At 53.9% G+C, this 57,882-nt stretch overlaps 5 protein-coding genes across 14 annotated transcripts in view; 3 read left to right on the top strand and 2 right to left on the bottom strand.

Annotated features, from left to right (window-relative positions):
• Positions 1 to 3,599: 3,599 nt before the first annotated feature.
• On the bottom strand, positions 3,600 to 13,792 carry CES2 (carboxylesterase 2). The gene is made up of 12 exons (XM_046680205.1): positions 13,280 to 13,792; positions 9,283 to 9,487; positions 8,224 to 8,365; positions 7,430 to 7,563; positions 7,091 to 7,349; positions 6,715 to 6,813; positions 6,293 to 6,433; positions 6,090 to 6,170; positions 5,696 to 5,840; positions 5,122 to 5,259; positions 4,485 to 4,557; positions 3,600 to 4,031 (listed from the first exon to the last, which is right to left on the bottom strand). Exons 1-12 carry the CDS (start codon positions 13,353 to 13,355, stop codon positions 3,845 to 3,847), a joined length of 1,680 nt encoding a protein of 559 aa, XP_046536161.1. The 5' UTR covers positions 13,356 to 13,792; the 3' UTR covers positions 3,600 to 3,844.
• Positions 13,793 to 14,060: 268 nt separating this feature from the next.
• Positions 14,061 to 16,492, top strand: CIAO2B (cytosolic iron-sulfur assembly component 2B). 2 transcript variants are annotated; one of them, XM_046680207.1, is made up of 5 exons: positions 14,061 to 14,698; positions 14,854 to 14,933; positions 15,245 to 15,311; positions 15,769 to 15,814; positions 16,282 to 16,492. In XM_046680207.1, the coding sequence occupies exons 1-5, from the start codon at positions 14,155 to 14,157 to the stop codon at positions 16,301 to 16,303; spliced, it is 759 nt and encodes a 252-aa protein (XP_046536163.1). In that variant the 5' UTR covers positions 14,061 to 14,154; the 3' UTR covers positions 16,304 to 16,492. The 2 variants fall into 2 exon arrangements, with proteins under 2 accessions (XP_046536163.1, XP_046536162.1); XM_046680206.1 differs by having other exon boundaries at positions 14,131 to 14,698; positions 15,186 to 15,311.
• Positions 16,493 to 22,014: 5,522 nt separating this feature from the next.
• RRAD (RRAD, Ras related glycolysis inhibitor and calcium channel regulator) lies at positions 22,015 to 25,308 on the top strand. The gene is made up of 5 exons (XM_046682902.1): positions 22,015 to 22,154; positions 22,393 to 22,777; positions 23,410 to 23,483; positions 23,613 to 23,817; positions 24,665 to 25,308. Exons 2-5 carry the CDS (start codon positions 22,408 to 22,410, stop codon positions 24,934 to 24,936), a joined length of 921 nt encoding a protein of 306 aa, XP_046538858.1. The 5' UTR covers positions 22,015 to 22,154; positions 22,393 to 22,407; the 3' UTR covers positions 24,937 to 25,308.
• Positions 25,309 to 27,922: 2,614 nt separating this feature from the next.
• CDH16 (cadherin 16) lies at positions 27,923 to 37,761 on the top strand. Of its 8 annotated transcripts, XM_046680562.1 has the most exons (19): positions 28,024 to 28,041; positions 28,296 to 28,356; positions 28,996 to 29,053; positions 29,330 to 29,413; positions 29,818 to 29,973; positions 30,044 to 30,182; positions 30,538 to 30,696; positions 31,528 to 31,724; positions 32,357 to 32,479; positions 32,688 to 32,838; positions 33,071 to 33,298; positions 33,393 to 33,469; positions 33,542 to 33,730; positions 33,833 to 34,074; positions 34,648 to 34,781; positions 35,628 to 35,870; positions 36,041 to 36,148; positions 36,464 to 36,580; positions 37,416 to 37,761. In XM_046680562.1, exons 2-19 carry the CDS (start codon positions 28,352 to 28,354, stop codon positions 37,511 to 37,513), a joined length of 2,508 nt encoding a protein of 835 aa, XP_046536518.1. In that variant the 5' UTR covers positions 28,024 to 28,041; positions 28,296 to 28,351; the 3' UTR covers positions 37,514 to 37,761. The 8 variants fall into 8 exon arrangements, with proteins under 8 accessions (XP_046536514.1, XP_046536517.1, XP_046536513.1 ...); XM_046680561.1 differs by having other exon boundaries at positions 27,949 to 28,041; positions 28,296 to 28,481; positions 33,393 to 33,730; XM_046680557.1 differs by having other exon boundaries at positions 27,949 to 28,041; positions 28,296 to 28,489; positions 33,393 to 33,730.
• A 16,483-nt stretch (positions 37,762 to 54,244) lies between these two features.
• The window catches only part of PDP2 (pyruvate dehydrogenase phosphatase catalytic subunit 2), a 4,598-nt gene continuing 960 nt past the window's right edge, over positions 54,245 to 57,882 (bottom strand). For both annotated transcript variants that reach the window (XM_046684272.1, XM_046684273.1), the window contains one exon: positions 54,245 to 57,193. In XM_046684272.1, the coding sequence (XP_046540228.1) occupies positions 55,547 to 57,139 (1,593 nt within the window). In that variant the 5' untranslated portion in view covers positions 57,140 to 57,193 and the 3' untranslated portion in view covers positions 54,245 to 55,546. The remainder of the gene's footprint in view (positions 57,194 to 57,882) is intronic.

Raw genomic sequence — 57,882 nt, 5'->3', positions numbered from 1 at the left:
ACTCGATTTGTAGCACATATCAGCACTTCGTTCCTTTTTATGCCTGAGTAATACGTCACTGTATGGCTATAACACACTTTGCTTATCCATTCATTCATTGATAGGCATTTGGGTTGTTTCCACTTTCTGACTGTTATGAATAATACTGCTCTAACCATTTGTGTACAAGCTTCTGTGTGGTCTTATGTTTTCATTTCTCTTGGCTGTATACCTAGGAGTAGAATTGCTGGGTCATATGGTAATTCTATGTTCAACGTTTTGAAAAGCTGACAAGCTCTATTCCACAGCTGCTGGATGACACTCTTACAGAGCCTCAGGACCCCGGGCCTGAGCAGTGCTGCCGTGGAGCCCCAGGACTGAGGATACCCCGGGTGTGTGTTGGGCGTGACTTTCTCATGTAGGCCCACTCTCTTGGAGGATCCTCCAGTGACAGAGCAGAAGCAGGGCACTGCCTTCAAGGGGCCCTAAGTCTCCTGGGCACGAGGAGCTGAGATCAGCAGGGAGGGATGATGGGGGAAAAAGGGCAGGAAGATTCCTATTAACAACTCAAATCCCAGGAAAATGTGACTCAAGAACTAGACGTCCTGCGTTCATATCCTGGCTCTGCCAAGGGCTAGCTGTGTGATGTTGTACAAGTTGCTTCACAACTCTGGGCCTAATTTTGTCATCCATAAAACGGTGATGTAAATAGGAACCACCTCACTAGGTTGAAGTAAGTTTACATGTGTGAAAATTCTAGGTGCAGAACCAAAGCCAATGGAAGCTTGTGTTAGGGCAGGGGTCTGTCTCCCTGCTGGCTTGCGAGACTCCCACCTCAAGGAAGGGCAGGACTCACCTCTGGGCCTTAGGGTCAGAAATATGGCTGGCTGGGAGTGGGGGTGGGAGGATGGGTGGAGAGTGCGGGGCGCTGGCAAATATTTGCTAAATCAAACAGTTGGAAGTGCTGGCTTGGTGAGGAACAAGGTGAGAGTCATGCCTGGACAAGATACCGGATTCTCTCCTGGGTTCCAGCTGGTACCTAGAACTGGAAAGCCTGAGGCTCAGACTTCTCTCCTCCAAAAGGAAGTAGTGCAGCTGCCTGAATGCTTCTGGCAGCCTTGGCGGGGCCATTTTCTCTCCCTTAACCTTGATCCGTGAACCTTGATTCATAGGCTTGTGCAAGCATTGGAGAGAGACACAGAAAAACAGGGAACCAACCACAATCAGATACCACTACACACCCATTAGAATTAATCAAATGTAAGAGACTGATAAGATGAAGTGTTGGAGAGGACATGGAACTGTTGGAACCCTCACATAAGGCTGGTGGGGACGCCAAAATGGTATCGTCACTTTGGAAGAAAGTTTGGCGTTTTCTTTCAAAGTTAAACATACACTCACCATATGACCCAGCAATTCCACTCTTAGCTATTTACCCAAAAGAAATAAAAGCATATGTCCACACAAAGACTTGTCTGAAAATGTTCACAGCAACTTTATTAAAAATAGCTAAAGGGGCCGGCCCTGTGCCTGAGCGGTTAAGTTTGTGTGCTCCGCTGAGGCGGCCCAGGGTTTCATTGGTTTGGATCCTGGGCGCAGACATGGCACCGCTCATCAGGCCATGTTGAGGAGGCATCCCACGTGCCACAACTAGAAGGACTCATAACTAAAATATATACAACTATGTACTGGGGGCATCTGGGGAGAAATAGCAGAAAGAAAAAAAAAAAAGAGAGAAGAGTGGCAACAGTTGTTAGCTCAGGTGCCAATCTTTAAGGAAAAAAAAAAATAGCCAAAAAGCAGAAATCACTCAAATGTCCACCAACTGGTGAATAGATAAAATGTGGCATATTGTTTATGGAATACTACTCAATAAAAGAAAAGAACTACTAGAGGAATCTCAAAAACATTATGTTAAGTGACAGAAACCAGTAAAAAATGATTCCATTTCTATGACATTCTAGAAAAGGAAAATTAAAGCAACAGAAAGCAGTTCCGTGGTTGCATGGGACCAGGGTCAGGCAGTGATTGACTGCAAGGAGCACGCAGGACGTTTTTGGAGCAACAGAAGCATTCTAAAACTTGATGTGACAGTGGTTGCATGTTATATACAGTGACCCAACTGTATCTAACTGTACACCCAAAATGGGTGAATTTAATTGTTCATAAATTATTCCACAATAAAGCTGTTAAAAAATAAGGTTACTAAAACTAGTCGTAAAAACTAGTCCTGAGAACGCACTTCTGGGAAGCATGCTGTGCATCAGCAGGACTGAAAGGCACACTGAGGCGTGCATGCCATGAGTGCTCAATAAATGCCTTCAGGATGCTGGGGAAGCATTAGGCACCAGTCAGCGTTCACCAAAAGGAAAGCCCCATCCCTCTCCCAGTTCAAGCCCGTTCAGGCTTAAGGTTATCCTTGTCTGCCATCTGGTGGCCAGAGCAGGCAATGCGGGAATCTCCATCCTTCACGCCCAGCTTCACGGAGGCTCTATGACTTAAATGCCGCGGAGGGAATGAGGGGGAACTTTCCCCCTGGGAAATCAAGTGCCCGGAGAGGACAAATTGGTCAGAGGTAGGGGCCTAGAGGGAGTCCTGGGTCTATGAGAAGAGGGATATAGCCTCTTATACAGAAAGAAAGTGCTTTGGTGGAACAAAGAGGCAGGGTGAACACAGTTTGGTACCCTTGCATGCTGAGATACAATATGAGAGGGTTTTTTTTTTTTCGGGGGGCGGGGGGGCCGGGGGGGGGGGTGGGGGGGGGGGGGGTGGAGGTGGGGGTGGGGGGGATGGGGGGTAGGGGGTGTGGGGAACGTTTAGAGAAAACAATGAGGTAAGTAGGAAAACTGATGATGTGTCTGCCTATCCTGCGTTGAGGGATGCTCAGCAGAGGGAGCAGGGGAGGTGGGGCTGGTGAGGGGAATTCCAAAAGGCAAGAGGAGACCTCCCTGGATGGAGAGGCCCTTGGGAGCCAGGGGACAAGAGTCTCTTCTCCTAGATATGCCTGGACCTTCTGACCCCTCAATCCTACTTCCAGGAAACATCCCACAGATAAACATCTTCACCCATGTGCTACAATCGTGTAAAGTTCAGGCCCTACAGTGTCTGCAGAACCACTGAGAATAAAGGCAAACTTCAGGAGGCAGGCGACTTAGGAAGCCGCCTGGTTCTCCTGGCCACAGCATAGCTGGCCCAGGCTTCAAGGGCCCATGGACAAGCCCAGTCCTGCTTCTTACAAAAAATGGAGTCAGTCACCTCTGTGGAATACTGATAAGTGAGTGAGAGGGCTGCTTAAACGTCAGTGATAGATGACATTTAATCTAGGGGGACAATGGGCGAGGACAGGGACTTTTACATTCTCAGTAGTTGGTAGCCTCAGTGGCTAAGATCTCACAGCTCCCAGGCTCCTGGTGTCCAGGTTTTCCACTGGCCACTCACAGATATGAGGGCATGTAGGGCTTGCTGAGAGCCAGGTGTGGGCAACATTCCCCAAAGTGCCCTTCTTCTAAGGGAGAGGAGAGAGAGGTTGGGGAGGGGGTGGAGGTGAGGAAGGGAGGATGAGGCCTGGAGCCCAGTGGGACATTGGGGAAGATGAACTTCCATTGACGTTTGCCCATCCATAGTTTTATGGGAGGATTTATTGAGTGTATCTGACAAGAGAGGATCCATGGCGGGCTTGGCAATTAACATCACACAGTAGCTTCTTAATAAATGTTTCCTGGAAGGATGAATGGAAGGATGAATGAATGGCTATGTGAATGAAGGAAAAAACTGTGGCTCCTCACTGAGTGTGTTTTGGCACATCTGGCAGACCCCCTACTTGCACTCAAGCCCACCCCTATCCCCTCATTCCCAGCACAGGGAGCTACAGCTCTGTGTGCTTCTCCTTGGCCTCCATCAACTTCTGGATCTTCTGGGGCAGGGTCTTCGTCCAGAACTGGAGCCTGTGGGCCTTCAGGGCCCGGCCCACTGCAGGTTGCATGTTCAGCTGCAGGTATTGGTCCTCCTGGTCGAACGTAGGCCAGTGCGGCAGACCCTCACCGTTGGGGTTCCTGTAGAGAAGCCCTCCCAGCAGGGCAGGGCGAGGGTCACTCTGAGCCCTACGGAGCCTAGGCCTGAGCACACTGACTGGGGTCAAGCAAGGCAGCCAAACAGGCCAGGTGGGCATGCGGAATGAGAGGGGGAGGTTTCCAGATGTAGGAAAGAAGCTACCTCCCACTAGAGTGTCAACTCCACCACGGGGCAGGGCAACCTTTGTCCTTCCCTGAGAGAAGGAGGCTCTGCCGGTAACATAGCACTGCCACTCCCCCTCCAGGTCACCTGGAGATGGAACCAGTGTCTAGCACCCACAGGGCCCCTCTCTGTCCATGTGGGTCCTGGAGCTGGGGAAGAGGCTATCATACAATTAAGGACACATGTATGCTAATGAGGTCACCACAGACCAGCAAAGCCCTGGATGGGTTCAAGACCCCCATGGGGGCTGAAGTAGGGGTGCAACATCTCACCCGTTTCGAGCAAAGTTGGCCCAGTACTTCATTATCTTTCTGCTTAGCAGCCACTCCTCCTCAGTCACCTCAACTACAGAGAAGAAGAGGACAAAGGCCCAGGTCAGGGCCAACCTCAGTCTAGCACACGGGTCATTGCCCCCACACTCACCATCCCAGGTGTAGCTTTTCCCTGGCTCTTCCTCTGCCCTCCCAGCACTGGCTCTCTGCCTGCTCCCCCACAGTCTTGTGGAGCCAGGCCCTCTTCGTACCCAAACCCTGCATATTCATCCCAGCTTCTGGCTGACCCAATGCTAGGCCCATTCCTGACCCAGAAAGCTCCCTTCTGCCTTCTGACGCTGGAAAGGCACTGAAAAACTTTGAAATGCCCCCCTCTGCACCCATGCCAGATACCCATGGTCAGGGTGGGGAGAGGTGGAGGGAGCACAGGCCCCAGTCTGAAGAGTCTTGGACTGCAATTCTAGCTCAGCCTTTCTAGCTGTAAGATCTTGGAAACATGATCCTCTCCTTTCTCTGAGCCTCAGTTTCCTCATCTGTACAGGGAAGGCAATCACCCTCACTCAGGGACCCACCCATGGTCCCATTCCACATCCTGGAAAAGAGGAGCCTCTGAGGGACCTCGCTCAGGAAGACTCACTGTAGTTGCCCCAGAAGTAGGTTCCGAAGACAAAGAGAACCTCATCGCCATGGTCCGCCTTCACGTGGGGTGGCTTGATGTCCTTGAAGAGGCTGGGCCGATGCTGGAACTCGTAGAAGTAGACAGGGGCATGGGAACCTAGGCAGGTGGGGTGCACAGGCTGTGATGTGGCAGCCTCTTACCTGGAGCTTTCCTGCATCACCCATGGTGACAAGATAGCTAGGTCCGAAGCTGGTTGGAATCTGGATAGTGGATGAGGGAGCCCCAGGCTGGAGTAGGGGCAGTGGGAAGGGCCTGGGTTCAAATCATGGCCTTGCAACTTCCTAGCTTTGTGGTCTTGGGCAAGTCACTGAAGGGCACTGAATCTCAGTTTCCTCATCTGTAAAATGGGGAAAATGTCTGTCTCTCAGATCACCTATGAGGATTTACCAAGATGAGGCAACATCAATGTCTGGCACCCAGGGGCCCAATAAATAGATGTGGGTTGGGCCCTGGACACCAATAGACTTCACCTGGGACCAGCAGCTCTGAGCCACCCCTTGCTGGTCTGACCTTTAGTTACAGATATACTCACGCTGAAAATATGCTACTTGGAGTGCAGGGATCACGAATATGGAGTCCTCCATAATCTCCTGGAACTGGGTTTGGAGGGTCTGGGGGTCCTCACTGCCTCCCATGTATTCCTCCATCACCAGCTCACCAAACTCAGGAGGCAACATCTAGCCCAGGTGGATCAGGAATAGCCAGGTTAGGCAGGCTGGCAGGGGCAGGGAGGCAGCAGGGGCAGAGTTGGGGAGATGGACCCTGGGATGGGATAGGAGATGAGGGTAAGAGACCAAACTTTGGGTGACCCCAGCCTTTGTTCATGGAGGATGCCACATGGCCTGGATATCTGAGGAATGGGTTTCCCCTGCCTCAGGACAGGAAAGGAGACCTTCTGCATTGGGATAGGACTCCGGGAGCCTCACCATCACTGCTGCTGTTTTCTGTAGAAGAGCCTTTATGGTCTCTCTGTCCATTTCCTTCTGGGTGTCCAAGGTGCCTACGCCCTGGGGAATGGGGGAATCTTGAGTTGGGGGTAGGATGGGCCTGGACTAGGAAGGCCTGATGTTCCCTCCCCACCGCACTGGATGGGCTCCCCAGCACCTGGGGGCTTGGGGCTAGGTCTCACCGAAGGGAGGAGCCAACCATACTCATCATTGTTGACACCAATGATGCTGGGTACAGGTTGAAAGTCGGCAGAAGCCAGCAGCTCCTCGGGGTGCCTGGGCAGGAAGATCCCATCCACCATGCCAGGGATGATCTTGAAGGCCTGAGGGAGCACACAAAGTCAGGTTGTAGACATTTTTTGATGCCCTCTGAGTGACTTTTAACCCTTCCTGGCTCATCCCAGGATGCTCACCTCCCTCCCCCGCCACCAGGAGGTCCTATGCCTGGCTTAGCATGGCCTGGCCTCAGTTTCCCAGCCAGGGCTGTGAGGACATGAAGGCATGGAGATGGAGTAACTTGCCCAGGGAGTATGAAGGGTACCAGGCTTGCCTACCCCACACCTATTGGCTCCCTTCCTCCACAGCCGTGGCCATTCAGCCCAACCTTGTTGATGGCCAGAATCTCCTCTTCACTCTTGTCCCGCAGGCAGTGCACCAGGGCCTCTGAGTCAACCTGGCCACAGGCAGACAGGTTGGCCACCGTCTGGAAAGAGACCAGGCAGGGGAGAGAGGTTTGCCCAATGCCCAAGTTGGAGGCAGGTGCACCCCACATCTCACAGAGTATCATGATACTCAGCCTCTGCGATGGCAGAGGTCTGTGGATTCTGACCCTTGAACAATCCCTGGACAGGCAGCACTTTCCAAGGTACTCTGATGGCAGGGGAGTCCTTGTTATCCCCATTTACCAGACAGAGTAATGGAAGCTGAGAAGTAAGAGATGAGGCAGCAGGTCTGGGCTTCCCTCAGTTGGGGGCACTCACTTTGGAGACCACATCAGATGAACTGGCAATGAGGTTAGGCAGCAGAGCCACGCCACTCTCCATGATGGCACGGTGGAAGAGTCCTTGGGACATGGGGGACACGACGTGCGAAGACACACTTGTGCCACCCGCAGACTCGCCAAAAATGGTGACACGGCCAGGGTCGCCTCCAAAGTATGCAATATTCTGCTGGACCCAGTGTAGGGCGGCCACTTGGTCCAGGTAGCCCCAGTTGCCAGCTGCATGCTTGTCTCCAGTGCTGAGAGGTGGCAGGGATAGGGGTCATGAGGCTGCCTGGCTCCACTCAGCCCACGTTGCTCAGCCCATCCCCAGTCTCACCTGAAGAAGCCCAGAACACCTAGGCGGTACTGGATAATGACCACCACCACATCCTCGAAGGCTGCCAAAGCGGAGCCGTCATACATGGAGGCCATGCCGTGCACAAGTGCACCACCATGGATCCACACCATCACCTGGGGAAACCGAGGCACAGATGCTATGTGGCTCCCACCCAGCACAAACTCCACCAGGGCTCCCATCTAGATGAACCACCGCTTTGGTTCTGTCCACCCAACCACATAGACTGAACTCAAGCAGGACAAGGTGGTGTCTTCATGACCTGGGTCAAAGGCGGCTCAAGTTCTACCAGGAAAACTAGGCCTCCCATACTTTGGGGCCCGGCCCATCAACCAAAGTCTAGCTCCATTTCTCCCAGAACCTTCTCTGAGGTGGAAAGAAAAGGGGTGTCTCTTTGATCATGCACATGCACATTAATTAAAAGTGGTCTCCATTCTCAAGGGCCTGATGGATAATCCATGGCTGACGTCTCTAGCTGCCTGCAAGTGCAGCCCTCAGGCACCTGAGTGGGTCTCCTGGGCATGAATTGGTTGGGTGAGTCCTGGGTCCATCCCAGGGCCACAGCTTCTGACCTCTGGCAGCAGCCGGGGTCCTGTGACCCCATGCCCAGGGGTGAGCTGCTCACCCTGAGGAAGAAGCACTCTCTTGGACCCAATACTGAGAAGCTTCTCTACAGGGCCCACACTGCAGGGCACCCAGGCTGATCTTGTCCTTTCTAATCTTCCTGCAGAAAAAATGTCCTCCCACACCCTAGCCAGCTGTGGCTGGGTACTCACAGGCAGGTTGGAACCCTGGTGGGTATGGGCAGGTGTGTAGACACTGAGGTACAGGCAGTCTTCGGACGTGGAGGTAAAAGGCAGGGACTGATTCACCAGCTTCTGAGCTATTGAATTCATTGTCGAAACGTCCTGCAGACACCTGGTGGCCGTGGCAGGCAGTCAGTCCAGGGAACATGCTGTGGCCAAAACTAGATGCTGGGCCCAGATTTGCTCCCAGCCACCTCAGTCCCCCTTCCCCTGATACCCTACTCATACATGGTCCCTACCAAGTTACAGGCCACAGGCTCTGGGGAAGCTGGGACAGAGCCCAGTCTTCCAGGCAGGCCTCAAGGTTGTGAGGGCCTTGGATACAAATCCTCCCAAGGCTGGGAAATCTTGACTCTTGGCCATCTTTATGACAACCATTGGTTATATGTATTGACACTCACCACTGTACCCCTGTACCCAGACAGGCCTGGAACAGGGGAGTAGGCCACATGCATATGTTGCCTGAATGAACGGATGTTAACTTCTCATGAGAAGGGCAGTGGGACCCCTCTCATCCCAAGTCCAGATGCTTAGGGAACCTCATCACTCCCATACAGTTTCCTCTTGTAAGAACATACACAGCCCCTTGGCCAGTGGTACCTGGCCCTGTTGGTTGGCACAGTGACTGTGGGGAGTGGGGGTTCCTCACTCCTCAGGGATCTGCAGTATCTGCTGCTGGAGTCAGGGACTCCTACAAGGTTCACGGAGCCACCTTGAACTCCTCCAGGAGACAACCCCCCTGGGGGCAGAGAACACATGGCATAACTAGAACGTAGGCAGATGTGTGTCCCTGCTCCTCTCATCAGCACCTGGAGCTAATGCCCTTGGAGCACCAAGCCCTGAGCCTGGGAAAGTTACTTTATCCTTCTGAGCCTCAGCATGCTCATGAGAAAAATGCTCGTGGGAATCCACCAGACCGAGAGGGAAAACTGGCTGTGGGGGTTTAGATGAAATGAAAACTGCAGCCTGGCCCAGAGCTCAGAATACCCTCCACCCCAGGGCGTGGAGTTCCCTGGACCCCCTGCTTACATGGCTGGGTGTGAGGTCCCATCCTTTACACCGCTCCAAGATTCAGGGGGCTCAGGGGGCGCAAATCGCAGTCGCCCTAGAGGTGGCTTGGCAAAGGGAATTCCCAGGAAGGTGTGGACCCCCACATCAGTGCCCTTCACATACACGAGGCTCCCCTGCACCTGCCCCGTGTGTGTGGTCCGGATGGGGCTGGCAGAGTCCTGGCCTGTGGACAGAGAAATGGACATCAGGGTTGGGTCTAGCCAATGAGCCATCCTTCCAAACTATTAATGTTGCTGCCTCCTTCCCATCCTCAGCTCAGCTCAAGGGACCCTGATGTACAAACACTTGCTTTACAAATTTCCTGCCTGTAACCCTGGCCTCACCACACTGCCTTCCCTAGGTCCTGCCCCCGCCTTTTCCGCCAAGCCCGGTGAGGCCCCTTGGGGTTTGGCATCATGGTTTAGTCCCCAGAGCTTCAAACAATGGTTACATGGGCTTGATGGGGTGAGAGGTCCTTTCGACTGACTGTGTGCCAGGTGAGATGAGGCAGCAGAACTGTGAGATGTGGACAGTCAAGGTTCCTGTCCTTGGGAATCTCATGCTCCAGGCGGCAAGACATGACATAAAGACAGCATCCTCCAACAGAGAGTGATGTTACGAGGACAACAAAAGAGAAGTGTAGCTGTGAGTAGAACTAAAGAGCACAGCCTGCCCTGCTATGGGTATTAGGGAGGGAGGAAGTGACTAAAAGTCACCTAAGGGAGAAGGAGCCAAGATTCTCAACAGACAAAGAATTTCCACAAGTGACTAAGAAATATACTAGCTGCGCATATTTGGGGAAAGACTATGAAATGGTGAAAGAATATGTTCAGAAGGAATAAGGAAGACAACTAAATGGTTCTCACACCAATGAAGAGATGTTCACCTCACTTGTGCTAAGAGAAATGCACATTGAAATCTGACTGGGATGACAACAATTTATTTTGTCACAGAAAGCAAGACAATCAGACATTGTGTGTTTTCTATTGAAGTCCACAGCACCACATATGAATTAGTCTTGCCCCCAAACAAAACAAAGCAAAATCTAAAACCCGAATTGGATCAAGCCTCTAGAATATAAATACAAGTTTACAGGAATATAAATACAAGTTATACAGGGGACAGAGAAACAGTTAAAAGACACCATGGGATGTAATCAGTTAAACCCAAACTCGGGGATGCTCTCTAGACAAACAACTGGTTTCTTCCACACAACAACAAAATTACAAGGAAAGTAAAGAGAGAGGCAGAGGAGGAATCTGAAGATTGAAAGAGACTCACGAAACACATCAAAAAGACAGATAATAACAATTGTTGGTAAGGATGTGGAAAAATTGGAACCTTCATACACTGGTGAGAGGGTAAAATGGTGCACGTGCTTTGGAAAACAATCTGGCAATTCTTCAAAGGTTAAACATAGAGTTACCATATGACCCAGTAATTCCACTCCTAGGTATAAACCCAAGAGAACTGAAAACATGTCTCCACACAACAACTTGTACATGGAATGTTCACAGCAGGATTATTTACAGTAGCCAAAAAGCAGAAACAATTCAAATGTCCGTCAACTGATAAATGTATCATATCTACACAATGGAATATTATTCAGCAATAAAAAGAAGTACAGAACATGTTACAACATGGATGAAGCTTTAAAACATGACGCTCAGTGAGAGAAGCCAGTCACAAAGGACCACATACTAGATGCTTCCTTTATACGAAATGTCCAGAATTGGGATATCCATGGAGACAGAAAGCAGGTTGATGGCTACCTAGGGCTGAGGTTGGAAGTTGGGGCTGGGGGGAAAGGGGAATTGATGTGGTAAACTCTGCGAATATACCAAAAACCATTGAATCGCACACTTTAAATGGGTGAATGGCATGCTATGCAAATTACATCTCAAAACTGTTATTGAAAAAAGAAATACATCTACCAATTTTCAAAGTATGAGCCTTATTTGAATCCTGACCTTAAAAAAAAACCCTGTAAATATCATTTATGAGATAATATGAAATAAGAACGTTTGACTAGATACTTGATTACATTAAGGAATCGTGATACAGATTCCTTTTCTTTTAGTAGGACAAGATGAAAAATTTACAGATGATATGATGTCTGGGATTTGCTTCAAATAATGGTGCAAGAGAGAGGTAGTGGTCCAGACAAAACTAGGTTGCCCAGGTCTTGATAATTGTTGAAGGTAGATCATGGGTACATTGGGTTTGTTATATTAGTCTTTCTGCCTCAGATGGAGAGCCCCTCTGTGCTGTGTAGCATTGAGCAGCCCAGGCCCTCTCTGTTTCTCAGGGTGCAGGGGCGTAACCAGTCAGGCTAGTAGTTCCCTGGTGGTGTTACCTCCACTGGCTCCCACCTCTCTGGTGCCTTCCCTCCTGCAGGCTTAGGTTCTGCCTCTGTAGAATTTGGCAGATCTGACCCTGGTTTCATAATAAAAAGTAAAAAACAAAACTAAAAAAGAGCCTCAGGGTTGTATACTATCCTATACCTATCAGATCAACACGAATCAATATGGTTGATGCCGCCCGGCATGGGTGAGACCAGAGTCAGGCTCCCCAGAGGGCAATCGAGCAATGCCTTTCCAAGTCAAAAGGCCCACCCCTCTCCCCAGTAACACAAAGTTTACACACAGTTCCTTGCAGCAAGTGATGTCTGTCAATGAAATTCACCGCTGCCACCTGCCTCTGATGCCTGATGTTTGTTATAGTGAAGGACAAAACCTGCCGAAATGTCCCTGATCAGAGGCCAGTTATATCAAGGACGCTTCCTCCTTGAAGAGAAGCCCTTCCATTAAGCTGTAGCAGGAAGCTCTACTATACTGGGGTGTGGGGAGGTGATCCCCTGTCAGGAAGTAGAAAAGCCAGGCACCAGAAAGGGGGGACGTCTGTGACCATTTAGGTGAAAACCAAGGATGTACGCATACATCCATTCTTGGGTAAACTCCTGGCCAGGGGTGGAAGGCCCTGGGGACCCTGAGGGTCCCTGTGGAGGAGCCAGGACTCAGTGGGGCAGGAGAGGGTCAGACCCATCACCTATGCCCTCATATGGCGTGTCAATATTTCCTTCTGAACCATAGGTCCAATCCAAACTATTAACATTTTTAAAGGGAGGTGTTAGCAAGACCTAGAATATCACTCTGCTGTAAGGTCTCTGTGACCTCCAAGAGCCTGGTCAGCTGCGGGCAAGAGCAGAAGCCCCGTTGGGTGGACCATGGGGGAGGGATGAGTGCGGTCATGTCTGGGCAGATTCGACCGGAAGGGAGACAACAGTCAAGTCGCACAGGTAGGGCTGGTTTGAGTAAGAGGGTCACTCCTCGCAAGAGGGGTCCCAGGAGCTGCGAGGGCCCGGGCACGGTGCCCGCATATCTTAAAGTACAAATAAGGGCTGGGAGAACCCAGAGTTGCACAAAGGGCACATACCTTTGCCCTGGAGGCCAATGCGTTCCCTTCCCAGGGGCGGTGCTGGGCTGAAGCGAAGGCCTGGGAGGCCGCTGCGGGGGGCGGGGGAGGGGCTTCCGTAGTGGGATTGCCCGAGGGCCGGTACCCTTGCATGGGGCCCCTTTGGATGGGGACGCACTGGGTGCCTGGGCACCCCTCTGGCCAAGGGCGCAACACTCAGAGCCAAATGGCGGCAGAAAGGTATTATTATTGCTGTTGTTGTTACCCACGGGCAGCGCCAGCTCCATCACAAACACTAGAAGAGAAATGTCCCAAATTCCGCCCAGCCCGCCCGGGTGCTCCTTAGACTCCTAGGGCTGGCTGGCTGCTCGGAGTTGTGTGGCCACGGCCAGCCTTGACCCGCTCTGTGCCTCAGGGTCCCTGCTCCCTCGCCGTTGGGATGCTGTCGTTCTCCAGTGGGGCCCACCTCTCTGGTGCCTTCCCTCCTGCAGGCACAGGTTCTGCCTCTGCAAAACTTGGCAAGTCTGACCCCAGTCCCTGTCGCCCCCTGCGGGAGCCTCACCCTGACCCGGGACGAGGAGAAGCAGAAGCCCACAGGCCACGGCGCTCAGCCGCGCGCGAAGTCCGTCCAGCCGCATGGCGGGCTCGCAGGTCGTCTTCCTTTTTCGCGCTCCCGGCTGCAGGCACGCGGTTTTTCACCGAAGGGCTGCCCACGAGCCGGTCTGGCCACCGATCAGGGAGTGCCTCGCCCAAGACTGGAGTTTGGACTAAGCAGGGAACAGGCGGGGCGCGCGGAGTCCGGGCCGCGGACTTGGGAGTTGGGCAACAGAGCGGAACTGAGCAGGTACTGCCCCTTTCTCTCTGCCCGGGCCCTCCGAGGCCTTCTTGGAAGGGCCGCGAAGCTTCTTCAGCCCTTCCGCAATACGAAGAACCCTCTCTTCAAACCTGCGTTCATTTTCCTTATTGTCACAGGCTTGGCAAGGGTGTTCAGGAATAAACTGTGATTGAGGAACCCAGGAGAGCTTCCCTGAGGAGGTGCACGACTAGGATTCCCATAGATGGAGAAATGGTAACGACCTTCCTTCAGGGGGAAGGGAACCGCATGAGGAATCAGTTGCTTGGGTCTGCCTTCAAGGTCCTTCATCTCCTTACTCTCCCTGGTCTGAGGGTCTCCACGGGCCCCTTCCCTACTCGGCCACAGTCCGCCTTTTAAAATGCACATGTAACTGTGGCACTTATCTTAAGGACACTCCCAACCCCACCCCGTGGCTTTCCCTCTCCCCACCTCCCGCCAAGTTCTAGTTCACGGTCATTTATTCATTTGACAAACATTCAAAGAACGCCTGCTCTTTCGCGCGCTGGGGGACCTGGCAGGGCAGTGCCGGCCCAAGATACAGCGGGGGATGCAGGCGCGTCACCTGGAGGTTCTGAAACACAATGAACTGTGCCAGGATTGATGCAGCTCTGGGCACCGGAGCGCCCGCCCAGCCTAAGGGGCAGACTTCCCGGAGGAAGTGGCGCCTAAGATACGCCTGGCTCATTCTCAAACCGGTCTTCAGTGCCCCCGAGAACCAGCCTTGGCCTCCGCCGACCAGCAGGGGCTCGCTCGGCCCAGCGCCGCCGGGGTCCCTTCTCTGTGCCTTTGCTGGAGCGGTCGGCATTTTCCCGGGTTTACACACAGAGCACGCTGAGGCCACCGCTCCCCGCAAACCCGAGTGCCGGGAGGGACGCATGTCCCTTGCGCGACCCCGTCGCCCTGCCACGCCCCCTGCCCGTTCCCCGGAAGTGCGGCGGAAGGAGCGGAAGTGCCCGGCGGCCGTGGCCCGCAGCGGTTCCGCGATGGTGGGCGGCGGCGGGGCAGGGGGCGGCCTCCTGGAGAACGCTAACCCGCTCATCTACGAGCGCTCTGGGGAGCGGCCGGTGACCGCGGGCGAGGAGGACGAGCAGGTTCCAGACAGCATCGACGCGCGCGAGATCTTCGATATCCGCCGCTGCCGGGCGCGGGCGGGGTCGCGGGGCCTGGGAGGGGGCTGAAGTGACGACCAAGAGGCGGTGGAGCCGATGCAGGGCCGGGCTTTCCCGGCACAGGGTTCTGAGTGGGCAAAGGCGCAGAGTCCCCTTTCCTTCACTTACCACATCTGATTCGCTCCATCAATGACCCGGAGCATCCCCTGACGCTGGAAGAATTGAACGTCGTAGAGCAGGTCCGGGTTCAGGTGAGTCACTCCCGGCGTCCGAGGGGAGCGACTTGCTCGGGAGAGTCGGAAAGGCTCGGCTGTGCACCAAGGGGCGGGCGTTTCTCAGCTCACGGACTCCTTAGGGGATCTTTGGAAGGGGGGCTTGTGCCCATTTTGTGGATGAGGAAACTGAAGTCTGTAGAGGTTAGACGACTTGTCTGAAGCAACAGACTAAGAAAGGGGGCTCAGGTCTGGGACAGCCACGAGTCTTGACATTCCCCCTGCAACCAGGTGAGTGACCCCGAGAGCACAGTGGCTGTGGCCTTCACACCCACCATTCCACACTGCAGCATGGCCACTCTCATTGGGCTGTCCATCAAAGTCAAGCTTCTGCGATCCCTTCCCCAGCGTTTCAAGGTAAGCTGGAACTGAGCCCTGGGGGCGGGGCCAGCGTGAGTATCTGCTAGTGAGGAGGATTTGGAGAGCTTGAACATTGACCATCAGAGGGAGGCCTGGAAGGATCCCAACTAGCAGAGGTGAACCTGGCAGGAGGCTTTCCAATTGAATGGGACAAGAATAAAGACCTGAGCTGGAATGTGCAGAGAAGTAGTGAGGAGTGTAGCAGGAAAGGCAGTAGGGAGCTGTAGATAGGTTTGGAGCAAGGATGGGGCCCAGGCACACCTTGAAGTCACCAGCAGTTGGCCAGGCCTTTGGGTAGAGATGGAGTGGCTGTGGGTGGGCTTGGGGTGTAATGGAAGAGCCAGAGTCCAAAGGCATGATTAGGAAGAAGGATCAGGAGGTGGTGAGTCGGGGGGAGAGAGAAGCGGGTAGAACAGGTGGGTGAGTGCTCAGGCCTGGCCTTTCTCCCTCCCAGATGGACGTGCACATTACACCAGGGACCCATGCCTCGGAGCATGCAGGTACGTATAGGCTGACATTGGGGCATTGGCCCTGAGGCTTCCCCCTGGCCATGGTGGTTTGTAAGGCAAAGTGGCTGGGGGGGGGGGTGGCACTGGGTGGGTGACTCTGCAGTGGAGGTGGCAGCCTAGAGTGAAGCTTGCCTGACTTGACTTGGGTCTTCTGTGCTTACCATGTTCTCCCACTCCTGCCTTCTCCCTCTTCTCAGTACACAGGACCAGGGTGTCAGGCTTTGTAGTACAGGAGGCAGGCAGACATGAGCAGCCAGGGGAGGGGCCCCAAGAAGGTGGGTTAGGTGTGGGCTCAGGTGGTTGGGGTAGCCTGATGGAGGCTTGGGGTCCTGGGAAGGAGATGACAGGAGGGTCTTGTTGGTGGGGGTGTATGTGTATATATACACACAGACTTAAAGGTGAGGCTGCCAGCAGGCCTGGCTTTGACTCTCCTTCCTGACTCCTTTCTTCCCACCCAGTCAACAAGCAGCTTGCAGATAAGGAGCGAGTGGCAGCCGCCCTGGAGAACACCCACCTGCTGGAGGTTGTGAATCAATGCCTGTCGGCCCGCTCCTGAGCCCACCTTTTTGCCCCTAGCCCCACCCAGGGCTCATGGCCTTGTTTTCTTGAATCACTGAAAATGAGAAACTAACATTTTGCATTTTGTAATAAACCCTTAATTTATATTTATTTCCCAGTGTGCCTTAGAGTCTTTCATCTTGGGGGGGTCATTCCAGGTTTGGGAGGAGGGAGGTATAGTGAGTGCCTGTACGGGCTGGATCAAGGGAGTGCAGTTCATTTTTAAAGTTTCTCCTGATGGTTTGATTAGGAAAAGTTGCAAATATACCAAAAAATGGAAAGAATAGTGTAGTGAACACATCTGTATACCCACCATGTAGATTTAATAGTTGTTAACATGTTGCAACATTGGCTTTATTTATCTGTGTGTGTATAGTATAAATAAATTTGAGAGTAAGCTGCAGATACATGACATTTCACTTCTGAGTACTTCATCCTGTGTTTCCTAAGCCTGTATAACCACAGTACTCTTATCTGGCCAAAGAATGAACAATTCCCTAACACCATCTAATATCTAGTCATATATGAATTTCCCCAAAATGTCATAGGTTTTTTTTTTTTTTTTTTTTGCTGAGGAAGATTTGCCCTGAGCTAACGTTTGTGCCAATCTTCCTCTATTTTTTTTTAGTATGTGGGCCTCTAGCACAGCATGGCTGCTAAAAGAGCAATGTATGTCCACGCCCAGGAACTGAAACTGGGCTGCTGAACTTAACTGCTAGGCCACCAGGGCTGCCCTCACTGTTGTCTTTTCTCATGTTGTTTTTTTTCTGAGGAAGATTAGCCCTGAGCTGACATCTGTTGCCAATCTTCCTCTTTTTTTGCTCTAGGATGATTAGGCCTGAGCTAACATCTGTGCTAGTCTTCCTCTATTTTATTTGTGGGTTGTCACCACAGTATGGCTGACAGTGGTGTAGGTCCTTGCCTGGGATCTGAACCCACAAACCCAGGCCACTGAAGCACAGCACGCTGAACTTAACCACGATACCATAGGGCTGGCCCCCTCATAGTTGTTTTTTTTAATTAGGCTCCAATCAAGGTTCATGTATTGTATTTGGTTGTTATCTCTCTTCAGCCTCTTCTAGAACTGTCTCCCCACTCCTCACCTTTTTATCTTTCTTGACACTGACTTTTTGGAAAGTCCAGGGGAGTTGTCCTAGAGAATTCCCACAATCTGATCTGTTCCTTTGCTTCCTGTAGACTAGAAGTTGATTGAGTTCAGGTTTGAGTTTATTAATGAGACCCTTACCCAGGAGTGTTGTATGTATCCTTCAGCATCCACCAGTAGCTGTGTGATGCCAGCTGGGGCCACTGTTGGTGATGCTCAGTCTGGTCCCCTGGTCAGGGCAATGACAGCAGATTTCTCTGTTGAAACGAACCTGAAGCACCCTCTCCACCAGCTCCCCAGAGGTGTGTGTCAGTCCAGGGGGTCAGTTCTGGGGCCTCTGCCTGCCCCAGCCATGTGCCCAGAGCACCGTTGGTCACCAGGACAAACCATGGGGCTTAGACCTTGGCTCAGCCACTTAGGAGCCATAATGCCGTGATTCCCTGCTGCAGTTTCTTTCCCTGAGGATATTAAGAAGCCTTGCCCTGCCCATCTCATCCCTGCCGAGGCTCAGATGTGACTGTGGGCAGAGACTCCAGAGGCCTCAGCAGGGAGCCCAGGCACTTGACAAAGCTGTTCTTGAGGGCCTGCTGACAATATTGAGCCTGTCCTGGAGTAGGCATTGGCGGAGGGCTTTACGTATACTACTCAGTCGGTTAACCCTCCATCCAGCCCTGTGTGGCAGTTTCTATTCTTTATTGTCCCTATTTTGCAGCTGAGGAAAGAAGCTCCTAGAATAAGTAATTTACTCCCCAAGACCTCCGGCTAGGGAGTAAAGAGGAACCTAAGCAGTTTAGCAGGTACAGCTCAGCTGGCAGGGGGCGCTGTTGCCTGAATGGAAGGGCCTATGCCCACCCCCAACAGAGTGGCTTCACCACCTAGTGACCAGGATCTGGCTGTCCAAGCTCAGAGAGGTGAAGCCATCAACACGTCGCCCAGTTTCTTCATGTGTGATGTGAGAATAGTCGTGGCAATTGCTTGGGACTGCTCTGTGAAGATTTAAAATGGATCTGGGCCCATTTTCAGGTGATCTTCTAGGCATGTAGCCCTCAAAGCCACAGGTGAAGAAGCTTAGTGCTCCAGAGAGTGCTCCCGCCCCAGAAACCTTCCCAACCACCAATACCCCACTGTGGGCTTCAGCACACACGCACCTCTGCACTGACAGCCCCCATGTGTCTAAGGTGTCTGTGGTGTCTGTGTTCAGCTGGGGATGGGCGGTCATGGGGGAGACAGGTGTTGCTGAGTCATTCAGCCGGCCTTCCTAGCAGCCAGGCATCAGTGGGCAAGGGACATCAAGCAGCTCATGTCACAGCTGGTGTATCAGATAGTCCCTTTGTCAGTCTTGACTCATCTGTGCGTGGCCCCTGGCTGCCTCCAGGGACACCATCTGTGAATCCTGGGCTAGCACCCAGGGAACTTTCTGGAACTCCAGCTGCTGTCTGAGGACACGGGTATGGGGTAGAGGGTGAAGTTTTAGTTCCCTGAAGTCCTACACCAGGTGTGTCTGGCTCTGCTATTTCTGGCCTATGACTTCTCAGGCCTCGGTTACCATGTCTACAAAATGGGAACAACAAATCATTGCCCCGGAGATCGACTCAGGGATTAGATGACATGTATGGACATGAGCACAAGGGCCTGGCACACAGTAGTACAGGTCAGTGGAATGAATGAATGAACTAAGCCTTAGAACAGAACCGAGCAACTGGGCCATGTTGGCTGTTGTGTGAGGAGGGCTGGGGATACAGAAACCCAGCCAAATTCTCTTTGCAACGTTTCATTACCTGAGGGAGGGGGGAAGGATGTGGGGGAGAGGGGAGAGGTATCTGCATCTGCCCCTTTCTGGGGCAGACCACTGTTCTGGACAGAAGGGAGCAGAAGCAGGAGAGAAACAGCAGGAGAGGGCCCACAGATTCATTCAACCTGTCCCATCCAACAGGATGATAATAAAAGTGTTCTTCTTGAGACATTACTATATGCCAGATATGTGCCAACCACTTTACCTCTGCATTTCATGTTATTTATATCTTATAACAACCCTCCTGAAGACATTATCCCTGTTCTACACAGCAGGAAGCTGAGGCTCAGCCAAGATAAGTGGGCAGAGGTGAGACAGCTAGCAAGGGGCAGAGCTGGGTTTGAAGGTTGGGCTGTCCTAGGGGTGTTCCAGCCTCAGTTTGCTCCTTCTGGGCAGCCCAGCCCAGCCCAGAGAGCTGGGAGGACTAGGAGGTGGGAGTGGGGTTGTCTCAAGGTCATGTCCTATTCTGGGTTCCTGGGGCCCCTGGCCATACCTATGCTTGTGGCGAATGAGTCTGGCCTGTTGGAGAATGGCTGGGGCCTGAGTGGCCCAATGTGGATGCAGTTCCCTTGGCAATGAGGAAACACTGCTGAGGTCAAGAGCTCAGATTACCAGAGGGAAAACCCAGCCCTAATTCCTTGCATGGCTCCCTTCTGGGAAGGGCCACAGCTACCCCCGACACCTACCCTCTGCTGGACATCCAGGGGCTTTTTCCGCAGCAGGGTCATGTGTGAGGTGGGTGGGAGGGGCCGTAAGAAGCCCAGCCAGGATTCCTGCTGGGAAGTGGTTTGCAGGCTCTTGAGACTTGCATCCTCTGACAGGAGAAGTGACCCACAACTCCTTCTTCCCACTGAACCTTGTCCAGGAAGCTTAAGCCGGCATTGGTTGCCTAGGCCTTCAAGATACCCAAGGCCATGTGAAGGACACAAATGGACAAGAAACCCCTCAGTCCAGCCCTTGCCTACTTTGGGAAGCCAAGTAGGCTTAGAAACCAAGCCTCCCCATTACATCTCCTCCTCTCTGTGCCCCTGCACCCACCCTAGGTCTGAGGAGGGGGTGAGCTCTGGGTAGTGGTGGCTAATTACCCCCTCAAGAACCAGAGGGGCCTGTATGAACCCCCTAACACTTACCTAGCCAGGCCCTCCTCACTCCAAGACCCCCTCAGATGTTGCCAAGGAAACTGATAGAGCAGCCAGAGAGCCAGACCCAGGTCTCCATGACAACCTACAACAGCTCACTAGGATCCATCCATCTGTGATGTCACCTGAGCACTGAATGGATGTCCACCACCCCCGCTACACTGTCACACTCAAACGTCAGAGTCTCATAGCAGGTCCTTGTCACAAAGTGCCTTACAGCCTGCCTGCTCCTAATCTTCACACACCCCAGACATGAGCAAAGGGGGAACAGGTCATGCCCAATTTATAACTGGGTACTGTGAGGCTGGGAGGGAGGCAAGACCCTGGAGCCTGGAGACAGAGTCAGAACTAGAAACCAAGCCTCCCCATTACATTTCCTTCTCTCTGTGCCCCTGTGCCCACCCTAGGTCTGAGGAGGAGGTGAGCTCTGGGCGGTGGTGGCTAATCATCCCCCACATACTCTTCACCTATGCCCCTCCTGGATGGGAGTCTGAACCTTCAGGCCTTGCGTGTGCCCCAAACAGCAGGCCCAGTCTGGGGCTGGAGGGAAGGAGGGAGACATTGAAGACTCTTAAAGTGGCTGGAACCAGCCCTGAACCTGGTCCAGTCCCACCCCTACCCGCTCCTGCTGGCATCTGACAACCTGTCTGCCAGGAGTTCCTCAACTTTGGGCAACCTCCAGCCCAGGAGCGGAATGAACAGGGCCAGGGCCAGGGCCAGGTATTTTTAGCAGTTGCTGGCAGTTGCCTGGAGGGTGCTGGGGAGTGAGGTGGTACTGAGTTCCTCCTTTCCCTTCCCTGGACCTGTATTCTGTCCCCAGGATTCAAGGATGCACCTCTACCTGTGATAGACAGCCAGAGGGCCTTCCTTCCTTGCCCTCCTCTCCCCAACTGCTCTCCAGGGCCCCCAGGAGCTCATGGGGTGACACTAACCCTTACCCCAAAGGGCAGGCTCACTGGGTAGAATCTTCAACTCCCCAGGGCAGGGAGGAGAGTGGGAAGGACTTGGTGTTGAGGCTAGGAGCCCAGATCTAGGGCTGCTAAATTCTAGCTCAGATATGGGCCTCTGGGGAGTGGGTGTCATGGGCAGAGAAGGGTGAAGTCTGTCCAGCCTGTAACTGGCCTGCTGGCTTGGGCAACAGGCCAGGACTGGGGGAGAGGGAAGGGAGAATTCACTTTTAAAGGGCCAGCCTTATTCTTACCTAGGGGGTCGTTGGCGCACTTGGCTGGTTCTGCCTTCCCCCTTGCCCCCACCCATGATGGCACCCTCCACTCCCATCCCCCTTCCCCGCACCACTCACACACTCCGCCTCATTCTGCCTCCTTCTCTGCCCCCCACCGCACACACACACACACACACACACACACACACACACACACACACACTCAGACCCAGGCTTTGTCTGGAGAGCCTGGCCCCCCCCCCACCCGCCCCGCCCCGCCCCGCCCTGGTGGGTGTGAGGTCCTAGGAGGAGGGTGGGGGATTCCCCTGGCGGGGGAGGGGGACCGACACGTCAGCCCCCGCATCAGCGTGGACGGGGGCGAGCGCGGGGGTGGGGGTGGGGGTGGGGGTGGGGGCGGGGGCGGGCAGAGGCTTAAATAGGCGGCTCTGGAGCCCAGACCCAGCGCGGACTGAGAAGGCGGTGGCTGCGGCAGCGTCGAGTGTCCGAGCCGGCGTCTGCGAGTGGATTGTATCCGAGCCCGGGACCTAGTTTTGACCGTGTCCGTGTGCGAGTGGGTGAGTGTCCTGGCGGAGCGGGGTGCGGGTGGTCGCACTGTCTGGGTCGCGGATGGACGAGTCGGGAGGCTGGGTCACCAGTCAGGGCGCAAGGCCCTTCACGGCTGGGAGGGGACCACGGCAGGTCCTCGGCCCCAGCATCTTGCCTGACCCCGAGTCGGGCAGGCGGGCCCGGGGTCCAGCCTCCCGCTCCATTTCCACTGCGGCTTACGCGGCCATGCCGATTCCCGTTCCACAGACGGCGTCAGACGCGATGACTCTGAATGGCGGCGGCAGCGGAGCGGGCGGGAGCCGCGGCGGGGGCCGGGAGCGCGAGCGCCGTCGGGGCAGCACCCCCTGGGGCCCCGCGCCCCCGCTGCACCGCCGAAGCATGCCGGTGGATGAGCGCGACCTGCAGGCGGCGCTGGCTCCCGGAGCTCGGGCAGCGGCCACAGCTGGGCCCGGACCCCAGGGTCCGAGGCTGGACTGGCCCGAGGGCTCTTCCGACTCGCTCAGCTCCGGGGGCAGCGACTCAGACGAGAGCGTTTACAAGGTGCTGCTGCTGGGGGCGCCTGGCGTGGGCAAGAGCGCTCTGGCGCGTATCTTCGGTGGTGTAGAGGATGGGCCTGAAGCAGAGGCTGCAGGTGAGGGCTGGGACTATTCACGCGAGAGGAGATCGCAGGGTTAGGACTGGGGTCCGCAGGGCTAGGGACCTGGTTTAAAAACAACAACTAGCATAGGATTCTGAAAGCACTTTCAGAAACATGCGTCTACCTACCCATTTCACAGATGGGGAAACTAAGGGAGAAGGGACCCGTATTGGTAGGGGAAGATATGCCTAGAGTAGAAGGCCCAGGGCATTCATAGGATAACTCTGTAGGATGGGGACAGGCATCCCTCCCTGCCAGAGCTGGCAAGAACACAGCCAGAAGGAGTTTCTACGACAGGAGCCCTAGGTGACCAAGGCCCCCAAGAGATGTGACAGTCACTGTTCTAACAAAGGCCACTGTGGTTAGAGCTGCCCGGGGCACAGGCAACAGGAGGACAGGGCCACGGGAGTGGCCACCCAGGACACCCAGCTAGCTTGGGGAAGGGGTGTCTTGGTGCCCTCCACCCCCTACTTCCCAGCCCTGTCACTTCTGTTGCCACATAGCAGCCATCAGTGGAGGGGAAGGTTAGGGGGGCTCTGGGGAGGAGTTGGAGGGTGTGGCCAGAACAGGAAACCTGGCGCATGGGGGGCAGTAACAGGTAACCTGACTCCGGGTCTCCCACCTAGGGCACACGTATGATCGCTCCATCGTGGTGGACGGAGAAGAGGCATCGCTCATGGTCTATGACATTTGGGAGCAGGTGGGATGCAGACTGACACCCGGGGCAGGGTGGGAGGGGTGGGTTGGTGGTAGGGGCCTGCTGAGAGTGACAGCTTTGTAGCTGCCACATGAGGACTATTGGGTAGATGTGTGCATGTGTGTTTCCTAGGATGGTGGCCGCTGGCTACCAGGCCACTGCATGGCTATGGGAGATGCATACGTCATCGTGTACTCAGTGACAGACAAAGCAAGCTTCGAGAAGGCCTCAGAACTGCGGGTCCAGCTGCGGCGGGCACGGCAGACAGACGACGTGCCCATCATCCTAGTGGGCAACAAGAGCGACCTGGTGCGCTCTCGTGAGGTCTCTTTGGATGGTGAGTAGGGAGCGGGTGGGAAAGGGGGGGCAGATCCTGGCTGGGCTGTGGTCCACTCAGTCTTGACTCAGCTCGAGTCCCTGGGGATCGTCAGTGGCTAAAAATGTTCAGGAAGAAAATTCGAGGTGGAGACAGGGAGAGCTGCTCCCCTCCCACAGGACTCCCAAAGACTTGAGAGTGTTGGGGAAAAGACCAAACGCTCTAGGGAAGGTAGAGGCTTCTGGGCGCTGAGCTGGGTCACCTCCTCTCCTGTCCTCTTTGGCCCTGGCTTGACAGATGAGGGGTGAGAAGAATGCAGGGCGCTGGGCCGGGGGTCAGAGCCTGGATTCCAGACCCAGGCTAGTCTTGGTGTAGGCTTGCCCCTGGAGAGGACCCTCCTCTCTTGGGCTCAGCATCCTCCTCTGTTGCCCCTAGAACTGAGCCCCTCAGAGGAACCTAGCAATGACTTGGTGACATCCCCCTCTTTCCACTGGTCATTCATTATGATATAACAGCAAACCACAAAACACTAAGCTATCCAACAAAGTTCTCATTTACCTGTGTTGACTACTGTGGCGCTTTTATTTACATATCAGACTGCAGATTATTTCAGTAAATGTCTCCTTTTGTGGGCCTTTGTGAGCTCCTTAAACACTGCGCACTCTGCCAGCTGGGTGACCCAGTCATGCCCGGGACCCTCTATATAGGAGCTGGGGGTCTCTGTGTTTTGGGGGAGGACCCAGGGCTCTCCCTTCCCTTAACCACAGATTCCTGAGTGGTAGCTGCCATGGGGTGGCGAGGGTTTGAGTGGGCTCCACACCCACCTACTCTTTGTTTACTGGCATGTGTCTGTTCCCACCTACACCAGAGGGCCGGGCCTGTGCCGTAGTCTTTGACTGCAAGTTTATTGAGACGTCGGCTGCGCTGCACCACAATGTCCAAGCGCTGTTTGAGGGTGTCGTGCGCCAGATACGCCTGCGTCGGGACAGCAAAGAGGCCAATGCGCGTCGGCAAGCTGGGCGGCGAGAGAGCCTTGGCAAGAAGGCAAAGCGCTTCCTGGGCCGCATCGTAGCCCGCAACAGCCGCAAGATGGCCTTTCGCGCCAAGTCCAAGTCCTGCCATGACCTCTCAGTGCTCTAGGCCCCACGGGCACTCACTGCGTTGTGCAGAGTGATGGGCAGATTGGTGGGCTGGCCCAGCCAACGCCCCAGGGGCCTCAGGGCTGGCTCAGACTCTGGGCATCCCCCACCTCATGGTCATGGACAGACAGACAGTGCTGCCCAGGGAGGTGGCTCCCAGTGGCCATTGAGGGCTGGGCCCACAGAGATGCGTGTGCAGGCCCATGTGCGTCCCAGGCAGCAGCCCGAGCCCAACCCATGGGGCAGGCCTGTGTGTGGGGAGAGGACTCTGCTTTTCTCCACATCCAGGCGTGCATGCCCTGGAGAGAGGCTGTTCAGTGCAGTGGCTATTTGTTTACATGCAGATTTTTGTAATAAAGACTATTTCCTGATAGATCAGGCTGTTGACTCTGTGTTTCCTCCTGTCTGGGGGCTGCAGAAGCAGGAAGGGTTCCCTAAGTTGAGGCATGGTGACTCACTGCTTCACTCTAGCGTGTGGCCTAGACTATCTTAATGTTGGAGCCTAGATACAGCCAGCTGGCTTGGGGCCTGCTTAGGGGTCCCAGCAGCAGGAGGAGACCCACATCTCTCCCAGCTCGCTCTCCAGATTCTTCTTCTGTGCTGGGGCCTGGCATTGCCCAGCTGATCAAGGGTTCAATCACCCCACTGTACGTAAGGGAAACTGAGTCTGCTCGAGGGACCATGCCCTGCCCTGGGTCTCATGGCCAGGAAGAACCCAGGGTCTGGCTTCCAGGTTGATGTCTCTGCCCTTCTCTCTTCTGAGAGGCTGGAAATCTCCTGAGGTGGGGGCGCCCTGGAAGACTTCTGAGACTCCCTGGCTGGTTGGTTAAGGGGGGGATGAGGAAGCCACACTCAGGCAGACTTGACTCCGGGTGGCTCCCCACCTCACAGGTGAGGCTGAGCTTCTGAGGGGGCCTCATGGTTCTCTCCACTCTGTGGGGCCCAGCCAGAGCATCCCATGCTCAGCATTGGCTAAAGTCGCCTCGGTGTGCACGGGTCCCTGGAGCCCTCCCTGCGTGGAATGAGAGGCCCTGCATTTGTGTGGGAGTGTGTGCATGTTGGCTTACAGCTGGAGGTGTGCCTGTCTCCCCACCACCCGCACCTGGGAGGGGAGCCTTTCTGGGCACAGGTGCCTGCAAGGAGTTGACCTACATGGTCTCAGGAGCGAGCATCCCCCTTCAGCAATGGCACATGGGGAGCTGAAACACTTTCCCGAGATCACCCAGGAGGAAGTAGCTGAGTGGCAACTGGTATATAGGTCTGCCCATCTCCAGAGCCTGGAGGCAGCCTGGAGCAAAGTAGGGGACACTTTTTGAGAAGGTTCCGGACCAGAGTCCATACATTTCTTCAGTAGTTCAATTTGTTCATTCCACAGACCCCTGGGAGCCCTCACCACCTGGTAACAGCACCAGTTATAGTTATAGTTGTTCAACAGCAGGTTTGAGGGCTGCTCCTCCATGTGTGCGACCTCTGTGACCAACCCACATGACCCCCAGGGCAATGTTGACCGCTCAAAGCAGCCGCTGCTCCCTACTCCCATCCCCCAGTGTACTCTGAGGCACGTGGAAGGCATGGTTTTCTTAGAGCAGGTGAAGGTCCTGGGGCCTGAAGAAGGATTCAGACCTTCCTGGCTCTGCCACTTATTGGCTATGTGACCCCGGGGCAAACCACTCAACCTCTGTGCCCCAATGTACGACATACGGACCATGTCCCCTTCAGAATGGAGTGAATGGAATTTGGAGGTATGTGCTTAGAGCAGTGCCAGGCACATTGTAGGAACCTGACACACCTAAGAGCCTTTCACCATCCCCATACTGCTCTGCTCCAGGCTGGGGTGCCTGAGTGACCCTGAGGCAGGCACTCAGCTTGTAACAAACAAGGCTGGGGGTAGCTGAAGAGTCCTGGCCCAGCCTCCAGCCTGTGAGAAACGAAGCAGATATGCATGGGGAGGACTCAGGGGAGCCCATGGGAAGCTCTAAGGACGAGCAGAGACAGGAGACCAGGATCCCTGACCCTTCTTGCCCTCCCCTCTCATCCCGGACTCTCAGGCTCCAGAAGCTTCTCCTGGCTCCACTTGGCTGCTCTCACTGGGGGAAGGGCCTCTTGTCAGCCCTGCAATTCCCTCAAGGTCACCTGAGCTGGCTCGATCTTCTCTTTCCTTCTCAGAGGCATGAGACCGTCCATCGTCCCAGCCCTGTCGGTGTCCAGGGGCTAGTGTGAGCACCTGGGGAGCCTCAGGGGATCTCACAGGTCGCTGTCCCCCTCCCCACCGGTCCCACCGTGGGGAGTCTAGAGCCCCAAATACCCAGTTCAGGTTGTGCACCGCTCAGCTATCCTGCATGTGCAACCTGCAGGTACTTGTCTTAGTCCCAGAAGCCAGTCAGGAGCTGCTAGGGCCAGGCAAGGGCCAGGCCATTGCTGGGTCCCCGAGTCCTGCCCTACAGGGGCTCTCAGTCTGATGAAAGAGACAGACAATGACAGTCTGGTGTCCTCTCTGCGGTGACAGAGGTCGCACATGGAGGTGGGGGGCAGGGAGGAGAGTACCCCCAGAGGAGAACCCTGAACAAGCCTAGGAGCCCGGGGAAGGTTTCCCAGAGAAGGAAAATTTGAGCTGACTCCTGAAGCCTGAGCGAGCGCTCACCACACAGATTAAGGAGCGGGAAAGGCATTCCAGACAAAAGGAACAGAAGGGGTCAAGGTGGAGCTGCAGACACTGGCGTCTGGGGGAGAAGTGGGATTGAGTCTGGAGCCACAGAAAAAGGAGTGTCCAAGTCCAGAGGGCCAAGAAGTACCCACTGGGCTGTGTAGGGGTGGGAGAAGTGCCAGGCCAACGATTTCCCCACCTCCTGAGGCTAGCAGTCACGGATGCTGAGCAGCCCCCAGCTTTCCAAAGTCAATGAGTAACTTAGGGGGCTGGGCAGGACCAGGCCTGCTGCTGTGGGCCCAGTGGTGTTTTCCACTCCTAAGTAAGTGCGGCTGGACCGCCTACCTGTTCAAGGGTCCGCCCTGCCCGACCCCACCCGGCCCAGCCTGGCCAGAGCTCCCTGGAGAAGGAGTCCTCTCGCCTGGCAGCTGGACCAAGGGAGCCAGCCTGAGGCACCAGCGGGTGAGGGCCTGGGAGCAGAGGGGTGGGCAGGGCTGAGGCTGGGGTTGGTGTGGGGGAAGGAGAGACACGATCCTGTCCTTCCGTCGTCCAGGGAAGAATTTCCAGGAGTGGTCAGGGTGGTTGTCCACGTTCTATGTGCCCAACTCCATGCTGAGTGCTGGAAAATGCCGAGATGAGGGGCCTCCATGTCTGTAGGATGGCAGTGGGAGGTAGAATGGTCCTGGAGACCCTGACCCATGAGTCCTCTGTTCCAGGAGGATTTCTTCCATGGTCTAGTCCTCCGTGACCTTGGTCAGGCCTTGCCTGCAGCATGAGGTGATTGCAGGAAGCGATCCTCAGAATCGTCGGGGTCTTTCCAGCTGCAAACTTTCCCCAGCAGCCTCCAAAATCACCACTTTGGGATTGACAAGCTGAGGAGGCTGGGTGGGAAGAAGACAAAGGTCTGGAGGTGAAATTCCCGTGGAGACCCTTGTAGGGGCAAGAACCGAGAGGCAGCAGAGTGGCTGGGCCTGGGGGCCTTGGTGAGCCTGGCCGAGGAGCTGGACGCTACCCTGTAGGTGATGGGGAGCCACAGGCCCCCTTCAAAGGGGAGGAAGAGGAGGCTAGCTTGTTGTGAGGTGCCTCTGGCTATGTGTATGCAAGGAGGTGAGGCAGGGTACAAGGGCTGGAGTGGAGGCGGACAGTGTCCAAGTGAGTGGAATGAAGAGGGGTAGCTCTGAGGGTTGCTGGGGCAGCAAAGGACAGGGGACAGGAAGAGCCCTGGCTGCCTCCCCCATAGTGACCAGGTAGGAGGAGGTCCAGTTGAAGAAGGAGGGACAGTTGGATCCCCTGGGGCTTGGGGAAGCTATGGTCCGGGGCTGAGTGAGGACAGGGGAAGAATGCTCTCTAGGGCGAGGGTACTAGGAGGGACCCCTGCCCACAATCTGGGCGGATCCTTACTGCTCTGTCCCTCAGGCCCGTCCTGACCATGGTCCCTGCCTGGCTGTGGCTGCTCTGCCTCTCTGTCCCCCAGGTGAGCTGGGCCCTGCTTCTCTCCTTCAGATCCTGGCCTTGGGGGTTGGCACCCTTGCCTCCCACTCCACCTGGACCAGTTGCCCTCACCATGGATGGTAGTAGTTGGGGGGTGGGGTCAGAGCCGGCTGGGATCAGGAGGTCAAAGGCCAGAGGGTGGATGGGCTAAGGTATGGCCAGGCCCAGGGAAGGGGCAGAAATTCCCCTTCCCTGTCAGGTCCCTGGCACCCGTGACAGGAAGATAGAGCCTAGTGACAAGGTGAGAATCCTTCCACAGACTCTCCTGGAGGCCCAGCCTGCAGAGCTGCATGTGGAAGTCCCAGAAAACTATGGTGGAAACTTCCCTTTGTACCTGACCAAGGTGAGCCTGAGCCCTGAGTGGGCTGTTTTTCTACCTCTGGCACTCTTTTCTCTTTCTGGCTCTGGCTCACTTTTAAACTCTTCTCTCCAGAGGTGGTATCGTGTGAATGACTAACAAGATTTTAATCTCAGAAGAAAGTAGAGCTTTAAGTTAAAGAATGAAGTATCGGTGGTGGGGTTTCAAGCTATAGAAAGAAGGGCGGGGAGTATTGGAGAGCATCGAGTACAGGGAAAACATCTCTGGCTTTGAATCTCAGTTCTATTACTTGCTGGCTGTGTGACCTCAGGCAAGTGCTAGCCCTCTCTGAGCCTTGGTTGCCCCACATATAGAATTAGGCCATTGGGTGGAGGGGGCATCCCCCAGGCTTGGCCCCCATGCCCTTTACCTCTGTTTTTCCCTGCCAGCTGCCGTTGCCCCGTAAGAAGGCTGGAGGCCAGATTGTGCTGTCAGGAAACTCAGACATGGCAGCTGAGGGGCCCTTTGCTGTGGATTCAGAGTCTGACTTCTTGCTGGTGACCAGGACCCTGGACCGAGAGGAACAGGCAGAGTACCGGCTACAGGTATGGCTGGGCCAGGTGTAGGAGAAAGTAGAGAAGGCAAGATTGGGCACTGACTACCTTTCACTGCCAGGTCACCCTGGAGACTGAGGATGGACGTGTCTTGTGGGGCCCACAACCTGTGCTTGTGCATGTGAAGGATGAGAACGACCAGGTGCCCCGTTTCTCCCAGGCCGTCTACAGAGTTCGGCTGAGCCGGGGCACCAGGCCTGGTGAGTGCCCAGGGAAGCCAGTTCACAGCAAGTTCAGGTGGGCACTGATGGGAGAGCAGAGTGTAGAAATGGCCACAGTCAGCATAGGGACAGGGCAGCCAGAGTCCAAGCTGACTCCTCCCAGTTCTCTCCCATCCTGCACTCCTCTACCCCAGTGAGGCTCTTCAGGCGAGTCCCATCCACTCTTGGCCTCAGTTTGCTCATCTGTGAAGTGAGGTGAAAAGCTTTGGCTCACCGCTAGAGTCCCGATATGATGATGGATACAGAAGCAAAGACCAAGGAGAGAGAGAGGAGGCATGGGAGACTCTCCCCAGCCCTTTCACCCCTAATGGTGTACCCTCTCCACACTCACCAGGCATCCCCTTCCTCTTCCTTGTGGCTTCGGATGGAGATGAGCCGGGCACAGCCAACTCTGACCTTCGATTCCACATCCTGAACCAGGCCCCAGCCCAGCCTTCCTCAGACATGTTCCAGCTGGAGCCTCGGCTGGGGGCCCTGGCCCTCAGCCCCAAGGGTGAGCCTGAGCTGGGTGTGAGGGGAGAGAGGGTCAGGAAAAGCTGCGAAGGCACCATCTGAGCTGTAGGGTAGGTTGGAGCTTGATAGAGAAAGGACAAAAGAGCATTCTAGGTGGAGAGAGGTGAGCAAGGCAAAAGGCTATACTTGAACTATGCATGGAGGCAGGACCAGGCATGGAGGGTTAAGAAATGTATGAATGGAGTGCCTCAGCCCCACACTCTGGAGACCCGGGCCTAAGGGACAAGGATAGGAGAGATCTGAGGAGTTGTAGCCTAGGATGTTGTTGGGAGACCTTTGGACTGATGGCAAGCGAGACCTGGACCTGGGAGTTCAGACCAGAAGCACCGGCTGGGGATGGAAATAAAAGCCAATCATACACTCACTGAGCCAGCCACTCATTCACTCATCTACCACCCAACCATATAAGCAGCCCATCTATTCAAACGTCCGTCCAAACTAAGCCATCCAAACACTCAAATCCCCATCCATCTTACCCCACACAAACCCTCATCCATTCACCTAGTCAACCAACCACTCACCCAACCAGTCACCTACCTATCCACCCATGTACCTCTCTCCTGATCCCATCCACCCATCCAGTCTGTCAACCATTTACTGTGTGAATAGACATGGAAGTGACTTTGCAAACTGTCAAGTGCTAGTTAGATGCTCACAATGCTGCTAAAAGTCCCTCTCATCCCTTGGCCAAGAGAGTATCCTGAATACCTGCCATATGCTTGGCTTTTGGTATTTGGTACCCTGCTGAGAAGGATGCTCTGGTCCCCTGCTCTCTGGCTGCCTGCTCAGCTGACCACCCTGCCCCTTCCAGGAAGCACCAGCCTAGACCAGGCCCTGGAAGGGCCCTACAAGCTGTTGGTACAGGTCAAGGACATGGGTGACCAGGCCTCAGGCCACCAGGCCACAGCCACCATAGATGTCTCCATAGTAGAGAGCACCTGGGTGCCCCTAGATCCTGTCCACCTGGCAGAGAATCTCAAAGTTCTGTACCCACACCACATTGCCCAGGTGAGTGAGTGGCTGTCAGTGGCTGAAGTAGCCCCACAGGTGGTACAGCTGGGACTGAGTCTCGTGGAGGTTTGGGGCGATCGGGGCAGGGGGGTCTGGGGCCCCTCCCCTACCTGTGCTCCTCCCTCCACTGTCCGCGTCAGTTTCCATCCTGGAGTGGGGCATTCAAGGCCCCAGGAGCAGACCCACAGCTCCTCACCTGCTCTCCTCTGGCAGGCGGGCTCTGTGCTCTGACCTCCTGAGCTTGCCCCAGGCTTCCTCAGGGAGAACAGCTGCCACCTCCCTGATGCCATGGGGATTGTCACCCAGGCCAGGAATGTCTCAGGCTCCCTCGAGGAATGCCCTGGGGTCAGGCCCAGCCTGAGAGGGGGGAGAATAAAAAACCTGGTCATTCAGGCACTTTGGGCAGGGTCCAGGATTGGACCTAGGCCAGGTCACCATGGAGTTGCCTCAACAACAAGTGCCCCAAATAAAAGGACCCCACCTGAACTCCAGGGAGGACCGTAGCTTGTGTGGGGTCACACAGCAGGGGAGGCCCAGGCTCCCCACCCAGAAACAGTTGGCGCATAAGGGCTGACATGGCTATTCCTGCCCCTTGTCCTGGAGTGCACTCATCTGTGTCCCCCTCCAAGGTACACTGGAGTGGCAGGGAAGTACATTATCACCTGGAGAGCCAGCCCCATGGACTTTTTGATGTGGACGCAGAGGGGAAACTCTACGTGACCAGGGAGCTGGACCGAGAAGCCCAGGCTGAGGTGAGGTGAGGGGGACGCCAGGAGGGCAGGCTGAGGGGTGCTTGGTCACTGTCCAGTTGGCTTCTGGGGGTGTCACATTCCCCACAGGCACTGAGGCAGTGGAAGAGCACCCAGAAGAGCTGGCACTGGCCACCAGAAGGGAACCCAGACCAGGCCAGGCTGGAGCTGCCATTGGCCTTCATCTGAAGCCCCCCACTGCCCACTACAGTATCTGCTCCAGGTGCGGGCTCAGAATACCCGAGGCGAAGACTACACAGAACCTCTGGAACTGCATGTGGTGGTGATGGATGAGAATGACAATGTGCCCATCTGCCCCCCACGTGGCCCCACAATCAGCATCGCTGAGCTCAGCCCGCCAGGTGGGCTATGGGCCTTGTCAGGGGCTGGGGGAGGGGTGAAGTCCCTATGAACTATTCTGTCTTGCTCTTCTCTGGGATGGGGCCAGACTCAGGTCCCTGTATTAATGTCCCCCCTGGCCTCTCCCCGCCCCCACACACAAGCTCAGGTTTAGTCCAGCACAAAAGAGGAGTGGGTGAAATAAGGCCTCCAGGCTGGGCTGTGGTCCCACCCAGGTTGTTGCTGTCTTTGCAGGCACCAAGGTGACCAGACTGTTGGCAGAGGACATGGATGCCCCTGGTTCCCCCAATTCCCACATTGTGTATCGGCTGCTGAGCTCTGAGCTTGAGGAGGGGACAGAAGGGAGAGCCTTTGAGCTGGATCCCACCTCAGGCAATGTGACACTGGGGGCTGCCCCCCTCCAAGCCGGCCAGAACATCCTGCTTCAGGTGCTGGCCATTGACCTAGGAGGAGCAGAGGGCGGTAAGTGCCCTGATGGTGATCCTGATAATGAACCCGGCTCCCTGTCCCCCCTGTTCCTATCCTGGCCTCCCCAAAATGCCCTTCCCTGCCTCAGGCCTCAGCAGCACATGTGAGGTCTCTGTCACGATCACGGACATCAATGACCATGCGCCGGAGTTCACCACCTCCCAGGTAAGCAGGAGCAGGGGAAGAGACCTTGGGAAGGCACTGAGGGGAGCTCACAGCCCCTCCCCATCTCTCCAGATTGAGCCTGTATACCTCCCTGAGGACACAGAGTCCGGGACTCTGGTGGCCACACTCATGGCCACTGATGCCGACCTTGAGCCTGCCTTCCGCCTCATGGACTTTGCCATCGAGGCAGGGGATGAGGAGGGGACCTTTGGCCTGGTTTGGGAGCCTGGCTCCAATCATGTCCAACTGCGACTCCTCAAGGTAAGAGGCTGGGGGTGGGGAAGGGGCACACACAAACACACATGCATGCATGACTGTGCCACTCCCTGGCCCACACAGTGACCCAGGCCCCACTGGTTCCAGAACCTCAGCTATGAGGCAGCTCCAAGTTACCAGTTGGTTGTGGTGGTGCGGAGTGTGGCAGAAGTGGTCGGGCCGGGCCCAGGCCCTGGAGCCACAGCCACCGTGACTGTGCTGGTGGAGAGGGTGGTGCCACCCCCCAAGTTGGACCAGGAGAGCTACGAGGCCAGCATCCCAGTCAGCACCCCAGCCGGCTCCCTCCTGCTGATCATCCAGCCCTCAGACCCCATGAGCAATCCCCTCAGGTAAGCTAAAAGCCCAGCCCCTTACCTGGGCTGGACCTCCCCTGCTCCCCAGGAATGACCCCAGGGCCTTAGAGGGGACTCAAATGATCTATGGCCTGGGCTATTCCTCAAATTGCGGCTCATGCCAAGGTTGTGACTCCTGGGGGATCAGGGCTGGATGAGCTGGACAGGACATGCAGAGGGGTGTTTGGACCCCCTGAGAGCTCGGGCAATGTCTCCCTATGGTGTCCTGGACTGGGTCCTCCTCCAGCCCCTCACCCAGACTGCAGCACAGACAAGGCCGTTCCCAGGCTCTGGCCCCATCCTGGCCCCTTTGTTGGATGATCTGGGACTCAAGGAGTGAAGTCAGGCCCCTGAGGCTCTGATAGTCCCTCTTCCACCCACAGCTTCTGTGGTTCAGGCCTGCCCCCTCAAAAGTCCCTGAAGCTGGAGAGAGAGACTAGGCATCCCGGGCATGGCTGCCACTCCTGAGTCACAGAGAGAATGTGGAACTGGAGCAGGTCGCATGGCCTTGGAGGTCTCTGGGCAAGACCCCCCAGTGCCTCCCTGCCCCCCATCTTCTCTGGGCCTCAGGTTCTCCCTGGTCAATGACTCAGAGGGCTTGCTCTGCATCGAGGAGGTCTCTGGGGAGGTGCACACAGCCCGGCCCCTGCGGGGCACCCGGCCTGGGGATGTGTACACGGTGCTTGTGGAGGCCCAGTATGCAGGTATGGCCAGGCAGCCATGGGCCCTCTGGGAGGGAGAGCAAGCCTCAGACAGATGGAGGGGCAGGACCAGGCTTCCTCCTGGAACCCTTGCTGGCATCTATTCTGCCCCAGGCAGGAGGGAAGGACAAGGGCTGGGTCCAGCATCCCTCTCTGAGAATGCCTGGCCTCTGCCCCACACGTCAGACCACCCTCCTCGCTAGACACTTGCCATCTCCCAACCCTGCTTCTTAGCCCCAGAGGACTTCACAGGGTGTCTGTCTCAAACATAACTGGGAGCAGAGGGCGTGGGGCTGGGCAGGTGGAAGGAGGGCCAGGAGCTGTGTCTGGGGCAGGAGGCATGCCAGGAGGTGAGCCTGAGCAGGACACAAGGCCAGGCATGGAGGGCTCTGAATGCCACTTTGACAGGATAAAGAGCTGGCCCGGGGGGTGGGTATGTCAAGGAGGCAGGTTTCAGCTCTGAGCTAGGCAGTCCTGTGGTGCAGGGCAGACCCACCAGGGCTGAGCTCCTCTACGGTCAGGGTGTCTCCACATTGTTGGGCCCTGGCACCAGTGGTGGGATTGGTGGTGGTGGGGGGACAGTGTGAAGGCGACCTTGGCATCCAGAAAGGCACAGAAGGGCCTGGCAGCTGTTTGGATAATGAAGGGGGTGAAGTGTATTGTGAGGAAAAGACTGGCGTGGGGATGATGATGGGGACAGAGAGCAGGGGTAGAGAGGAGGGGGCGGGGCAGGGGAATTAGCAGAATGAGACTGATGGGCTGTGGGGAAGGGACTAGCCCAGGGTCCCCCCCACCCTCACAAGAGCCCCCACGAGGGCCCCGGCTAGCTCAGCACTGCCTCCTCCACAGATGAGCCGGCACTGAGAACCTCTGCAACCCTCGTGATCCACTTCCTGAAGGCCCCTTCTGCCCCAGCCCCAACTCTGGCCCCCGTGCCCTCCCGACACCTCTGCACACCCCGCCAGGACCATGGTGTGATTGTCAGTGGACCCAGTGAAGACCCTGACCTGGCTGGTGGGCATGGTCCCTACAGCTTTGCCCTTGGTCCCAACCCCACGGTGCAGCGGGATTGGCGCCTCCAGCCTCTCAATGGTGTGTAGTGGAGAAGTGGGAGAGGCTGTCGCCAAGGCAGGGAGTGGGTGGCACTTGGATGTATGATGACCTTCCACTGTGGGAGTGGGGCTTGGCCTAGGGGGCCTTGTCCCCCTAGGGGGACCCCTGTCCAGGCTAGTGACTCTGACCACTGCTTACGGTCCCAACAGGTTCCCACGCCTATCTCACCCTGGCCCTGCATTGGGTGGAGCCACGTGAACACGTAGTCCCTGTAGTTGTCAGCCACAGTGCACGGATGTGGCAGCTCCTGGTCCGAGGTGAGGCCAGGCTCGGGTGCAGCCAAGTTTAGGGGCCTGCAGTTCCTGAGGGGACCACTGGGATGCAGGGGGAGGGGCTGGGTGTACATGCTTGCAGGCTCACATGGACAGCATAGGCCTGTGTGCGCCTGCACATCTGTGGCCAGGCACACAGGCCTGTGTGCCTGCAGGCAAGGGCAAAGAGGAGCATGCACTCACACACATGAATACACACATGTGCACAAAAGCACTGTGCACGCAGGGCCGCACTAGGGGCTCTGAGCAGCTGGGGAGCCTCCCTCACTACCCTTACCTTCCTCCCCTGACTGTCCCCAGTGATTGTGTGTCGCTGCAACTTGGAGGGGCAGTGCATGCGCAAGGTGGGCCGCATGAAGGGCATGCCCACGAAGCTATCGGCAGTGGGCATCCTCGTGGGCACCTTGGTAGCAATAGGTAATGGAGGCTGGGCTCCTGCATGGGGGAGGGCAATGGATGGTTGGAGCCACAGCCTCTGGATAAACATTTCCCCTGTCCCGTGATGTGCCCCAGGACTGGAGAAGGAACCCCCCAACTCTCCTAGTCATTATGCTCCTGCCTCCTGTCAGCATCATCGTCATCATCATCATCATTGATAACAGCATTTACTGTTACATTATTACATGTTGATTGTGTGTCAGGCCCTATGCCAAGCATAGGATTATCACATTGAATCCTCCCTACAACCCTGTAAGGTTGATCCTGGCATCTCTCCATTTTCTGCATGAGGTCACTGACCCTCAGAGAGGTTAAGTGACTTGTTCAAGGTTACACAGCCAGAGTGTAGCAGAGCCCAGGTCTTTCCAGCCTAATTCCTTCAGTCCAAGCCTCTTTCTCCATCCTCTTTATTTCTTTAGCCCCCTAAATTTTTTCCTGGCTGATTTTCTTTGCTGGTTCTAGCACAATGCTACAATGTGCCTTTCTTTCAGAGGTCTGTGGGAACAACTCACTCCCAAACTGGGGATCCTGGACGACACCCACCCAAACTGTTCCCCAGAGAAGGGGACCTTGGAGACTGGGGTGTTCTGGGGCAGCCTCAAGGGGGCAGGGCCCTGGTGAGGGCTGAGCAGGCCAAGCAGTCAGGCTTCTTCAGGCACCAGGACCACAGAGTCATACATGGCCCAGCCTCAGGGATGCTGTCTAGGAAACTTTGCTTCCTTGGTAAACCAATACCAACAGCAGGGAGTTCCTAGTGATAGACAAGTCCCATGGCCCCTTCTGAGGGCTCATCCATCCTTTTCGGGCCCCTCAGGCATCTTCCTCATCCTCATCTTCACCCACTTGACCCTGGCAAGGAAGAAGGATCTAGATCAGCCAGTGGATAGTGTACCCCTGAAGGCAGCAGTTTGAATGGTCCAGGAAGCCCCAGCTGGGAGCTTGGCCTCTGGTTCCAACTGAATTCAGTGGGAGAGGGCCCAGCACTGCAGATCCTCAGCGGCCAGCACAGAATAGAAGCCCCTTCACCTTCCTGGACTGGAGGCGACATCACCAGACATGTCTGCAGAGCTTGAACACCGACTTTATGCGCTGCCCATGGGAATGCTCCAAATGGTGGCATGTTTGTCCAATAATAAAGCCTGAGAGAGCTGGGCATGGGATCTAAGGGACTGCTGTGCTCATGTCTGAGTGTCATGTGCGTGTGTGTATTACCTGTATCCACCTACCCCTTCATGCCTTCCCCATCTCCTGCTGCACAGAAAGGATCTGGGGGCTTGAGGGGCAAGCCCGGGGTTCCCCGTGGGGAAGGACACAGGGGCATCATTGGAGCAAGGTGGGTCACTTCCAAGGGCATTCAGAGACCAGTGGCTGCAGACCCTGGATGGGTCAACTCTGTCTAGGTGACGGTTGAGGAGGGTGTGCTCGAGAGTGTCATTTCTGTGTTTTCCTGGACATCATATTTGCTACGGGAGGGCGCCTTGTGCGTCCATGTCCTATGCTCACATGTGAGCATACTCATGTCTCTATGCATGAGTCACCTGCTCACGGGAGTGGGCAGGGATCCCTCAGTCTCAAGAGAGGTCTGAGCAGGAATTGTGAGGGCCCTGTCGGGCTAGAACAGGAGAGGTGAGGCTGGGGATGAATCCCCCTGCCCCCGTGCAGGTCCCAAGGCGCCTTTGGGTTTCCTGAAAAGCCTGGTGAGCACATGGGGGGGTGGGGTGGTGTGCAGAAAGTCAGAGAAATGAGAATCACTCAGATGGACAGTGATGGGGTGGGACAGGAGCCCCTGTGGCTCACCCTGGAGCTGCCCCTGCCCCAGGTGAACCTCTTCCCCTGGCCCAAGTTTAAGCCATGGCCCTGGTGCCCAGCTCAGCCCTGACCACACCTCCAGGCTGACCTCCAATCCCTGACCATTGACTGATCCCAGATACATGCTGATTCCCCACACCCCGATCCCAACGGTCTCTGGGGAGCCAGGGTGAAACTTGCTGTACCAGGCACCCTGAGCTGATGATGCTAAATCACGGGGAAGGGAGAAAAACAACCTCTGTGGGGCCCAGGCCCTATTTTTAGGAGATAATCTCTCCACTCCTGGCAGATTCTGTGGGATGGGGGCCAAGCCCAGCCAAGAGAGTCAGGGAAGCCATCCTGGTTGGCCTGAGGGAGACTCAGCCAGGATCCCCAGCCCAGGGATGGAGTCTGAGGCTGATCCCAGCTGTCCCAGGCCCGGGCTCCCCCACTGGAGGCTCTACTGACTACTGCAGTCCAAGAAGAGCTTGCTGCCTGTCTTCCAGGATCCTCTGCTTGGCCTGTGCCCAATCAGGGTGCAAAGCTCTTCAAAGGCAGCACCTCATCTAACCTTCTCATCAACCTGTGAGGGTGGAATTATTGGCCCTATTTTCCAGGGGAGGATCTTGAAGGTCAGGGAGGTTAAGGGCTGTAGCTGGGAGTCTTAGAAGCAGAGCACAAGGTGGGACTGTCTAGCCAAGGTCTGTATTGACTCTCCAGAAGTGTCCACAGCCTTCAGCTATTCTCTGCTCCCTAGAGATCCCCCAGAGGGCCTTAGAGATCACCTGGCCAGTTCCTTCTTGTGAAGCTGGGAAAGTGAATTGCAAAGAGGTAGAGGGAACTTCCCAAGTTCATCTAGCCAGTGGGGTGCAGCACCTGAGCTGGAGCCCCAGAATCACCCTGCTCTCTGGGTCCTTGTTCTGGATGGGTAGATAGGAAGATAGGTGGGTGGGTGGATGAGTGGATGGATGCGTGAGTTGGTGGATGGTGGATGGGTGGGTGCATGGATGGGTGGGTGGATAAATGGGTGGATGGATGGGTTGGTAAGCAGGTGGATGGGCCACCAGCAAAGGAAAGTGTGGAGGATAGGATTTCAGGGAAAATCAAGGCATCTGCCTCAGTTTGAGGGCTTCTTTCTCGGGCCTCCAGGCCCCGGGCCACTCTCTGATTGTGTCAGTGCTGGGGCCGACCACAAAGTCCGCAATCCCCAGGACACAGGCTCAGTTTCCCTGAGCATCTGTGGATATAAGCCTCTCCTGTGATCCTCTACAGAGGAAAGTGAGGATCAGAGAGGGGGTGTGGCTTCTCCTGGGTCACAGAGGGAGAGAAACACGACACTGGCCCTTCTGTGGGCTTGGTGGTGGTCAGTGTATGCTTGTGCAGATTCACGGTAGTGAGGCAGGCCTTGCTGTGCAGGCAGGGCCTAGACCCTGATAGGACAAGGGGCAGATAACTATTGGTCAGTGTGCATAGAAGAACATGTGATCTATGCTCTGCCTCATCCTTGCTGTGTATTCCCAGATGAGTCGCTTTACCTCTCTGAGCCTTAGTTTTCTTTTTGTTGAAGACTATATGAGGCAACCCTCACAAACACATTTAGTACAGTTCTGGGCATGCAGCAGGAGCTCAATACATGTGGCTTTCCCCGGTCCATGGAGTGTGGGGGGACTTACCACAGATGCTTACAGCCACATGCTCTCACACACTCCCTAGGGGCCCCATGAGGCCCAGGTTTTTGGGAGGTAGCCCCAACTTCAGCTCCCATGTGGCCCTGCTGGGTGACCCTGGGCAAGACACCCTCTCCATCCTTGGCTCCTTGCCAGCTCCAAGGCTCTCTCTGGGTACTATTGGGGGTCTCACAGGGTTCAGACTGGTCGGGAGCTGGAGGGAGTCCCGGGGTCTGCCTTGGTGGGGAGCTGATGCTCCCTCCTCCCAGGCCCCTTCCAGAGGCACAGGGCCAGATCAAAGGGACCCAGCACCGAGGATCGGAGGCGGGCTTGGAAAGAATGTAAACATGAGGATATTTTTAAACTTTTTCCAGCCCTGGTGATTAGGGCTCTTGAAGCAGGAGGCCCAGAGTTCAGTCTGGCCCTCACTCACAAAGAGAGAAACAGTCTTGGGACCTCAGAGACCCCCACTCCACCCACACCCACCTATACCCACCCCAGGACTCTAGCTTGGGCCTCAAGGCAGAACTTCATCCTCTGATCTCACCTTCAGACATCCTGCTGCTGCGGGGAGTATGTTTCTAATGAGAGGGCCTCGGAGATGGGCGACCCAAAAAATTGCAGGGGTTGCGGGGGCTTTCCTGAGGGCTAGTGTTGAGAGACTGAGCTTGGAGATCCCTTGGTGGCCCTGTCACTCCATCAGGCATGTATGTGTGTGCACACGTGTGTGTCTGTGGGTGTGTAAGTGTAAGTTAAAGTCTGGTCTGTGTGGTGCCTATGTCGCAATGTGTAAGTGTGCCAGGAGCTCAGCTCAGCCCCTCCATCCTCCCGTAGCAGCCCTGGCCCCCTCCTCCTGGGACTCCTTGGGTTGGTGGGGGACATGGGAGGGGGCAGGAGGTAGGCTTGAGGGTCAAAGGGGAGAGAACGAGGAAGACTAGGATGCTGGGAGCGGAGGGGTGAGGGGGTTGGGGGAAGGGCCTGGGTCCCCGTCTGAGCCATGCGGTGAGTCAGGCTGCGAGAGCTGCAGGGGCTGCTGACGTGGGGACCGGGAGATACGGCTCCTGTGATCACCCCCAGGTGTCACAGTGACTCAGGAACTTGGACACAAGGCTCCCTAGATCTCCCTGCTTTGGATGTCACTGTGACGCTCACCTTGGGTTCCATGACAACAGCCTCTTCCCTCAGAATGATGCGGCCACCCTCACACACTCATGCGACACAGTGGAGCACACCCACAGGAGCGTCATGGGGAGACTTATACAGGGGACTCAACCACAACATGCCCCCTCAGGGACTCCCACAGCCTCACCTTATCCATATCCCCTCTGACCAGGAAGTCAGAGGGTCAGAGTTCACAGGGGCATTCAGGAGCCAGGTCAACTGTGGTTGCCAGGACAAGCAGGGGCCCTAGCCCCAGGAGAGGCCTTGCTGGCTGCTTCCCATGCTTCAGGGGGCTGCCATGCCACCCTGCCTTCCTTATGGGCCCAGAGAGGGACAGTGTCCAGCTCCAGGTTACACAGCTCCTCAGTGGAGGGCAGGGCTCCGGCCCCAGGCTGGAATCGACAAGACGGTATGCCACCCTCCAGATGCCCTCCGTGGAGGTGGCAGGGGCAGAGCATAAGACTTGTTGCTTTATGATAATGGGCTGTGGGACTTCAGGCCAGGACAATGAGGGAGCTGGTTGGGGCTAGAACTGGTGAGGAGGGGAACCTGGAATCTTGTCCTGAATCTGAGGGCTGAAGCTGCCTGCCTGAAGCCATTGCTGTGTTGTCCCTCTGTGTGCCCACTCACCGGGGCTGTTGCTATTCTTACCCACCTGGCGGTGGCGGCAGGGTCACAGATAGTAGCTGGGTGGGAGCAAGCCATGAGCACAAGCCCCTTATCTGACACATTCCCTGGAAACTTGGCAGGGGCTGCCAGGCTCTGGGGGCCTGAGCAGGGGGGCCATGAGGTGGTCACAGGGATGGGGTCGGGGGATGGGCTCACAGGACAAGGCCCTGAGCCAGCTGTCTCTCCTACAGCCAGGCAACATTGCAGTAGAACAGGGGGTTTTCAGGGAGATTTCTTCCCCTGTGGTCCTCAAGACCTTCAAGTCATCCTCAACTTGCTACCCAGTCCAATCCAGAATGTACCACCTCTGAGCTTTCGATGCCCCAGAAGACAATGTGTTGGTTTCCCCAGAGAGGCCATAGGTAGGGGCTGCCTCTATGGGGAGAGCACCATGCAGTGAGCCACAGAGGCCCAGGCTGGCCACTGTCCTGCCCACTTCCAGGCTGTGTGACCTTGGGCAAGTCACTTCCCCTCTCTGAGCTTCAGCTTCCTCATTCGTTTCCTGGACTGTTGTAGGGATGACAAAGTCCAACAGTCAGGAAGGTGGGCTAAGAGCTGCAAATGTGTGTGTGTTGGGGGGCACGGGCAGGATGGAGAGAAGGAGGCACATGGGTCCCCCACCTTGGAAACTCCCGCCCCATGGATTTTCCATTGGCACGTCGGCACCCTCTCCCCCAAAATAGGCCCTACAAGCCGTGTGCGACAGAGCCCAGACTGAGGGGACTTTTTTTAGCTGCCCTTTGATTGTCAGCTCTCCAACAACCGCTATTTCAAGCTCCAACGCCTTGAGGAGTAGGGCCAAGTGGGGGCCGGGATCAGCACAGCGGGCCTGGCTGGCTCCCTGAAGGCATCCCCGAGGGGCCCAGCCATGCCCTCTCATGCCCAGTGCTGCTGGCAGGGAGAGCACAGCATCCCCTGTGTACTGGACCTGAGGGCTCGCCGGTCCGCCTCCAGCAAAGCTGCAGACCTGGCAAAAACCAACCTCATTTATAGCGCTCACCCCACAGGCCACTGGCCAACGCCGCCAAGAGAAGAACACATTGTGGGGATTAACTGAGATAATACAAGCAAAGCCCACACTTAGCACAGAGGTTGGTACATAATTGGCCCTCAAAAACTGAGAATAATGGGGGCTGGGCTGGCCCGGTGGCACAGTGGTTAAGTTCACGTGTTCCACTTCAGCCGCCCAGGGTTCCCCAGTTCAGATCCTGGGTACAGACCTACGTACCACTTGTCAAGCCATGCTGTGGCAGGCGTCTCACAGATAAAGTAGAGGAAGATGGGCACAGATGTTAGCTCAGGGCCAGTTTTCCTCAGCAAAAAGAGGGGGATTGGCAGCAGATGTTAGCTCAGGGCTAATCTTCCTCACCCCAAAAAAAGAGAATAACTACTATTATTATTGTCATTATAACTGTAGTCTTTCTTGCTTCTGTTGCTACAGTAACACTTTTATCATATTTCCTTCCAGTCTTTTTTCTATGCATTTATCTTATGTTGCTGAGTTCAGGTCACAACATTCCTCACCCCCACACACTTGATTTCAGCAGAAAGGAGAAGCTCCAAGTCTGCTGGGGTGCCCCTCTATGCATCTCTGCACCCCACCCCCAGAGATAACCCCTGTATAAATGGCCTTTGGGGTCCATGACCCTTGAGATTGTACTTGACCTCTCAGAGTGTCTGTGGTATGCCCACCTATAGCTTCTGACATCTCAGATGCCATCAACCTCTGCCCCATAGGATTCCAGAACCCCAGGTTCTGAATGTCAGATTCTAGGTGCTGGATCCCCAGATGGCCCCTGCACCTGGATTCTAGAACCCTCTGGCCAGAGCCTAAGGAAATGGGCTTGTTTCCTCAGCTAACTGTGAGAAAGAATTTTCTGGCTGTTCAGGTGCATAGGATTTGGCACTGGATCGTAAGGACAAATGAAGATGCTCTTGGTTTCCCAGTCGTAGTGTATTTGGGGGAGGGCGTGGGCTGCCAAGAAGAGGCGATGGGGTAGAAAGCCAGATTCGGGGAACTGGCTGGGCAGGGAGACAGAGGGAGCGTGGCTGAGCCAGGGTCACTTCCCAGCAGGGCAGCAAGGTCAGCTGGGGTCAGGGGTCACATGTTCTATCCTTACCCTAAATAGTTACCGAACAAGGTGAGACTTCCTTGTTACCCGAAGGACAAAAATAGGTCCCAGGTGATGGCTAGTGATCTGAGCCCAGAACCACCAGAGTTATTCTGAGAGCAGTGGGAGCGGGGCCAGGACAGGCTTGGGCAAGTGGGATTGAGCTGGAAGTGGCATCCTGAGCCTGTGGGCTCACCCTGCCCTTTCGGGAATCCTGAATGAGGTGGGGGGACTGGAGCCGTATGCAGGCCGACCCTTGATGGGTGGGCCTGGAATCCTGGCAAGCCATTTTGTATCTGGGAGCATCAGCTTCTTTCTTGAATGATGGGGACCTTGATCCCTGTCTTTGAGGATGGTTGAGAACTCTGTGAAGCTGACAGATGGTGCTGAACAGATGTGTGAATCTCTGCTTCAGCTATGCCATAGACCAGTCCCAAGGATCCAGAGAGGGCAAGGCTTTGCCTGAGCAGCCCAGCCGCCAAAAGGTCCCTTCCCTGACAATCTGAAGGAGCCAGAGTCAGGCACAAAAGCATGTTTCTGGAAGGGCTTGTGGAGATTTTCCGGGAACAACTCCACTCAGCTGGAGAATTCCATTCTCAGCTCTGCTGCCCAGGGCTCAGGCTAAGGAGGGACGGTCCGGCTCATTCCGGTTCTGCCCAGCTCCTGCTCCTCGCCCACAAAGCCCCAGTCAGGGTGTTGCGCACCGGGTTCTCTTACTGCTTGCTGTGGCTCTGAGGGGCCTGAGTCTCTGAGGTCCCCCTTGAGGCCCTGGCACAGAACAGTACTGCCACAGTTGGTCCTCTTCTGATCCCCCATCCCTTCCAGGAGCCCTCCCTTTCCTTCACTCAACGTGTCCTAGCATTTTCCCTGGAGCTAGCCCCTGTCCTCAGGGTCACCCCAGATGAACATGGACAAGCCAGCGTGATGGACACTGACCTGGGGAGAGATGGCACCTGACCCAGCTCGGGAGTAGGGGTTGACAAAGGCAGCTGGAGTAGGGAAAGGTAGCCAGGCTGGGACAACTGCCTGGGAAAAGCTCGGAGGATTGGGACACACTGTTTCCATGAGGTTGGAGCATGGGTCTGAGGGAGTCTGATGGGCACTGAGGTCAAGGGTGGGAGTTGAACTGAACTCAGTTCTTTGCTGAACTGGAATTGGACCCCGGTTCCCTTCCCAGGCCAGGCCTCTCCCCCTCACAGCTACCCCCACCAGGGCTTTCCCCAAAACAGGGGGATCCTCTCCGGGGAGGGCCAGGCCAGCAAATAGGAATCTCAAGGCATAAAAGGGGGTTAAATCTTGGACCCAGGGGACCCAGCTCAGTTTGCCACAGAGTGGCCACCCTCTGGGATATTCTTGTGCCCACAATGTGCACTTTCTGCCCACACAGGTCCCTGGGGAGTGACAGGACTCTCAGATCTGTTGGGAGCAAAGTTCTTGTAGAGTCCCAGCTGGGCTCTGGGGACCCTCAGATCACTCTGCCATTTTGTCTCGACTTCAGCCCAGCACCTGCGCCAATCCAGCTTCGGCCACCATCTCCATCCCTGTGGAGGGGGAACTTGGTCCCCCTCACCCTGCAGGCTGGCGCCAAGGTTTATGAGCCAGCCTCTGAGAGCCACATGGGTGGAAAAAGTTACCCGGTTCTAAATCAGCCAGCCTTTGGGTGATCTCATCCCCTTCCCAATATAGTCGCAGTCCCCTCCCCCACTGGCTGGACCCTGGCCAATGGGGTAAGTCACGAGGGAGCTGGTGAAGGGGTGTGTGTGAGGGCTGGGGAAGGATTTCAACTTGGGGTCACACTATACATTCTGTTTTATAATCTGATCTCCCACCCCTCCCCCTCATTTACGGTATTTACACTTAGCAGTTTCCTGTCAAATAATAAAGATCTTCCACCATCACTTTTTTTTATGGTCACTTTTAAAGTCCACCAGGATGGATGCACCATAATCTCCTTGTCCAGTATACAGAGGAAGGACGTGTCAGTGGTGTCCAGTTTCTCTTTCTTACAAACACCAGTGCCATGACCATTTTTGTTCAAACCCCCTTTTGCAGTTGTCTGACCCTCCCTCTCTCTCCCTCTGTCTGTCTCTCTCTCAGATAAATTCTGACAGGTGCTGGGCGGGACAGCAGGCTTCACCGTGTGATTGATGAGCTCTGGGTCCTCCCCCAAGCCAGAAGTGCCAGGCCCAGGACAGGGAGGGGGATCAGAGATCAGTCCAGAGCCACAGGGTCAGAAGGGCAGAGCAGGCTGTGGCTGCAGGTCCCTCCTGCCTGCTCCAGGTGAGCACCCCACCTAGCTTCCACCTGCTCTTTCCCGCCCAACCCCACAGGCCAGGCTGACTGGGGACACAGGGAAAGGCCATACACAGGGTCTGTCCTGTGTTGTGTCCACACAGCCCCATCCCAGGCACGAGCAGAGGGCCTAGCCTCAGGGTGGGACCCCCACAGTCCATCCAATTCACATCTTGCCAAGTGTTCCCCCAGCTTCTGCTAGAATGCTTCCATGGACCGACAGCTCACTTCTTCCTGCCAGGCTTGTGGGGAGCAGATAGCGCATGTATTTTTTTTATCATGTGAATATTCAACAGAATTGCATGATCACTTAGCGATTGCTTGAAAGCTAAGAGAAAGCTTTGGAGTCAGACACCAGGGTTCAAAACTCAGCTCCACATTTACTAGTTTTGTGACCTTGGGCACATGATTTTACCTTGCCAGCTCAGTTTCACCATCTGTAAATGGGTTTGTAATACTGTGATTGGCCCATTTGATTATGGAGGCTGAGAAATCCTGCAACCTGCTGTCTGCAAGTTGGAGGCCCGGGAAAGCCAGAGGTATAGTTCTAGTCCAAACCTGACGTCCTAGGAACAGGAGGAGCCAATGGTGTAAGAACCAGTCAGATTCCAGGGCCTGAGAACCAGGATCAGCAGATGTCCCAGAGCAGAAGACGGATGTCCCAGCTCAACAGAGAGCAAATTTTCTCTCCCGTCCCTCTTTTCGTTCTATTCTAGCCCTTAATGGATCGGATGATGCCCACTCATTTCTTTATTCTGTCTACTGATTCCAATGCTAATCTCTTCCAGAAACACCCTCACAGACACACCCAGAGATAATGTTCTACCAGCTATCTGGGTATTCCTTAGCCCAGTCAAGCTGACACATAAAATTAACCATCACAACCATCCATCAGGTTCACCAATTATCAAGACTTTGCTGCACATTAACTTTGTCAATCCCCAGTATCACTTGTGCTGTATTCTGTTGGTTACAAGCAAGTTGCTAAGGCCAGCCCAGATTCAAGAGGAGGGGAATTAGACCCCACCCCCTGATGGGAGGAGTGGCAAAGAATTTGTAGTCACCCTTGAAACGAAAACAAGGAGCAAAAGGTGGAGGGTTGCAGGCTCCTTCCTAGGGCTAATGAGGGGACTGGCCCATTCTTGGAAGAGGTGACTCCAGCCCATGGGGGAAGATGAAGACCTCTTGCTCTTTTCTCACTCCTTCCTCCACGTGTGATGGTAGTGCCCACACACCTGGGCAGGAGGCGGACGAGGCCAGTGAGGTCAGCACGGGGAAGAGGATTCTGAGCTTTCTCCCAAGGGTGATGGGAAGCCATGGAAGGGTTCAGATCAGAGATGTGACATGGTCAGATGTGAGTCTGACCCAGATCACGCTGCTGTGCGCTGGGTGGAGCTGACCGGATTGGGGATGGTAGAGGATAAGGGTGGTTTGGACCATTCTTGGAGGCGGGACAGGAGGTGGGCAGGAGGGAACGGACCCCAGAACTGTTGGAAGGGTAGCTATGGGGACTGGTTGCAGAGAGGGGAGCTGGGAACAGGGTGGGGCGAAGGGCTCAGAGGTATGGGGCAGTCCACAGAGGGGAGCACCCCTGGGGAGACTGGAAAAGGTGGCAGCCACTCCCTCACAAGCTGCAGCCCACTACCTGGCTCTGGCTCTCTTGGGACTCCAGCAGCCCCCTTTCCACAAGGCAGGGCTGAACGACCACCTGATAAATTCCTTCCCTAATCCCACACTCGTGCCCAGCCTCAAGGACATCCAGGGTCTGGTGAGGCTCCCTGAGGGGTGTTCCAGGCTACAGTCCCAGGGAGTCTCTGCTCCAGCTGGGAGCCAGCCTCAGGGCCACATCTTCTCCGGAACTCTTTCCTCGCACTCCAGCTGCAGCTGACACCAACATGGCCAGATGGCGACATCTAGAGGCAGATTTCTGCCTCACGTTCCTCACCACAGAACTCCAGGGCAAAGGGCCTGTGCCAGCCCAGGGTTCCCCATTGGTGTTCTCGTCATGCCGCGTCAGAATTTAGTGACCAGGCAGAGCTTGGAAGAGGCCCCGTCCTCCATCCCTCCATGTCAAAGTCCAGTGCGGGGTCAGCAAAGCCCCTAGAACCCTGAATGAAGCCATGGATACTCTCCCCTCCCACAAGCCAAGGAGCACGTTAGCTTGTTGAGGACAGTCCCTATTCCCCACCCACTGCACTGGTTTGTTTGAGAGGAAGGGTCATCCCAGGAGCTCAGCCAGACTCTTCTCACAGAGCCAACTCCTCACCCCATCTCACCATCCAAGCCCATCCTGGGGCCTGGGTCTCAAATGAGAATACACAATGGCCCTCACCTTTCCTTAGTGATCGCTTTTTAGTTAATTGTTCATTTCCATCCATCCATACCCATGATCTTTTCTGGAACTGGACATTCCTCAGCCTCTCCTCACTTCCATGCCACCACTCACAGTTTCCTCCTATTTCTCTGACCTCTCTCTCTTTTGCTGATTCCTCTTCATCTGCTCTTCCTTTAATCATCCACCCATCCCTCATCCTTCCTCATTCATTCTGCAATCAGCAGGATGTGGGGAGGGGATGGTGGAGGAGGGAGACGGGGGCTGGACGTCAAGCCTAAAGTTATGGGGATGGGGGTGGGGAGGAAAAAAAGACAAATGTGCAACAGCACCTGGTTGAAACATAGCAGGGAAAGCGAGAGGATTGAGGTAGGACTTTCTGCATGGCCCCTACTCCACCTCCATGCTGATGAAGGGCAAGCCATGCCCACAGTCCTTTCTGAGGTCACTGCATGGCCTTGCTTACTTCTCCATCACTGGAGATCAGCTGAGGGGCTCCTCCTTGCCCATCCAAATACATTTGGGTGCTCTCCCTTGTTACTGCACCAGGTTCATTTTTGCCCGCCGCCCAGAAAACCAAACATGGAGACAATGAGATTGCAGCAGAGAAAGGGTTTAATCACAAGGCAGCCATGTGAGGAAGAGAGAGAATGCGTCTCAAATCCGCTTCTCCAAAAATGGGGACTCAGGCATATTTACGGGATAGGGGGCTAGGTGGTCTGAAATGTAGAGATAGATGATTGGAGGTGAGGAGAGGTGAGGTAATTGATGATCTGCACAAGCGTAGTCTGACTCCATGCCTCTTCATAGGATGCTTGTTCACAAAATGGTGGTGTTAGCATGGTCTGAGGGTGGAGTTTTTAGCCTCTTGATGTCAAAAGGTTGCTTATTGGATGTCTGCGTGGGCCCAGTTGATGAGTTGGTGGTCTCAACTGGCCTGAAGTGGACAAGGGGTTCTAATTCCTGAAAAACAGCTCACACACCCATTACCATGGTGATCCAGGCTCCTGGGAGATGTTACCTATAGGAGCCTAGTGGGAGTCAGAGAGCATATTGCCTCAGCAGCACAGTTAACAATAGGTGGGTTAAAAAGCTAAAAGCTATAATCAGTAATTGCAAAAAGGAAAAAAACTTTAGTTCCTAGCTACTTAATCATTAATGGCTAACTATTTGTTGCTTTCAATCCCCGTACTCTTTGGTCATTCCTCATTCTTGAGGGATTCGGGGTGATGACTGATCTAGCTACTTCCTGGTGAATTGGGGAATAGATCTGGGTTAGCACTCTTTTGCAAATATTCTCTTGTTCCTAGCTTCAGATTGACATTTTGCATTATGAGAATTTTGTACATTGCTCAACAGTTTTGGAACAACACCTAAAGGCACATTTTATAATCGAGTATCAGACCAGAAGGATAAGAAGTATAGACAACCCAAATTTTAAGTCACTGAAAAATACACCTAATCCCAGTGGGTCCTCCATCTGATCTCCAGGTGGGGGCAGACGTCTGCTTTTACTTCCTAATAGTCTTTTGTTTTACTGGATATGCATCAGGGAGTGGAGCAACACCCTTTACCCTGATCTTTCAGTTGTCATTGATGATGGCTATCAGCATAGACTCTCTTCCTGGGGGGGTCATCACATTCCTAAGGAACTCAAAAGAACAAAGTTATCAACCTATAGCAGCTGGGAGGGGCCATAAAATCTACAGAGTATGTCTGGGTTATTTAGTCAGAGGTTGTTCAAAGTTACAATATTGTTTCTTTTCTACAATATGGCTTCCCTTAAGTCAACCTTGTGTTGAGCTGGTATCACCCTCAGCCTGCACTGCAACTCTTGCTGCTACATCCACAAAGCCCCTGGAGCCTGACCTCAGACTGGACCCACCCCTATGCTTCACTCCTCTTGCTCCTTTCGCTGGACTGGCCTCTCCTCATCCCCATTGTGCCCAATGTCATGTGACCCAGCTGGATGGGGCCATCCCTGGACAGCTCCTCATACCTGGCCCCGGGGCATGCAACGTTTGTGCAGGGTGGACTGAACAGAGCAGCAGCTCGTTGTACACATTCCTTCTGCTCATTTGTTGCAGGAGAATGGGGTTGAGCAAGTGAGGATTTTCCGGAATCCAGAAGGGCATGAAGACTTAAGATCTGAGACAGAGCGGGCTTTGGAAAGTCCCTCCACAGACCACTTTCCAGGAGGTGAGGGTAAGTAACCCGTCCCAGCCTATTTACTCCCTTGCTGGCGAAGGTCAGAACTGGAACTCTGGCCCCCTCCCTCCACCCTTGCTCCTCCCAGCCAGGATTCCCACGTGAAACAGATAAGATCGGGGGCAAATAGAGGAAAAACACTCTGACGCACAGAAGCCCAGTGAAGGTTCACCCATCCCAGAGGGAGCTGCTTGGAGCACCAGCCACCCACGATTAAGAAACTCAACAGCCTGGAAACCACTTAAGGGCATTTAGTGGCATAAAGTAAAATGGAAACAAAAACTCTAGAGGTGAAAGAAAGAGTATAAATTTAATTTTTCACCCCTCTAGTTAAAGAGCCCAAAGAACTCAGTTTTTAAATTTTAATTCTTCCTGTTTTCCCTCTATTTTTATCCTGTTCCCAAATGATGGGATATTGTAATGTACATGTTAAGTATATCTAGCTTGACTCATAACAACCAAAGGACTATCAAAAGAGTTAACAGAATTCTATTTTATTCTCAGCAATGACAAAAAAAAAAAAGCCTTCAAGCTTCTTTTCAGCACCACCTACCTCTCCGCCCCCTCCCCAACCACCCTGGGCCAAAATTACGATGAGGTTTTTCCGTGCATGATTATCCCTTTCTGAAAGCCCAGTGTTGGGACAAGTGCAGGGGCTGTGGACTTGGTTCAAAGCCCAGAGTACCATGATGTCATGGGCAAGTTTTTCAACCTCTGGGCCTGTTTTATCATGTTAAAAAGCCGGTAATAGCCCCTTTTTATCCTGTTATCCTTACCAGACCCCAGACACTCCCTTTTCCATCTTTCCCTCCCCCAAATCTGCTCCTCCTCAAGGCCCAGCTTAACCAACCTCACTCACAGTGTTAATGGCTCCAGTGTTAATGGCTCAGTAAAGTGTTAATAATTGTATTTGCATTTAAAGAAGCACCCATTAGAGCAGGACTTATAATTGAGGCAAGGAGATATAGCTCAGTTAGTGGGAGTGGGATAGCCTGGGGTCTTCATCTCTATCTAGGTAGCTGCCTAGACAATTCCCCAAAGCTAGCTTTGCATTTAAGATTAACACAGAAACTAGTTTTACAAGTTCAGTTAAATAACATGAAATCTCAGGGGACCTTGGCCCCGTGTGTAGACCCACACAACAGATGCCTTCACTTCCATTTCCTTCTTCTCAGGTCCCAGCACACACGGTTAACACTAAATGAGGAATTCCTTTGTGGTCAGCAGCCAAATATTTGCAGAGGACCGAACCTCTCTTTTGGGTGGACTCTTGAACAGACTAAAATCTTCCCACGGCCAGAGAAAGGTGGTGAAACAAAGGTTACCGTAATCTAGTACCCTAAAGGCCTACAAAAATTAGTATTCAAGCCAAAAGAAACCAAATTTCATTTTGCCTCTTGTATTTACAACTTTAAATATCTCTAATGGTTAGAAAACTGATGTGAAATACGAACACTGGTATACAGCTTAAAATACAAATGTCCGTAATTATTAAAGAACACGGTTAATAATTTTTCCAAGTAAATGCTTGATAAGAAATCTTTTCCAGGAGGCAAGTTAGACATCAGGTGCCTGAAGCATAAGGACCAGAGCTTCAGGGTGCCCAGGAGATGGCTGCACAGCTCAACCATGTTTTCCACTCGGTGATCCACACGGCAGCTTGCTTGACGAGTGGCACCACCAGCCTTTCTAGCCCGCTCCAGCGCTAAACCAGGGCTGCTTCTGCCACGGGAAAGAGCCACGTCCAGAGACAAATGAACCACTTGAAGACGAAACTAGCATGGCTCAGTTCCAGAATATTCTGGTTTGACCTAGGAAGCTAAGGCTTCCCAAAAACTGTCAAACGAAGATGGGTCACCAGGGGCTGATGGAAAAAAGAGTCATGCCAGATTCAGTCTGAACATAATTTTTTTGTTCCATACAATTAATTATTCTCTTCTTTAACTAACTCAAGTTCAAGCTGTTTATATTTCACTTATATACAAAAGGTGCCAGCTCAACTGTGTCTAACCCGAACTTCAGCCAGTGTGCCCGATACTAGAGATCTTTTAGGCCAACAGTACTTCTGGGAAACATATGTTTATATATTAACATACCTCAAAGTTTACATTTTCATTATAATAAATTAGCTTTAGTGTTACAAATAACATCTCAGGAAGCTGAATCTAAGTAACTCGACCTAGCGTACTAATTTGAATTTAGAACTAATACCATCTTCTCTATCCATTTTGAGCGATCCCCAGAACCAGAGGAGCCACATTATTTATCTATAAAATAATATCTAAATTATGCCAATAATATCAAAATTTCTTACCTAAAATGACACATATATAACTTCAGGCACCAAAGCATGCTTTATTCAAAAGTTACATCCAAAATATTATACGTTCAATCTCAATTTTGAGTTCATTTTAAGTCTCGATATTGAAATCTCTACATAAAAGGAATGACAGTCTTTGGAAGGCCTGAAAGTACCACCAACCCCCTCTCAAATGCCAGTGTCTTCAAACAGGAGTCGATGTGTCTCAGGAAGGCCAAGGACAGAACTGTGGGCAGGGAGACAGGCGCATTGGGGTTTAACCAGGAGGCAGTCCTTGGAGCATTCACGGAAAGAGCTGACAAGAGATCACAGTGGAAAAAGGCAGACAATAAACCGGCCTTTCTTTTCTCTCAATATACCAATTAGGAAGCAGGAAGTCTATTAGGCAGAGAGAATACACAGATACGCTTGGAGAAACAGGTGGGAAGCCTGTATTCTCTCAGCTGTCCCACAAGTTACTGAATCAGATACATTTATGACCCATGCTAGGCTCCAAAACAGGATTCAGACACTCCGTGATTCTGGTGAAACTCCAAGGGTACGCCAGGGTTTCGTTGGCATAAAGACCAAAGGATGTCAGACAAGCAGAGTCCTCAGCTCTAGCAACAAATCTTCATGCCGGTGGAATGGGAGTGATTCACATCTTATTTCTGAGTTAAGATCTAGGCGATCAGAAGGAATACTAATGGTTTCAGAATAAAAGGACCAAAGTTTAAGCACCCAAAAGAGAATTTTTTAGATGAAGCCGTATCACTGAAGAGTTACACTTGGAAAATGTCCAGGGCAAGGTCCCCAGGCTAGAAGGACACTTGAATGTCACTAGGACATAGTGTTTGTAGGAAGCCAAACTTATGTTATTTTCTTTTAGTTTCATTGCATGGCACGAGGGGGTGAAATGAGGAGAGGGGTCAACTAATGCAGTACAGGAAGAAAAAACTGTCAATTTTGTAGGATTATATTTGTGTTTCCATTTAGGGACCCATTTCCTGTCCTTTAAATGGCACAGCAATTCATGAGAACATGAAATTCATCCCCCCAGAAAAGATCCACAAGCTTAATTTTCAAGTAAACACGAGACTGTGCAGCCCACGGAAGTGATTACAGGTTACATTTTATTTTTCTGCCACAACTCCTATACTAAATATGGTCCAGTCCTGGAAGAGTAGCAAAGGCGATTTATCCCACCGTCTAGGGGCGGGTGTCGCATCTGCCAAATCTCATGCCTCTCTCCTCCCCACTGCATCTCAGGATGCAGACAGGGAGCTTGGTTAGTGACTGTTTTCAAGTCCTTCATGTTTTCATCTCTAAATTCAGGCTGACTCTTCAGTCCACAATCCACTACATAAGCCAGTCCTGCCTAAACATCTGTCACAATTACCACATGCGATCACATTTTCTCTTTCCCTGCAAGCAACTGAAGAGGGAGCATTCTTCCCAGACAGCACTGTGCAATCAGCAGCAGCAGAGTGAGAGAATTCAGCAGAAGAGAGGTAGAAGTGTTAGCTGGAATTAACAGAAGAATGTTTGAGAGGTATAATCAGAAAGGTTAAGTGTTACAGATAAACTCCAGAGGCTAAGACCTGGAGGAAAGCGTATCAATGCTGGAAAGACCAAGAGTTAAGGCTTAGAGAGAAGTTACCTCGTAGTATGGCTCAAAGGTTCAGCGGACAGGACTCAGTAGAAGGGACTGAAAAATAAATCCAGCTGGTCCAGAGGCCTAGCCCCTCTCACCCTCAGCTGAAAACCAAGACAAGTCATTCCAGGCATGCTTACAGCAGGCGTGTTTGCAAGTTTGAGGACTCAGTTTTAATATAAACTAAAAACAGAACTAGAATGCAGTATTACAAAATGTTTTCACAAATATAATCACAAAAAAACAAGTCAGAATATTACATAGAAAATTATCCTGTAATATGCTTTGTAAAACTAGGTCTTAGTAACTTAAAAATAAAAAACAAACAAAACCTCCCTTCACAGTCTAGAAGTCCACGATGGCGAACTGAAAATTATCAAGTTGGCAGATTTTGTAGCAAGACCTCAGAAGATCGCAAAGTTCTTCATAGCCTTAGAATCATGATTAAATTTGCCCTTTGAAGGCCCAGGCTGGCACAGTTCAACAACAGTATCTTTATAACAGGACTTGGGCTTTGTGAGTCCAAGCCAGCTCTATGGTCTCATGCTCTGCCCTCTCTGGTAGGAGAGGTAGCCAAACACACAGGGACATGAAATCACTGCTACCACTTTTAAACCTGGTCTGCTTGTCTCACGTTAGTCTATCACTAAGCAAGCTACATCTGCCTACCTTTTAACAGCAAGGTTTGAAGAGCCAGTTTAAGAATAAGTGAGAATGTCTTAGAAAAGCATTTAAATTAATCTCAGCAATAGGATGGGAGACTCTTAATCTCCCTTGTAACATGCATCAATTGAGTCTGAGTTAAAATACACCACAGTGACAGTGATGTCATCCCTGTACATCCTCGCCAAGTCCTCCGGCAACGTCAGCATGGCCGTCAGCCGCTCCGGCTCCATCTCCCCATACTCGTTGCTCCCAATGGCATGTCTGATCAGATGTGTGGCTGCATTCTGGTCGGCAGCCTGGAGCCCCTGGGCTTTCCTCTGCAGCAGCAGGCTCTGCATGAGGCCCAGGTTGGCAGGTCTCTGCGCCGGGTCCGGCTTGTGCCGACCAGCTTCAGCCAGGTGCTCCACCACCAGCCTCACTACATCCTCATTGCCCAGCATGTCCCACAGGCCGTCTGAGGCCAGCACGAGGAACTTATCCTGGGGCCTCAGTCTGTGGTATGTGACCTCAGGCTTGGCAGTCAGGTAGGGTGGAGTATAGTAGTGCGGGGAGGTGAACTGATAAATGTTGAGGGCCTCAGTGTCAAAGCCCCTCTCTAGGACACTGCGTTGCAGCTCCTTGCTCCACTTTAGCTGGACATCCCCAAAGGCCCTGCAGGGCATGAGGACGCCCAGCAGCCTGTCATCCATGATGACTGTCTTGTCCTCTGACGCAGGATGCTCCTTCTTTAGCCGTGACAACTCAGCCTGGTTCCAGGCATTGTGATCGCGGGTGAGGGGAAGACAAGACCACATGCCACTGTCCTCCTGGACACCAAGGATGGCCCGACAGTCACCTGCATTTGCCACATGCAAGTGAACTCCGTCGACATGGGCCATGCAAGCTGTTGCCCCGGAGAAAGCGACCTGGAGTGAAAGGTTCCTTGTCATCTCATCTTCCAGGGGGGCCTGGATTTCCAGCGAGATGTCAGAATCCAGTCTCTGGAAGGAGTACATTAATGCTTCCTCAATGTTCAGTCCCATTTCCATGTGCACGTCAAGCAGCTCCTGCCAGTAGACACGGAGGTGATCAAGGTGCATGGATGTGACATCCTTATAGATACTGTCCCCTGGATGCTTGAGCCACTGCAGGATGGGCAGCAGGGGCTTCATGCTTTCCATTGCTCCCTCCATCTGCTCCAGGGTCTGCTGGGACATCAGTGACACTGCCACATAGTAGAAGAGCCGCTCACTCACTGCTTGAGCACATGCATGGCCACCATGTCCATCAAAGATGCCAAACATGAGCCCATTGGTCTGCAGGCAGGAGGCCACACCTCGTCGGTCCTCCACTGGGGAGTTGGCAGCCAGCTGGTTGCTCTCAAACCGCAACACGGAATTTGGTACTCCGTTGACCAGGTCAAGAATCTTGTGGGCAGACTCACCAGCTCGAAGCACTTCATTTACCTGCTCAGGGCTGAGCTGTAAGTGGAAATCGTCTTCCTCCGTTGATGTGTGTCTGTAGGCTTTCTGCAGAGCAAAGCTACCACACGGTGCATCATTTTTTAGAGTGGCCAGTGCCGGGGAAAAGAGCCTCCATTTTGATTTATTCCAATTTGAGGCACACCTTGAATATAAACGTCCACCTCCTTGTAATGTGGCAATGCTATTCCTTGCAGAATTTAAGATCCAGTAGGACACAGAACTTGACATTCTGAAACTATATATATCAGCAAATACGTTCCTTCAGCAAAAGTTTTTTAAAACCTGAAAATTAAAGAGTTTAAAAAAGAGTTATTACTTTTGTCACTAAGTGTATACTCCTCCAGACACTCTGTACGCATTTTTGTATAGTTGTAACCACAAATTAGAATACAGTTTTCCTGTTAAGAGCATTTTATTTATATCACATTTCATGGATGAGTAATATCCTATTTTAGCATAATCAATCAATTTACTTAACTATTTTCTATTATTGGGAATTTGGAGGTCTTTTCCACTGGTTCCCTATTTATAAAACGTGAAACTGTACTGCCTTATGCATCAATGTTTTCCCTACTTAGGTTTTGACCTACTTAGTTCCCAAAGGAGGACTCAGTAGGTCAAAGGATGTAGACTCATTGCCAAACTGATTTCCAAAAAGTTCACATCTGCCTCCACAAGGGCATAAAGGATACAGTTTCTTAGCACCTTCAGTGGCCTCTGGTGGCATTTTTCCTTAGACAAAAAATGCTGCTTTATTTTCTATTTTCTCGGGTGACACGGGAAGAGGAGCGTTTCCCATGAGTTTTCAGATTTTGTCAATGAATCCTGCTCTCCCCAAGTCTGTCTGCTGGGGTACTGACAGCTCCTAGAACTGAGGACCATCCCCCTCCCCTCAGTCCACCCGCTGAACTTGGGGCAGGAGCGGGGGGTCAGGGGGCGCAGAGGGCTCCTGGGGTCCCCCACCTCTCTTC

Source organism: Equus quagga, chromosome 13 (assembly GCF_021613505.1).
Source record: "Equus quagga isolate Etosha38 chromosome 13, UCLA_HA_Equagga_1.0, whole genome shotgun sequence".
Lineage (NCBI taxonomy): Eukaryota > Metazoa > Chordata > Mammalia > Perissodactyla > Equidae > Equus > Equus quagga.
This window is presented reverse-complemented; position numbering and strand designations above follow the sequence as displayed.

What these genes read in the sequence shown, in the direction of transcription:
- CES2 (XM_046680205.1), bottom strand. Translation starts at nt 13,355, where the DNA reads ATGCGGCTGGACGGACTTCGCGCGCGGCTGAGCGCCGTGGCCTGTGGG. An exon ending in AGATTCTGGCCATCAACAAG is followed by an intron (nt 6,434 to 6,714) that starts GTTGGGCTGAAT and finishes GTGCTCCCTCAG; the next exon opens with GCCTTCAAGATCATCCCTGG. An exon ending in CCAAGTAGCATATTTTCAGC is followed by an intron (nt 5,260 to 5,695) that starts GTGAGTATATCT and finishes CCACCTGCCTAG; the next exon opens with GTTCCCATGCCCCTGTCTAC.
- CIAO2B (XM_046680206.1), top strand. Translation starts at nt 14,155, where the DNA reads ATGAACTGTGCCAGGATTGATGCAGCTCTGGGCACCGGAGCGCCCGCC. An exon ending in TAGAGCAGGTCCGGGTTCAG is followed by an intron (nt 14,934 to 15,185) that starts GTGAGTCACTCC and finishes CCCTGCAACCAG; the next exon opens with GTGAGTGACCCCGAGAGCAC. An exon ending in CCCTTCCCCAGCGTTTCAAG is followed by an intron (nt 15,312 to 15,768) that starts GTAAGCTGGAAC and finishes TCTCCCTCCCAG; the next exon opens with ATGGACGTGCACATTACACC.
- RRAD (XM_046682902.1), top strand. Translation starts at nt 22,408, where the DNA reads ATGACTCTGAATGGCGGCGGCAGCGGAGCGGGCGGGAGCCGCGGCGGG. An exon ending in TCTATGACATTTGGGAGCAG is followed by an intron (nt 23,484 to 23,612) that starts GTGGGATGCAGA and finishes TGTGTTTCCTAG; the next exon opens with GATGGTGGCCGCTGGCTACC. An exon ending in TCGTGAGGTCTCTTTGGATG is followed by an intron (nt 23,818 to 24,664) that starts GTGAGTAGGGAG and finishes CACCTACACCAG; the next exon opens with AGGGCCGGGCCTGTGCCGTA.
- CDH16 (XM_046680556.1), top strand. An exon ending in GAGCCGGGGCACCAGGCCTG is followed by an intron (nt 30,183 to 30,537) that starts GTGAGTGCCCAG and finishes CACACTCACCAG; the next exon opens with GCATCCCCTTCCTCTTCCTT. An exon ending in ACCGAGAAGCCCAGGCTGAG is followed by an intron (nt 32,480 to 32,687) that starts GTGAGGTGAGGG and finishes TGCCCACTACAG; the next exon opens with TATCTGCTCCAGGTGCGGGC.